We start from the raw sequence: 64,469 nt of genomic DNA, 5'->3' as shown, positions 1-64,469 counted from the left end.
ACTTTGATGCTTTGGAAGTTTGAAGGCAAAATGAAAAGGGGGAGGCGGAGGATGAGATGGTTGGATGGCATCACTGACTCAATGGATATGAGTTTGAGCAAACTCTAGGAGACAGTGAAGGACAGGGAAGTATGGCGTGCTGCAGTCCATGGAGTCACAAAGAGGCAGACATGACTTAGTAACTGAACAACAACCCAGCCCTCATGTGTTCTAGCCTTCCAGGTCAAAGACACAACCAGAGTGGTGAGAAATGCCCAGGGAGGATCTAGTGGGACTCCTGCATAAATTTAGGCAGCCTGCTCCCTGCCCTGAGCCTCAGTTTGCCCCTGTGTATGAGGATAGGACTGGTCATTGGACCCTCCAAGTCCCTGCCAGCTCTAATGTTCTGGCTGAGGACAGTGCCATCTGAAACTGGCTTGGGAGCTAAGACTTCATCCCATGGGGGTGGGGGCAGTGATTCTCCAACCCACCTCCCAGTGAACAAAGTGGGAAACTGAAGCCAGAGAGAAACATGCCCAAGGTTGTACAGGGGAGTCAAGGTGGAGCTGAAGCCGAGGCCCTGGGCTGTGTCCTCTCCCCACTGCCACTCAGCCCCAGGACTCCTCCATGGGGACTACCCCTGCTCTAAAGGCCTCATCATTTTCCTGGTCCAGCCCCACCACCCTCTGTCCTCTGTGGCCCCACCAAAATCCTGTATGCCTCGAGTGGGCTCTGATCATTCCTGGCTCCAGGCATCAGACCTGCTGTTCCCTCAGCCTGGAAGGCTTTTCCCTTCCTTGATCCCATGCCCAATTCTGATTCATCCAGAAGGGGCCCAGACCCATGTCCTCTTCTCAGTGCAGTTTTCCCAGCCTCTGGAAGGACATCTTCTGCCCGCTTCACCCCCTTCTAAGCCCTGCAGGCTGGGGACAGCAATGTCCAATTCTAGAGGCTCTGGGACAGTCAAGGTCTGCGTCCTCTCAGGGCCCTCAGCTAGGCTGGATCCGTGGGTACGGGCTTCCTGCCCCACCGCCCCTGGGGCTTCCCTCCTTCCACCCTGCTCTGAGATTCTGATGTAACACCAAGGACTGGATGCTTTACTCTCAGATTCTTCAGATTCAGCCACTTCTAAAAGCAGGTTCTAAGAGGCCATTTCACCCCGAAATGGAGTGGAGGACAAAGGTCATGGTTATTGGGGCGCTCCCTTTCCTTAGGGTGGTTCACCCACACACATACACACAACCCTGAGCAGGTTCTAAGAGGCCATTTCACCCGAAATGCAGTGGAGGACAAAAGGCATGGTTATTGGGGCGCTCCCTTTCCTTAGGGTGGTTCACCCACACATATACACACCCCCCCTGAACCCCAGCGAAGGCCCGACGCCCCGCAGCCAGAGGCGGTCCCCGCCCCGGGCCGCCATTGGCTGTTGCCATGGCACCAGTCATCTTCCCGCGCCGCCATTGGCTGCCGCGCCTGCATCCATCCCGCATCCTCCCCCGCTCGCGGTGGTCTCGCCCAGAGCCCTGAGCGGCGGCGCCGCCTGGCGAGGCCCAGACCGGGCTTTGTCCGACCTGCAGCCCCTTGTCAGACTCGCCGAAATCCCGGAGCCCCGGAGCCTGGGTCCCGCGGCCGCCCCAGCCCTGGAAGACTGGGAGCTTGGGCGGGGCCGGCGTAGCTGCGCGGAGGAAGACACAAGCCCACAGCACCGCACCGCAGCCAGCCCAACCCCAATGAAATAAAGTAAGCAGGCGCCTTCCTTGGGCGGAGGGCAGGGAGGGCAGCTTCCGCCTCGCCAGGAGTCTCCATCCTTTTCTCTTTGCCTTGCCTATAAATACACAATGTGGAGACTCCATTTCTTCAGGGTGGAGCCAGAGGAGAAACTGTGTCCCAGGGAGCTGGGCGTCTGCGTCGCTGCAGCTGGTCCCATGCAAACACCCACTCACAGGTTTCAACACCCAGGCCTCCCAGAGTCTGCGGGCTGGCCAGTGTGCCGAGGGGGATGCTGCTGCGTCTCTCTGGGTGTCAGCTGAATCAGGGGAAATGAGGCCCCTCGCTGCTCATTCAGACAAACCCCCAGCTGTAGGTCTTTTCTTATTGGTGATGGAGATGTCTGATGCAGTCCCTCGAGGCAGCCTGGGATGAAGGGCAGGCAGGAGGGCTTCCAGGAGGAAGCTGCACTGTGAGGGATGGCAGGAGTCAGGAGAGGTGTTCTGGGCAGGAGAACTGCATGTGTCAAGGCCTGGGGTGCGGGGGAGAAAATGCTGCCGGTGGCAGTGACGTAGGGCCTCTGTGAAGGAGTCACAGCTTATGCTGAACACCCCGGGGAGCCCTGGAGGCATTGGCGCAGGGGAGAAATGGAGTCCAGCTTGTGATTTTCCAAGTTCCCTCTGACTGTGTGTGAAAAGTGGATCGTGGGAGGCCAGGAAGGGGCTGGAGAGGCTGCCCTGAGAGGTTACCCCCAGGGCAGAGCTTGAGGTGGGTGATGGGAGTGTGGGGTTAGAGACCCAGGTTGGAATGAGAGGCGGGAGCCCGGGGGGTGGCCCAGCTGCCAAGTTCAGTCTGATGGGGACACAGCAGTAACTACTGGGTATGAGGGGAGTGAAAGGTCTGAAGTTCCACTGGGCCATTCCAGAAGAGCTCATGAGGGCAGCCTGGGGAGGGGGCTGCAGGCGGGGCCTGGGTTTGGAGAATGGGAGGGTTATGCCCAGGACTACTGCTCCCCCCTGGGTGGGTACCTGTGGTGGCCTCTGCCAGGACACAGGACCCCCGCTGGACCCCAGGGGTCTCACCAAAACTCCAGTCCATCCTGATGCCCAGCTGGGACCCCTGGATGAGTCATAGGCAGGATCAGTACTGCGGTGGGAGGGGAGGCTGTGGTCTTTGGGCACCAGTCTCCCCCACCTGACATGCTGTCTCCCCTAGGACTGTCCTGTCTGCCTGTCACTTGTGGTTTGCTCCCATGACAGCCATCCCGGCTGGCCCTCTAAGAGTCTCCCACAAGACAGGCCTGGCAGATCGAGTTCTTCCCATTTGTTAGATGTGCAAACTGAGGCCTGCAGAGAGAGCGGGGCTGGTATACCTCCAGCACTGCCTGGACTTGTGAGCACTTGCAGGGCAGTGTCTGAGTTCCATGCATGCCTGGTGCATCCCCCTGGCTCAGCTTCTCTCTCTGGGAACAGTCTAATCTAGGCTCAGGACTGTGACAAGGTGTCAGATGACAGAGTCAGACATGCAGTAGATCCTCTGAGTGATTAGAAAGGACTGACTCCATGTCATACCTGGGGCCAGCCCCCGCACCCCTACTCCAGGCTCAGCTGTGCCCTTGGGATCCCTAGGGTGAGTGGGGGTCTCCTTGGTGGGGGAGAGAGAGGAGAATGAGTGAAAAAGCGGATGAATGGGTGTGGCCAGGTGGTGGAGGAGGAGGGGAGGGGGCAGGTGCGCCCCCCCACCCCAGCCGTGGGCAGGGGTGGCTGACTGATTGACTTGGGGAGGGGGCTCCTAGGGAGGAGGAGGCAGAGGAGATGGGCTGCCATTGGTGTGCCTCAGACAAAGGCGGAGGGAGGGGGCATGGGCTGATGGGAAGGGAACAAAGAGGGAAGGGGGGCTGGTGGTGGGATCGTACTGTCAGGAGGGCCAAGATGAGGGAGGAGGCACTGGCCAGCTGGACAGATGGAGGAGGTTGGGCCGAGTGAGGAAGGACAGCCATACACACAAAGAAGCAAGTGGCGGTGGCCATGTGCTGGGGATGGGGCTGGAGGCCCCGGGGGCCAGTGGGGCTAGCAGAGGGCTGACCAGAGGGGCACTGGGCCGAGCAAGTAGGTACTCTGGATCCAACCACTGCTTGAATGGGTGGGGGGCTGCAGGTATCCAGGTTCCAGACCCCTAGGTGACCCTCGCGATTCTGGGTCTGTCTGTCCAACTGTACAGTTGCCAGGGCTCCACCATCAGCTTGTCCACCACTTTCTTAGAACCTTCATGGCATTCTTATTGTCCATCGTCTGGACCAGCTGGCAGTCTGTCCACCCAACCTCTGGGCAGCTGTGCTCATTCAGGGGAGGGTCTTGGTTTAATATCTGTCTGTCTGTCTCTGGCTGTGTGTCTGTGAGCCTGGTGGCATTGGGCTGGAGAGCCCACCTGCAAGTTTAAATTGTCAGGCTGGGGATTACCTTGGTGGTCCAGGGGTTGAGACATAGCCTTGAATGCAGGGGGTGTGGGTTCAATTCCTGGTTGGGAAACTAAGGTCTCACGTGTCGTGGTTATGGCCGAAAATTAATAATAATAATAAAATTAAATTGTCAGGCCATCTGTCTGTCTAGCTGTCTGTCTGTCTGTGTGTCCAGAAGCCCCCACAGTGAGGGCCAGAGTCTGTGTGTCTTGTCTATTGGTCACTTCGGCTGCCTATTTGAAAACCTGTCCAATGGCTCTGTCCCTCTGTCTCCTGTTGTCCCTGCCGGCCTGTGTCTGTCACTCCATCTGCCAGGTGGTCTGTTCCCCAGACTCTGTGGGCCAGCACCATCCCCTGCCTGCAACATCCAGCCACCCTGCCTGAGACCCACCCAGGGCTGGGTGGGAGGGCCAGAACCTAGGTCAGAGGCTGCCCCCTCCCCAGACCCTTGGATGATCCCTCTCTCCCATGGCCCCAGGCACTGCAGGAGCTGAAGATGACGAGCTCCGTGGCACCCTATGAGCAGCTGGTGCGGCAGGTGGAGGCTTTGAAGGCCGAGAACAGTCACCTGAGGCAGGAGCTTCGAGATAATTCAAGTCACCTGTCCAAGTTGGAGACAGAGACGTCGGGAATGAAGGTGTGAGGCAGAGGACACAGCCTGTGGCACAGGGACAAACACAAGGGATGGGTGGGCAGGATGAGGGCATCTAACAGATGGCCAGACCCCGGAGCTCCCAGGCATCACCGACCGCTGTCTTTCCTGCCTCCATCTTCAGGCGGTCCTGCAGCACTTACAGGGCAAGCTGGAGCAGGAGGCCCGTGTGTTGGTGTCCTCGGGGCAGACTGAGGTGCTGGAACAGCTGAAAGGTGAGGCACTGACCTGGGGCTTCCTCTGCATGCTGCGGGGAGGGGAGGCAGGGAGAGGGGCTTATCTTCACCTCTTTCTCCATGCCCACCCAGCCTTGCAGATGGACATCACCAGCCTGTATAACCTCAAGTTCCAGCCCCCAGCTCTGACCCCCGAACCCACTGCCCGGACCCCTGAGGGAAGCCCGGTGCACAGCTCTGGGCCCTCCAAGGAGAACTTCGGGGAGCTGAGCCGGGCCACCATTCGGCTCCTGGAGGAACTGGACCGGGAACGGTGAGATGGGGGAGATCTCCACCCCCCTTGTGAGCCCTCCTGCCCCCACCCCACCCCACCCACTGCCCCCAGGGGGCTGGTACCTCAGCCCCCTTCCCTGGCCCAACTGACCTCAACTGGAGGACAAAGAGGAGGTGGGTGTTCCTGCTGAGGGGAAGTCTCCTGGGAGACATCCCCAGGGGTCCCGGACACAGAGGCATTGCCAGGGACAGGGCTGTGTCCGGTGCCAGGGCTCAGAGTCAGGCCTGGAGCCAGGGGGACTCAAGGCAATCTTTATGGAGAAAGGGCTGCTGCCCAAGAAACCTGGGCCCGAGGCCAGAAGGAGGCAGGGTCTGGGTGCCTAGCTCAGCTGGGTCGTGTAGGGTCATGTAGAACAGCTCTGGAGCAGGCTGGAGTTAACTCTATGCTTTGCTGTCTGACCTCACGCAGGAACCCTAGCCCCTGCCAGTCTCAGACTTCTGCCCTGTAGAATGGGAATAACAGTGTCTCCGCACAAGAAGAAGTCTGAGCCTCAAGTTTACCCTATGTAGGCTAGAAGGCGATTATCCAGTATTGGAGAGGTGTTAACCTCCTCAGAGCCTTTCTCCGAGGATCACAGTTTACAAATGAGTTGCTTTTTTTTTGTTTCAATTAATTTCTGCACCCCATCCCCACCCCAATCCCGGGAGTGCTATGGGCGCTGAAACTTTGCCACACTGCCTTTTTAAACATGACACCAAAGAATTGATCATTAAAATCAGGGTAGACGGCACATACGCCTCGGCTCCCACCCTGGGAGCCCGCGCCCACCGACCTGCCCTCTCCCAGGTGTTTCCTGTTGAATGAGATTGAGAAGGAGGAAAAGGAGAAGCTCTGGTATTACTCGCAGTTGCAGGGGCTATCTAAGCGCTTGGATGAACTCCCGCACGTGGAGACGGTGAGCTCCCTGGGCTGCCCGGGGGTCGACAGGGCCCAGTCTGTAGCGGGAGGCGTGGAGCGGAGGTGGAGGCCCCTCCCCCTCCCGGTAGCCCCCTCACCGGGGCCCGTCCGCTCCTCCCAGCAGTTCTCGATGCAGATGGATCTGATCCGGCAGCAGCTGGAATTCGAGGCCCAGCACATCCGCTCGCTGATGGAGGAGCGCTTCGGCACCTCGGACGAGATGGTGCAGCGGGCGCAGGTACCGCGCGGGCGGGGCAGTGCACCAGTGGGCGAATCAGAGCGCAGACCTTGTGGGAGGAGTCTGGGTTAGTGGGCGGGGTTATATACCTGCGGGCGAATCAGAGAGCAGAGGCTTCTGTGGGTGGGGCCTGTCGCAGGTGGCAGAGCCACAGCTAGAGCGGGTTGTGAACAAAGCCAAAGGGGGCTTAGGCCGGACCCAGCACAGAGGGCAGAGTCCCCGGGCGATGGGGACGGGGCCGACAGTGCCAGGAACCGAGTCTGAACAAGACTTGGGCGTTGCCAGTCAAATGGCGGGACCAAGTCAGAAAGTTGAGTGTGTCTGGAGGGCAGTCAGGGGTCTAAGTTTTGGGCGGGTCCAGAGTCCGGGGTTAAGGGTTGGACCTTGGGTGGGGCCAGGAAGTGAGTGGAGTCAAGTAACTGGGTGGGGTTTAGAGTGAGAGGGCCACATCAAGGAAGAAGCCCAGGGTCAGAGCCCAGGGTGGGGCTTTGACAGTGGGTGGGGCCGATTTGAGCTGAGGGCGGGGACATATTGGGACGTGGGCGGAGTCGGGACGGGTCAGGATTTCCACAGCATGCATTTTCTCCCACTCAGATCCGTGCTTCCCGCCTGGAGCAGATCGACAAAGAACTGCTGTCCGCGCAGGACCGGGTGCAGCAGACCGAGCCCCAGGTACCAGGGGGGCGGAGCTGGGGCCCTTGTGGGTGATGACAGCCAAGGCAGTAAAGGGACCCCCAGGGCCCTGCCCCAACTACGTTGTCATGGCAGCCTGAGAGCTTTGTATGGTGCCCCTGGGCGGAAACCACAGGCCTGGCGCTCTCCCACAGGCCTTGCTGGCAGTGAAGTCGATGGCCATGGACGAAGACGCCGAGAATGAGGTCCCCACCCACCCTGAGGATGGTGCCCCTCAGCCGGGCAACAGTAAGGTGAGGGGAGCCTAGGTCGGGGGATACTCACAGGCGGGGTGGAGGGATGGCGATGGCTTGGTTGGGATACATAGTGAAGTGGGTCCTGCACCCCTACTGTATTTGAAGGCCCTTCCTCCCCAGGCCGCTATAAAGCTTATCCAGGTGTGGGAGGGTCGCCCTGAGTTGGAGTGCTTGGTGAGGCTGGGTTGTGATCTGGAGCCTGGCGTGGGTGTGGCTACCTGTCCTGGATATTTGGAGGGCATGCTAGTCTTAGGAGTACCCGTGATACCAGTGGGGTGGGCCTTTGGCCCTCACGGACTGGGGGCATCTCTGCAGTAGGGTGCATGTGTGTTGTTCTCTGGGAGGAGGCAGGGTGAGGGTCTTAGGGGAGCGAGGGCTAACATGATGGGACTCCCTTGTTTAGGGGGAGTCACCAGAGGCTGAGGGACTGTCCCTGGCTGGGGAATGCAGGCTCCCCACCCTGACATCTCCTGCCCCTTGCAGGTGGAGGTGGTCTTCTGGCTCCTGTCCATGCTGGCAACGCGGGACCAGGAGGACACGGCGCGGACGCTGCTCGCCATGTCCAGCTCACCCGAAAGCTGCGTGGCTATGCGCCGCTCAGGCTGTCTGCCGCTGCTGCTGCAGATCCTGCACGGCACCGAGGCCGGGGCTGGGGGTCGCAACGGGACCCCCGGGGCTCCGGGAGCCAAGGACGCGCGCATGCGCGCCAACGCAGCACTGCACAATATCGTCTTCTCTCAGCCCGACCAGGGGCTGGCGCGCAAGGAGATGCGCGTGTTACACGTGCTGGAGCAGATCCGCGCCTACTGCGAGACCTGCTGGGACTGGCTGCAGGCTCGGGATGGCGGGCCTGAGGGCAGCGGCGCCGGTGCTGGTGAGTGTGCATTCTGGGCTCCCTGAAGGGCAGGGCAGTACCCTGGGGTGTCAGGGGCCTCTGGCTTCTCTCGGGCACCTGCTTTGTGCCTGGCGCTGGCTGAGGTCTCATGGGAACCTGTGAAGATAGACAGGCAGAAGGGACAACCACGAACAACCCAGGCCGCGGGGTAGAAGTTCAAGAAACCATGGATTGTAGGCAACCCTCCAAACGTGAGTGCGGAGTTTGAGATTCCTAGCTTTTGTGGCTGATTGCAAACTTAATATCCGATGCTGAGCACCAGGCTGGGTGAGGCAGGTAGCTCCTTGTTCACTTCAGAGGTTCTGTAAAGGAGGCCCCTCTGCTCTGAGAGTGACTCCCACAAGCCCAGCACACAGCACTTTGAAAAACTCTGGGGTTTTGGCAGGCCTGCAGACTGCAGACCACAGGGAGGGGCGGAGACTCACCAGGTTACATCTCCGGGAGTGGGAGGGCTCTGACCATGCCTCGTGCCCACAGCCCCCGTGCCCATCGAGCCACAGATCTGTCAGGCCACCTGCGCGGTGATGAAGCTGTCCTTCGACGAGGAATACCGCCGCGCCATGAATGAGCTGGGTGAGTGTCCCTCATCAACCCCTGCCCCCGATCGGTTCCAAGGTCTCCAGGCCTCCTCCAGTGCAGGGCAGGCTCTGGGCCCTAGTGGTCCTGGAACTCAGACAACGGGGCTAGGCTGGGAAAGTCAGGAGCTGAGGTGAATCGAACCTACCAGTGGTCAGGGCGGGGCGACCCTGTGAAATTTTAGGTTTGGGAATATTACATCTTTTTCCTAAGGACGGTCAGTTGAAGTGTTGGAAACAGAAATACTAAGGGCGCAAATTATATTTATCTGCTCCGTTTTACTCTAATTAATACAAAATGAGGCACATACTTCTCACCTGGCAGGTGGTCGGAGCACTCAGAGTTTCCCTAAGGTCTCACATGGTCCGACATCGGAGGGTGAGGGGCGGGGGAGCAGCCGGGCGCAGCTTTTCTGGGGTGGGGCAGGGGGCATCTGGAGCAGTGGCCACTTTACAAGAGGGCACAGCTCTTGAGGCTTTCCTCTCTTGGCTGTTCGACGGACCCCTGGGGGTTACCAAGTCCCCTCCAGGAGGACTGAAATGTCACTTCTGTTGATGAAGTTAAGATATGATTTGCCTTTTCCCCTCTCGTGGGCATGGTGTGTTCAGTGCAATTTAACAGGCACTATAATTGGATTTCTGAATTTTGAAATTGTGGAAACCTACTTTCCCATGAGTGACTTATAAACATCTCTTTATCATATATAAAACAGTTTGTGAATCTTTTGCGTAAGTAATTAATTTGAAAATAACTTTATTAATTACTGGTATCTTTAACAGACTGGAGTGAGAAGCTGATAAGAATAACATTTGCATTTCTGTAGACATAAAGTATTTCCTTTTGGAAAGATTTTTTTCATTATAACTTGTGATTTTCCAAAAGCAAGTAATGGCATACCCTGTTTTAGTGCATTTTGCTTTATTGCGCTTTGTAGATATTGTGTTTTTTACAAATTGAAGGTTTGTGTCAACCCTGTGTCGAACAAGTCTATTGATGCCATTTTTACGACAGCATTACTTTTAAAATAAGGTAGATATACATTTCTTTGGCCTTTTTTGGGCTTCCCTGGTAGTTCAGTCGGTAAAGTAACTGCCTGCAGTGCAGCAGACCTGAGTTCAATCCCTGGGTCAGGAAGATCCCTTGGAGAAGGAAATGGCAACCCACTCCAGTATTCTTGCCTGGAAAATCCTATAGACACAGGAGCCTGGTGGGCTACAGTTTATGGGGTCACAAGAGTCGGACACGACTGAAGCGACTTAGCAGCAGCAGCAGCTACTCTGAGGACCCCTGGGCTGTGCATTCTGGGGTTATAAGATTTCTCCATTTTAATTTACAGTATGGTAAATATTTGGAGTATAGTTGATTTATAATGTGTTGGTTTCAGGTGTAAATTGATTCAGTTATATTCTTTTTTCATTCTTTTTCATTATGGCTTATCACAGGATAATACAGTTCTCTGTAGGACCTTGTTGTGTATCCATCCTGCACATAATAGCTTACATCTGCTAACCCCAGCCTCCCACTCCATCCTTCCCCATTGGCAACCACAAGTCTGTTCTCTATGTCTGTCAGTCTGTTTGGTAGATAGGTTCAATTGTGTCATATTTTAGATTCCACATTAAGTAACATCATATGGCTTTTGTCTTTGTCTTTCACAGAAAATCTCTAGTTGCATCCATGTTGCTGCAAATGGCAATATTTTGTTCTTTTTGTGGCTGAGTAATATTCCACTATATATATATATATATATATATATATATATATATATATATATAAGTTCCTGGGAGTGGATTTTTAAGGTTAAGAAGCAAAAAGGCTTTGGATACCCCCCTCAACTTTGAATTATCTCAACATTTTTTTCAGATTGTAGTAAATTATATATTACATAAAATTTACTGTTTTAACCATTTTTTTAAAAATTATTTTTAATTGAAGGATAATTGCTTTACAGTATTGTTGGTTTCTGCCATATACTGCCATGTATGACTCAGTCATAGATGTGTGTGTGTGTGTATGTGTATATATATATATATATGTATGTCCCCTTCCTCTTGAACCTCCCTCCCACCTCCCACCATTTTAACCATTTTAAATCATATTTTCTCAAACTGAAACTCTGTCCCCACTAACCACTCACTCCCTGTCCCCCAGCACTAGCCCCTGGCAACCAAGAACCCACTCTGTGTGTCTGTGGATCAGCCTGTTCTGGAAGTTTCCCATCAATGGAATCACATCCTGTGTGTCCTTCTGTGTCTGCTTCTCTCACTCAGCACCATGTTCTCAGGGTCCCTCCACGTGGTAGCGAGTGTTAGGGCTTCTCTGCTTTTCAGGGCTGAGTGATGCTCCCGGGTGTGGAGGGACCATATTGTGTTTATCCATCATCTGGTGATGGGCACTTGGGTTTTGTCCATCTTCCGGGTGTCATGACTCATTCTGCTGTGCACACATATAGACAGGGTCGCTTTGGAAGCTTGTGGGTTTGTGTTGCCGAGCCCCTTCCCCAGGGTGGCCCCACTGGTGTGCTCATGAGCAAAAGCGCTTCACAGCCCTGAGCAGGATCCTGTTGCTGAGCAAGGGGAAGGGCTGTGTGTGTTTGGGCTCCTGCACCTTTTGACCAACACCCTCCACATTCGTGAGAACCCCATGTCCTAGTGAACAGAAGATTGTGTGTGTGGGCCATCAGCAATGGCTCCTGAGCATATGCCATCTGGTCTGTCCTGGGGATGTGGCGGGGCACAGCCTCCCACCCTGCCCTCAGTGGTTCGCCGTCTAATGGTTTTGAGGCTTCTTGTTTGGGAATTTAGGGGGCTTCCCTGAGGAAGTGACTCTTGAACAGAAGGGGACCCAGGAAACTGGGTGGACAGTGGGGCAGAGCACTCGGGCAGAGGGAATAGCACATGCAGAGGCTCTGCAGTTGGACCAAGTGTGACTGGAAACTGAGGGTGGAAAGGAGGCAGGCATGGAGGCACAGGGCCCCGGAGGGGAAGGGCCAGCCTGCCCGCCGGCTATCTGGAGGAGGTGTCCTCAGAGTCGGGCTTCAAAAGTAGGCTTGAGGAGAGCAGATTGGGGGTGGGACAGAGGGAGGGTGTATAGCAGAATGACCTGTGAGGCGGGATGGCTGGGGTACCTGACCACCCTTGTGCTGCCGGCCCCTCCACAGGTGGGCTGCAGGCAGTGGCGGAGTTACTGCAGGTTGACCATGAGATGCACAAGATGACCCGAGACCCTCTCAACCTGGCCCTGCGCCGATACGCCGGCATGACCCTCACCAACCTCACCTTCGGAGATGTCGCCAACAAGGTGCCTGGGTGGGCAGGTCGGCCTCACCCGGCCCGAGCAGCACTGAGCTGTGGGACAGGCGGGGATACTGAGGCCTAGCTTCTCCCTTGACCAGGCCTCTGTCCTCTTGGCCACTCTGCCCTGTGGACTGGGGGGCCTCTGGGCTGTGGATGGAGGGCTGGGGGGGAGGCCAGTGTTTGCACCTGCCTGAGCCTCAGGCTCATCTGAGCAATGAAGTGACTGCTCCCCTCCCCCCATGGTGGTGAAGATGGGAGTGGGATTCAAGCTCCAACACATTGGAAGTGCTTGCTTAATACTCGCCCTACCTGTCCCCCCCACAGGCTGCACTGTGCGCCCGCCGGGGCTGCATGGAGGCCATTGTGGCCCAGCTGGCATCCGAGAGTGAGGAGCTGCACCAGGTATCAGGAAGCTGTGGGAACACTGTGGGGAGGGGAGGTAGAGGGCATCCCCTGGGCTTTGCCATGTGCCAGCTGCTGCAGGCCTTAAGGGTGGGAGCCTGGCCCAGGCCCACCCTGCCTGCCCTGTCCCCCCTCCCCAGGTCGTGTCTAGCATCCTGCGCAACCTGTCCTGGAGGGCCGACATCAACAGCAAGAAAGTGCTGAGGGAGGTGGGCAGCATGACTGCCCTGATGCAGTGCGTCCTGCGAGCCACCAAGGTGGGCATCAGGTGGGCGGCTGAGGGGCAAGGCAGCCAGGGTGGTCAGGAGGCACTGGCTGCAGGTGGTGAGTTCTCCACCTAGGGGGAAACCAAGTCAGACAACCCACTGCTTGGCAATGGGCCCACACCTGGGGCTTCCACCATTGTCGCTCAGAGAACCTATCCTAGCTGATTCCATTACTTGTTTGTTAAATCTGAAAATGCATCTGGGTACCTTATGTGGGTGCCTCCGGGGAGAGGGCCTCGTGAGTGGGATGTGTTGTCCCCCCCACACTGTTGACTCCCTGCCGCTCCTGCCCCGCACCCAGGAGTCCACCCTGAAGAGCGTGCTTAGCGCCCTGTGGAACCTCTCAGCGCATAGCACGGAGAACAAGGCGGCCATCTGCCAGGTGGATGGTGCCCTGGGCTTCCTGGTGAGCACACTGACTTACAAGTGCCAGAGCAACTCGCTAGCCATCATCGAGAGTGGTGGCGGCATCCTGCGCAATGTGTCCAGCCTCATTGCCACCCGTGAGGACTACAGGTCAGCTGGGGGTAGGGGGTCCCCGCTGGAGGGGGGAAGCAGCTGTGGGGGAAGGGAGTGGGGAATGCTGGGGTAGGAGGAAGGAGGTGTGGGGGGCACTGGGGCGGGGCTGGGGGTAAAGAGCTGCGGGGAGGGAGTGGGGGCACTAGGGTGGGGCTGGCAGCTCCTCCTCTGCAGTAAACTCCCGGGGGAGCCTTGCCTTCTCCTGCCAATGAGTCATCTGGATGACCCCCTAGGTGCTATTTTTAGTATAAATACATCCCAATACTGCATGGGATATACTTGAACTACATTTTAAACTAGCTTTGTAGAAATAAACATAATATTCAAGTAATATTAATAATATTTATTATTTATTAAAATGTTATTCACTATGTAATAAGTAACTTACTAGGTAACATTAACAATAAGCAATACTTCAATATGTGAACAGACATAACTTTTAAAAGTATATCCCAAACTCTGCATGTGATATACTTGTGCTAAATTTAAAATTAACTCAGTAAAAATATACATAATTTTCTAAATAACATTAATAATACTTGCTCTTTATTAAAATATTCATTAATATTAAGTAAAATACCTATTCTTCATTAACATATTTATTTCCTACTATGTAACATATTGCATACTTATACTGAATTTTAAATGAATTTATTAAAAATGTATCATTTTCTAAACAGTAATAAAAACTTGTTCTTTATATCACTTATTAATATTACTAATAAGTAATGCTTCTGATGTATGAAAGTACATAAAAGTATACATCTCAGTATATCCCAAATATTGCATGGGATATACCTGTGCTGAAGATTTTATTGGTTAAAACATTAAGAAACAATACTTAGATTTCTGTTTCCTTTTAATACTATCTTTGTGTGTGTGTGTACTTAGTCACTTAGTTGTGTCTGACTCTCTGGGACCCCATGGACAGAGGAGCCTGGTGTGCTACAGTCCATGGGCTCCTCTGTCCATGGGATTTTCCAGGCAAGAATACTGGAGTGCATTGCCATTGCTTTGTCCAGGGTCCCAATCCAGAGGTTGAATCCACCTCTCTCATATTGGCAGGTGGATTCTTTACCACTAGCACCAATGGTAAAGAATCCACCTGCCAATATGAGAGAGATGGATTCAACCTGGGAAGCCCCCAATACTATTTTCAGTATATCCCAAATATACATGGGATAAATAAGTGTGTTAGCCGCTCAGTTGTAGCCGACTCTTTGCAACCCCATGGAGAATAGACCTCCAGGCTCCTCTGTCCATGGAGTTTTCCATGCAAGAATACTGGAGTGGGTTGCCAGTCACATCTCCAATTACATGGGATATACTTGTGCTAACGATCTTACCCCAGTAGAGAATTCCCTGGCATGCAGTGGTTAGGACTTGGTGCTTTCATTACCGAGGGCCCAGGTTCAGTCATCCCTGGTGGGGGAAATAAGATCTCACAAGTCATGGAGTGGACAGAAAAAAAAAAAAAGTCTTATCAAGCAAAATAAAACATTTATCTACTACTGATGGACAGGGAGACCTGGCATGCTGTGATTCATGGGGTCGCAAAGAGTCGGACACGACTGAGCGACTGAACTGAACTGAATGCTAATAATAAATAGAAACAGAAATCTCTAGCATAGGTATATAACGAGATATACTACACACTACTATATGTAAATTAACAAGGACCTGCTGTATAGCGCAGCGAATTCTTCTCAATCTAGTAACGTAGATGCTAAAAGAATCCAAGCATGTATAAAGCTATAACAGAACCACTTTGCTTTACGTCTAAAACTAACAACATTGTAAGTCAACTATATGCCATTATAGAATAAAAATTTTAATAAATGAGTTAACTAAATTTCATTTTAAATGATTATTATTAATGAATTAATAGTAGTTTAATAGTTTGATATTATTAAAATCTTTGGCACAAGTACATCCCATTCAATGTTTGGGATACACTTACACTAAGAATTTAGCCCTGTTTTTGAAATTCAAACTTACCTGGGCATCTTCTGTTTGGATTTGCCCCATCCGGCCACGGAGGGTGGTGGGTGGTGTCCAGGTTGGGCGGGGCCTGACGCGCTCTGCCCCGCCTCCCGCAGGCAGGTGCTGCGAGACCACAATTGCCTGCAGACGCTGCTGCAGCACCTGACGTCGCACAGCCTGACCATAGTGAGCAACGCGTGTGGCACGCTCTGGAACCTGTCGGCCCGCAGCCCCCGCGACCAGGAGCTGCTGTGGGACCTGGGCGCCGTGGGCATGCTGCGGAACCTGGTGCACTCCAAGCACAAGATGATCGCCATGGGCAGCGCCGCCGCGCTGCGCAACCTGCTGGCTCACCGGCCTACCAAGTACCAGCCAGCGGCCACCGCGGTCTCCCCAGGCTCCTGTGCACCCAGCCTGTATGTGCGCAAGCAGCGTGCGCTGGAGGCCGAGCTGGACACACGGCACCTGGCGCAGGCTCTTGACCACCTGGAGAAGCAGGGCCTGCCAGAGGCCGAGGCCGCCTCCAAGAAGCCCCTCCCGCCCCTACGCCACCTGGACGGCCTGGCCCAGGACTACGCCTCTGACTCGGGCTGCTTTGACGACGACGATGCCCCCTCCCTGGCTGCTGCCGCCACTGCCGCAGAGCCTGCCAGCCCCGCAGTGCTCTCTCTCTTCCTGGGCAGCCCCTTCCTGCAGGGCCAGGCGCTGGCCCGAGCCCCGCCCACCCGCCGAGGAGGCCTGGAGGTGGAGAAGGAGGCCGGTGGGGAGGCAGCCGTGGCAGCTAGGGCCAAGGCCAAGCTGGCACTGGCAGTGGCTCGCATCGACAGGCTGGTGGAGGACATCTCGGCCCTGCATACCTCGTCTGACGACAGCTTCAGCCTCAGCTCCGGGGACCCTGGGCATGAGGCCCCACGAGAAGGCCGTGCCCAATCCTGCTCACCTTGCAGGGGACCTGAGGGGGGGCGGCGGGAAGCAGGCGGCAGCCGGGCTCACCCACTGCTGCGGCTCAAAGCAGCCCACGCCAGCCTTTCCAATGACAGTCTCAACAGCGGTAGCACCAGTGATGGGCACTGTCCTCGCGAACACTCACGGCCCTGCTCGCTGGCTGCTCTGGCCGAGCACCGAGAGGGGCCCCCACGTGGCCAGGCGCGGCCCAGCCGGCTTGACCTCAACCTGTCCAGCGGCCAGGCTGAGCCTGAGGCCCGGGATGCCAAGGCCACAGACACCCACGTGCGTACCATCAAGTTGTCACCCACCTACCAGCATGTGCCGCTGCTGGAGGGCACCACCAGGGCGGGTGCGGGGTCCCTGGCCCCTGGGGCCCGGAAACAGGCCTGGCTGTCCACAGAGGGCCTGAGCAGTGTGCCTGAGAAGCTAGTGGTCGAGAAGGCACCCCTCTGCCTGTCCCGCTGCAGCTCGCTGTCCTCGCTGTCCTCAGCTGGCCGCCCAGGGCCCAGCGAGGCTGGGGACCTAGATGAGAGCGACTCGTCCCTGGAGGGGCTGGAGGAGGCTGGTCCTGGTGAGGCAGAACTGGATGGGGCCTGGCGGGGCCCAGGGGCCACCTCCCTGCCCATGGCCATCCCAGCACCCCAGAGGGGTCGGGGCCTGGGGGTGGAGGATGCCACACCATCCAGCTCCTCTGAGAACTGCGTGCAGGAGACACCACTGGTGCTGAGCCGCTGCAGCTCAGTCAGCTCACTGGGCAGCTTTGAGAGCCCATCCATTGCCAGCTCCATCCCCAGTGACCCGTGCAGCGGGCTGGGCAGCGGCACAGTCAGCCCCAGTGAGCTGCCTGATAGTCCCGGGCAAACCATGCCACCGAGCCGCAGCAAGACACCGCCGCTGGCCCCAGCACCACCAGGTGAGCGGGAGGCCACCCAGTTCAGCCTGCAGTGGGAGAGTTACGTGAAGCGCTTCCTGGACATAGCCGACTGCCGGGAGCGCTGCCGGCTGCCCTCCGAGCTGGATGCAGGCAGCGTGCGTTTCACCGTGGAGAAGCCTGATGAGAACTTCTCGTGTGCCTCCAGCCTCAGCGCACTGGCCCTGCACGAGCTCTATGTGCAGAAGGACGTGGAGCTGCGGCTGCTGCCCCCTGCCTGCCCAGAGCGCGGCAGTGGGGGAGGCGGAGGCCCGGGGCACCGCCGACGGGACGAGGCCAGTGGCTGTCTGGAAGGGCCGGCGTCCACCGACCAGGAGCTGGAGCTGCTGCGTGAGTGCCTGGGAGGGGCCGTGCCTGCCCGGCTCCGTAAGGTGGCCTCGGCACTGGTGTCTGGCCGCCGCGCGCTGCCTGTGCCGGTCTACATGCTGGTGCCTGCCCCGGCCTGTGAGGACGACTCCTGCACTGACTCAGCCGAGGGCACTCCAGTCAATTTCTCCAGCGCCGCCTCCCTCAGCGATGAGACCCTGCAGGGACCCCCCAAGGATGGTGGGCATTTGGATGCGCAGAAGCCCACAGGTCGTGCCACCCCCACTAGGCAGCCTGCTGGGCAGCGGCACAGGGTGGGGGGCACGGGCCGGAGCACAGAGCAGCCCCGAGGGGCTGGCAGGAGCCGGGCAGGGTTGGAGCTTCCCCTCCGCCAGCCCCCAAGCACATGCAGAGACACTGACAGCTCCCGCCCAGGCCGGGAGCGTGGGGACGGGACTCGGCAGTCCCTGTGCCTCACAACGCCCACCGAGGAGGCTGTGTACTGTTTCTATGGCAATGACTCGGATGAGGAGCCGGCCACGGCGGTGGCAGCAGCACCGCCACGGAGGGCATCCGCGATCCCCCGGGCAGTAAAGAGGGAGCGCCTGGCTGGTGCCAGGAAGGAGGTGCAGGCTGTGCCCAAGGCTGCACCCAAGGCGGCACCACCCGCCCAGGCCCAGCCCAGCCTCATTGCCGATGAGACACCACCGTGCTACTCCCTGAGCTCCTCCGCCAGCTCCCTCAGCGAACCTGAGCCCTCCGAGTGCATGGCCAGTCGGCCCAGGGTCCACAAGCCAGGACTCACCAAGGACCTGGGCCCCGGGGGCAGGAAGGATGGCTCCCCCAGTCCGCGGGCAGAGACAGAGCTGCTCCGGCGCTGCATCAGCTCAGCTTTGCCCAGGCGCCAGCCCCAGGTGTCCGGCCCAAGGCACCGCCCACCCCAAGAGGCCCAGCCAAAGGAACGTGCAGCAGAGGGGCCCCGGGAGCGTGGTGAGGAGGCGGCCAGCTCAGATCATGCCTCAGACCTGGACAGCATCGAGTGGCGTGCCATCCAGGAGGGCGCCAACTCTGTTGCCACATGGCTGCACCAGGCCGCAGCAGCAGCTGCCCACGAGGCCTCCTCGGAGTCTGATTCCGTTCTGTCCTTTGCAACAGGGCAGTCGGTGGGTTCCACCCTGCAGCCCACCCTGCATAGGAAGGGGCGTCGGCCAAGAGCAGAGGGCCAGGCGGGTGGTGCCCTGCGGCCACAGAAACTGGAAGGGACCCTCACCCAGCGCAGCAGCGGGCCGGAGAAACCGTGTGGCACTCAGAAGGCCCCAAATGGGGTGCCAGCAGTGCTCCGGGGACATACAGTGATCTACATGCCCAGCCCAGCCACCCGGGCACAGCCCAGAGGTGCTCCTGGTTCCCGCATTGTGGCAAGAAAGATGGGAGCCCCCAGCCCCGTGCAGCCAGCGGCCCCCACCAAAGCTCCCAGCCCAGGGCAGCAGAGGTCTAGGAGCCTGCACCGGCCTGGCAAGATTTCAGAGCTGGCAACGCTCAGCCCCCCGCAGAGAAGTGCCACACCACCAGCCCGCCTTGCCAAGACCCCGTCATCAAGTTCCTCTCAGACCTCACCAGCTTCCCAGCCTCTGCCCAGGAGGTCACCCCCTGCTGCCCAGCCTGCAGGGACCCTGCCTGGCCCCAGGGCCTCCCCAGTGCCCAAGACTCCAGCAAGGGCCCTGCTGGCCAAGCAGCACAAGACGCAGAAGTCACCCGTGAGGATCCCCTTCATGCAGAGGCCCGCCAGGCGGGGGCCGCCACCCTTGGCTAGGGCAGCCCCGGAGCCCGGCCTCAGGGGCCGGGTGGGCGCAGAAGGGGGCCCTGCAGCCCGAGGGGGCCGCCTGGGCCTGGTGCGCGTGGCCTCCTCCCGCTCCAGCGGCAGCGAATCCTCCGACCGCTCGGGTTTCCGGCGGCAGCTGACCTTTATCAAGGAGTCGCCGGGCCTGCTGCGCCGCCGACGCTCGGAACTGTCCGCACCCGAAGCCACCAACCCGACCACCCAGGCTGCCTCGCCCTGCCGTGGCCGGCCCACCCTACCCGCTGTCTTCCTCTGCTCCTCGCGCTGTGATGAGCTGCGGGCAGGCTCCCGGCAGGCCCCAGCCCCGCAGCGGTCCCCGGCGGCCCGGCCCCGCCCCAGCGAGCGGCAGCCTCGGCGCACCAGCTCCGAGAGCCCATCCCGCCTGCCCGTCCGCACGCCGGCCGCCGGGCCCGAGACGGTCAAACGCTACGCCTCCCTGCCCCACATCAGCGTGGCCCGCAGACCGGATGCCACCAGCCCCGAACCTGCGGCGGACGCCACCCGCCGCAGCAGCGCAGGGGAGGCTGGGCCGCTGCCCAGGGTGGCCGCGCCGGGCACCACGTGGCGCCGCATCCGGGACGAGGACGTCCCGCACATCCTGCGGAGCACGCTGCCCGCCCGCGCCCTGCCGCTGCTGGGCTCCCCGCCCGAGGACGGCCCGGCCGGCCCGCCGCAGCGCAAGACCAGCGACGCCGTGGTCCAGACTGAGGACTTCGCGGCTGCGAAGACCAACTCCAGCACGTCCCCGAGCATGGAGAGCAGGGAGCCGCCCCAGGCCACGACCAGCGGCCCCACCTCCCTTCTTGGCAGCGACGTGGACGGTCCGCCCGCCAAGGCGCCCGCCCCCACCCCCTTCGTCCCCGCCAGCCGGCACGGCTCTCCCAGCCGCTCCGCCCGCGTCCCCCCCTTCAACTACGTGCCCAGCCCCATGGTGGCGGCCACCGCTGATTCCGCCGTGGAGAAGGCCCCCACCCCCGTCCCGACCAGCCTCCTGGAATAGTGGCCAGGACTGGACTTCCAGAACATCGTCTCCTGGCCCAAGGCCGTCTGGCTGCCCCGAGGGTGGTCCTAGGACCCGCCCTGCCACCCCCCACCCAGGGCCCCGCCCTCTGAGCCTCACCCCTGCCCACACGGGCCTCGCACTCACGCGTAGACGCTTGCTTTTGAGCCAAGGAGGCTTCGGGCGGAAAGTGAGCTGCGGGCTGGAGCGCGCGTCACCGCAAGGGGGCGCCCACGAGGCCCCGGCGCCCGCGCGGAGACCACCCTCCTGGCGGGGGCCGTCCTCAGCGGTGCCCTTCTGGGTTCCTGGCACTGCCAGGCCCGGCATTAGCACCACACTTGCTCCCCTCCCCTCTGGGGAACGCATGGGGTGGGGCCGGAGGAATGACAATGCCCGGCGAGGTGGGGACGGGGCTGGGAGGGTGGCAGCAGCAGGAGCCTGCCAGCCGGGGGCGGCGGCGGCGGCTGCGCACGCACAGGAGAAAGCCTGTAATTACGGGCTGCAGCCGCCGGGTAATTGGTTAACTACGGCTTAGCTGGTTTGTTTGCCATCTCGGCCTCAGCTGGGGGGCGTGCAGGAGGGGTGTGTCTGCGCCCGACAGAAAAGCTGCCCCAGCCCCACAGAGTCGCGCAGGGAGCCTGGAGCACCCCGAAACTTGTCGGGGGCGCTGGGGACACAGGGCGTCCCTGCAGCCCTCGTAAGGAACCAGGAAAGGCAGGAGTACCGGGAGGGCCGTGGCTGAGGAGAGCAAGAAACGGAGGGGAGGCCGGGGCCTAGCCACCGCCCAGTAGCCAGGCCTGGACCACGGGACCTGGACCGCGCTCTGCGGGAAGTGGTCCCCGCGGGCGCCTGCCCGGTACCAGGCCTTTGCCTTTCCACCCGAAGTCTTTTTCCCTGGATCTGCGGACTCCGTTGGGTGTGGCCTCCTCCCGGGGGCCAGCACACCTGTCCGAACACCCGATCCCCCTTCCCTGAGGAGCCCGGCTCTCGCGCAGAGCCGGGAGCTGCTCTCAGCCGCCCTAAAGATCTGCAGTCACACCACCCTGCCAAGCTGCTCTAGAGGCCGGGGACAGTGTGCCGGTTCCTGTCCCTTCTCTGGAAGGAGGGGAGCAGAGCCAGGTGCAGAGGAGGTGCTCAAGGAGCCCTGCCTCCACCCCCCTCGGACGCCGTGCAGCCGCTCCTTAAAGACACACGCTGCGACATCGCATCCCGCTCGCCAGGGCTCTGCTTGAGGGCCAGGAGCAGAAGCAGGACGCAGGAAGGGCTGCACCACGTACTCCTCCCCTCCTCGGGAGAGCGAGCCTGGGAAAGCGGTGGGGACTGAGCAGGCGCTAGAACAGCCACTGCTGACCCTGAGGCCCCTCTCCAGGGCGGATAAGACACTTCTCTGCAAATGGCTGCTCCCATCCTGTCAGTAGCCAGAAGGGGAGGGGGGAATGGCCTTCTGAGCTCCTTCTCAAATGTGGGGGCTGCAGAATGCTGCACCCCATCATCCCAGGCGAGCCACCCCTGGAAATGGGGGGAATGCTGCCAGCTTGCCAAGTTGTGGAGTGGAAGGCCCCGTACTGAGTCCCAGGCTGTGCTCTGGCAGCTGTGTGCCTGCTTCCCCATGTGGGCCGTGGAGAGAATTCCCAGAGCTACCTCTGGGTTGAGCAGGTCGGCTGCCATGACCAGTGGCAGAGCACCCTCCCGGTTGGCTGCCCCTAGCCATTCTTTCCACAGGCAGGGGCAGGGCCCGAGCCATCCCATCCTGTTCAGCGCCCACCCTGCCACCTCCATCCATCACAGCAGCGGTCCACGCAGCCATTGTGCTGGTGGGAGCCTGAGGCCCTGATTAGAGTGGCTTCCTGGAGGAGACAGTACTGGCCATCGCTGGACAATCAGCCTGAGGCTGGAGCTTGGAGGAACAAAGTCCAAGGACCCCAAACACTCCTGTGAAGCCCTGATCCAAGAGACACAGGGCACCCAGGCCAGATCTCGGCCCGGAAGATGGACACCGCAAGATGGGTGCTGACTTTGGGGCACTACCTCACCATGCTGCCGCAGCCTGGGCCTAGTTGTCTTGGCTTGTCCCCCTCCCCGCGTCTCCATCCCAGGTGCCGCAGGACACCTGTAAATACGTACAGCCCCCAGCTGTAAAGCCATCACCTGGCAGAAGGAGGCCGCAGAGCCAGGCGTCTCACTGCACCTTTAATAAACAGCTGTTGAATCGCGCTCCAATTGCCTGTGCCTTAGACTCCAGAGGGGTGAGGCAGGGTGGGGGTCAGAAGGGGGCTTTGCAGGCCTTCCATCCGGGTCCATGTGCTGCCTGCATGGCCTCACTCCCCATAACCAAGTGTACTCGAGGTTGACACAAGGGTTTGTTGTGTGCAAGGGTGTCCTCCCTTGGATGAGGAGGCTGCTCAGTGTCCACTGCTTCTACTGGGGCTGCATCCACACTTTCTCAACACCTGGGCCCCCAAGTTTCCAGTTTTAGGGTCTCTAGGCGTGAAGCAGACATCTTTTCTTCCTGGGATACATGTGGTCTCCCTTGTCTGCTATGGGGTCCCAGCGCCGCCCTGAGCTTTTGGGACGCTGGAAAGGAGGGGCCCATGGGGGGACTGTCGCCAGAGGCACTCAGTGGGCTCATCACGTCCCACTTTCTGCTGTGCTGGTCTTCACAAGACTGGCTTTTTAGGGTGAAAGCCCTTTTCATGGTCCTCACCTGGCCCACTGCCCACCTGTCTGCAGGTGAAGGTGGAAGGAGGGAGGGGACTGGGTGAGAGCTGGGGTAGGGACTGACTACCAGTCCTCTCACGGTACCCCCATGTGACTGGATCCCACAGGTGACAGATAGACAAGAGCCTGCCCTGGGGGAGTGCCCAGGCCCGAGATGGGGTGCCAGGGGCCCCGAGAGGTGGCACTCACCCTGAGGGCTACTGCTCCTCACACAACCAGAGGCACCATGGGCTGGGGAGGACACTGAACACCCCCACACTTTTCTGGAACCTCTGGGGCCCCCCAATTCACATGGAGATGGCAGAACCAGAGGGGTGGGTCCCACCAGCTCAGTCTGATTGGTCAGTGAAGCAGGGTCGCCAGAGGAAGGGAGGGGAGGATGGACTGATGGCCCTGGGCCCCGGGCCTTGAAGGAAGTCCAGTCTGGGCTCCTCAGGGTAAAAGGGGCCTGTGTACAACCCAAATCCCATCCTCAGGGACGGGTCTATGCCCAGTGAGGCCCCACATCGACTGGGCAGGCTGTGTCCCTTGGGATCTCTGGGTGCCAGGGCATGCCTAGGCCGCGGAACAGAGTGCCAGAAATCTGCTTCTGGGGCCCAGGGGCCAGGTATCAGGAGAGGTGTGCCAGGCCAGATGCTGAGTGGAGGACCTGAGGTTCCGGTGGGCCGGGTTATCCCAAGGAGGCAGCTGCTGTGCCGGGCAGAGCCACTTGGCCCACCTGGCTGATGTCCCGCTCCAGCTCCTCGCCCGCCTGTCGCAGGTCTGCACGCTTCTGCTCCAACTGGGCACCCGCCTGCTGCAGCCGCTGGTTCATGGCCACATAGATCCGGCTCTGGAAGTAGAGCTGCTCTTGCTGGGCCTCAGCGTCCTCGGCCCTCCCAGAGGGGCCCGGGGGGTCTATGGATAGGACACAGCAGCATCACTGCCTGTTAGCCAGAGGACTCAGTTTACCCTCCAGAGAAAACAATGGAGGGGACAGGTCACAGGCAAGGCTGGACTCCACTGACCCACAGTCCCTCCAGGGGGTGGGCCGTGGCTCCTGGAAAGGACCCTGATCACGAAGCAGAAGGACTCTCCCCAGCACTCTGAGCACTCAGACAGATGGGAAGAGGCCAGGACGCACACCTCCCAGTGACCACACTTCCTAAAGGGTACAGGACGGGGGGGAGTAAGGGCGGAAAAGGCACAGGCTCCAGGGTCACAGGGACACACATCAGGATTCTCCTTGCTCTGCCTGGTCCCTGTGTCCACAAACTGGCCGGGACCTCTGCATCTGATTAGAGATCACTTCATCACCTGCCTGACACCAAGGTGGGAAAGGCCAGACCGTGCAAGTGCACACAGAGGCGGACACAGGCCAGCAGGGGAAGCCCCTACTCCTTGAATGGCCCCAGCACTGGCCACACCTCATGGCCCCAACCTCCAAGTGCTGGGGACCTAGGCCTGCGATCCTTAAGCTGGGGCTCAAGCAGCCGCCAAAGACCCAGCTGTGGGCTGTGGATAAACAGGTGCTGTGGTTCCTCAGGCGATCGCATCCAACACAACATTCCAGGCAACAGAAACATCGCTAGCTGAGCCCCCAGCACAGTAGCAGCAACAAGGGTCTCCTGAGCCTGTAAAATGTGGCCACATACACCAAAGAACAGAATTTGTACTATTACTTAATTTAAAAACAAATTGTCCCACAGCCACATGTAAGTCAATGAAGTTAGAACACTCTCTCATACCCTACACAAAAATAAACCCAGAATGCCTTAAAGGCTTAAATATAAGACATAACACCATAAAACTCCTAGAGGAGACCATAGGCATAACATTCTGTGACATAGATCGTACCTATGTTTTCTTAGGTCAGTCTCCCAAGGCAACAAAAATAGAAGCAAAAATAAACAAATAGGACCTAATCAAACTCACAAGCTTTTGCCCAGCAAAGGAAACCAACAGCCTATAGACTGGGAGAAAATAACTGCAAATGATGTGACTGACAAGGGCTTGATTTCCAAAATATACAAACAGCTCATACAACTCAATATCAACAAACAAAACAACCCTGTTGAAAAATGGGCCAAAGACCTCCATAGACATTTCTCCAAAGGAGACATACAGATGGTCAAGAATCACATGAAAAAATGTTCAGCATTGCTAATTATCGAAGAAAGGCAAATCAAAACTACAATGAGGCACCACCTCTTACAGGTCAGTATGGCCATCATTAAAAATTGTACAAATAAGGACTTCCCTGGTAGTCCACTGGCTAAAACGCCATGCTCCTAATGCAGGGGGCTGAGGTTCAAACCCTGGTCAGGGAACTAGATCCCACATGCTGCAACTAAGAGTTCGCATGACACAACAAAGACCTGGCACAGCCAAATAAATAAATATTTTTAAAAAAACTCTACAAATAACAAATGCTGGAGAGGGTGTTCAGTTCAGTTCAGTTCAGTTGCTCAGTCGTGTCCGCCTCTCCGCGACCCCATGAATCACAGCACGCCAGGCCTCCCTGTCCATCACCAACTCCCGGAGTTCACTCAAACTCATGTCTACAGAGTCAGTGATGCCATCCAGCCATCTCATTCTCTGCCATCCCCTTCTCCTCCCACCGCCAACCTTTCCTAGCATCAGGTCTTTTCCAGTGAGTCAACTTGTCGCATGAGGTGGCCAAAGTATTGCAGTTTCAACTTTAGCATCAGTCCTTCCAATGAACACCCAGGATTGATCTCCTTTAGAATGGACTGGTTGGATCTCCTTGCAGTCCAAGGGACTCTCAAGAGTCTTCTCCAACACCACAGTTCAAAAGCATCAATTCTTTGGTGATCAGCTTTCTTCACAGTCCAACTCTCACATCCATACATGACCAGTGTAGAGAACAGTAAACAGTCCTACACTGTTGGTGGGAATAAGCTACTGCAGCCACGTGAAAACAGCACAGAAATTCCTCAAAAAACTAAAAACAGAGGTACCATATGATTCAGCAATCCCACTCCTGTGCAAATACATCCAGATGAAAGCGTAATTCAAAAAAACACATTCACCCCAATGTTCACTGCAGCACTAATTACAACAGCCAAGGCATGGAAGCAAGCTAAATGTCCATCAACAGATAAATGGATAAAGAAAAATAAAAAGGGTATGGTAAGAAAAAAAAAAGGATATGCTGTATATATACACAATGGATTACTACTCAGCAGTGAAAAAGCACAAAAATATTGTCACTTGCAGCAACATGGATGCAACTAGAGATTACCATACTAAATGAACTAAGTCAGAAAAAGACAAATACTGTATGATATCACTTATACGTGGAATCTAAAATATAATGCAAATGAACTTATCTATGAAACAGAAACAGACTCAGACAGGGAAAAGATTTGTGGTTGCCAAGGGGGAGGGACATCAAGGAAATCAACCCTGAATATTCACTGGAAGGACTGATGCTGAACCTCCAACATTTTGGCCACCTGATGCAAAGAGCCGACTCATTGGAAAAGACTCTGATGCTGGGAAAGATTTTGGGCAAGAGGAGGAAGGGGCAACAGAGGATCAGATGGTTGGATGGCATTAGCAACTCAATGGACATGAGTTCAAGCAAACTCCAGGAAATGGTGAAGGACAGGGAAGCCTGGCGTGTTGCAGTCCATGAGGTCAAAAAGAGCCCAATATGACTGATCGGCTGAACAACACAAAGGAGAAGGGGGATGTGGAAAGAATGCTTGGGAGTTTTGGATAACCATATACAAACTATTATATACAGAATGGATAAACAACAAGGTCCTGCTGTATAGCACAGGATTTTCAATATCCTGTGATAAATTATAATGGAAAAGAATGAGTATGTGTAACTAAGTAACTCTGCTATCAAACTGAAATTAACACTGTAAACCAACTATACTTAAAAAAAAAACAAAAGACACAAAGACGAGACGACCCCCCCAAAAAAGTCCCAAAGTGTTTCTCACCTTCTGACATCCCACAAGCCTTATACTGATCCCTCTACCCACTAGAATGGCCTGAGGACACGCACTTTCATCTTTTTTTTTCCCCTTTTCTTGGCTGTGCCACGTGGTATGTAGGATCTTAGTTCCCTGACCAGGGATTGAACCCATGCCCCCTGCAGTGGAATCGCAGAGTCCTAAGCATTGGACGGACAGGGAAGTCCCAAGGACTTTCAACGTTCAGATCTCACCTCACCACCTCAGTGATTAGAATAGAACCTGGCCCATAAGAGGTTCTCAATAAGGTTGAACGAATAAACGAACCTCATAGAGAACACAGTATTCAGACTATAACTGTATGTCGGACCCTACCTGCTGTCACTGTTCTCCGTTTATCTTCTGAACAAGGGGTGACACCCTTTCTCTGCAAAAGGCCAGACCTAAGTATTTTGGGCACTGTAGGGCCAGACAGTCTCTGTCCAGAGCACTTAACTCTGCCAGTGCGTCTCAAAAGCAGCCAGGGGCTTCCCTTCTTGCTGGGGTCTCAGGACCGCCCCTCCCCTGCACGACCTGGGCTCCCCCTACCTTCCCGGGCCAGTGAGGTGAAGACGGGGTCCTCGGCAGGTGCCCCCCGCACGTCCTCCAGGATCTGCTCTACCGTGGGGGGCGCCGGGCGGGTGGGCAGCACCACGCGCTTCTTGGCCTTGGAGCCCATCCCTGCAGGCTGGAGAAAGAGCGTTGACCGCGCAGTTCCTGCCGCCCAACAAACTCCTACACACGCTCCGGAGCCCTGCTCCCGGCGAAGCCGGCCCTGCCTCGTTCCTCCCAAGGCGGAACACACGCGGTCTGGGGCTTCAGTATCCGGCTCTACTCACAACAAGTTTCCAACAGAAGCTCCACCTGGACCCGGGTACTGCGCCGCCACAGCGGCCGAGAAGCCACTTCCGCTTCCGGTCGGCCTGCGGACCTCCCTATAGGCACGTGACGCGCAGTTCCGGCCTCCTCGAGTTCCCGCCCGCCGCGAAGCCAACCCCCCTTTAAAGGGGCCACGCCCGAGAGATTTTCGGTACCACTGGACCAGAATGGGTGGGGCTTCCCTGATAGCTCAGTTGGTAAAGAATACACCTGCAATGCAGGAGACACCAGTTCGATTCCTGGGTCAGGAAGATCCCCTGGAGAAGGGATAGGCTACCCACTCCAGTATTCTTGGGCTTCCCTTGTGGCTCAGTGGTAAAGAATCTGCCTGCAATGAAGGAAACCTGGGTTCGATCCCTGGGTTGGGAAGATCCCCTGGAGAAGGGAAAGGCTACCCACTCCAGTATTCTGGTCTGGAGAATTCCATGGACTGTATAGTCCATTAGGTCGCAAAGACTTGGACACGACTGACCGACCATGACGCTTTGCGACCCCATGAATCACAGCACGCCAGGCCTCCCTGTCCATCACCAACTCCCGGAGTTCACTCAAACTCACGTCCATGGAGTCAGTGATGCCATCCAGCCATCTCATTCTCTGAAGTGGGGTAGTGGACCAGAATGAGGAAGGAAGCAACATCGGCCTTCTCGCGCAGGGCCTCGAAGCACAAAAGGTGAGGGTATGGTCCAACTCTGGCTTCTCTCACTGCCTAACAAAGCATCCTCCAAGCTAGTCTTCAACAGTACAGGTTAACAGTACATGAACTGTGGACTTCCAGATGTTCAAGCTGGATATAGAAAAGGCAGAGGAACCAGAGATCAAATTGCCAACATCTGTTGGATCATGGAAAAAGCAAGTGAGTTCCAGAAAAACATCTATTTCTGCTTTATTGACTATGCCAAAACCTTTGACTGTGTGGATCACAATAAACTGTGGAACATTCTTACAGAGATGGGAATACCAGACCACTTTACCTACCTCCTGAGAAATCTGTATGCAGGTCAGGAAGCAACAGTTAGAACTGGACATGGAACAACAGGCTGGCTCCAAATTGGGAAAGGAGTACATCAAAGCTATATATTGTGACACTGCTTATTTAACCTATATGCAGAGTACATCATGCGAAATGCCAGGCTGGATGAAGCACAAACTGGGATCAATATTGCCGGGAGAAATATCAATAACCTCAGATACACAGATAATACTACCTTTATGGCAGAAAGCAAAGACGAAAGAGCCTCTTGATGAAAGTGAAAGAGAAGAGTGAAAAAGTTGGCTTACAACTCAACATTCAGAAAATTAAGATCATGACATCCGGTCCCATCAATTCATGGCAAATAGATGGAGGAAACAATGGAAACAGTGAGAGACTTCATTTTGGTGGGGGTGCTCCAAAATCACTGCAGTTGGTGACTTCAGCCATGAAATTAAAAGATGCTTCCTCCTTGGAAGAAAAGCTATGACCAACCTAGACAGCATATTAAAAAGCAGAGACATTACTTTGCTGACAAAGGTCCATCTAGTCAAAGCTATGGTTTTTCCAGCAGTCATGTATGGATGTGAGAGTTGGACTATAAAGAAAGCTGAGCACCAAAGAATTGATGCTTTTGAACTGTGGTATTGGAGAAGACTCCTGAGAGTCCCTTGGACTTCAAGGAAGTCAAACCAGTCAATCCTAAAGGAAATCAGTCCCGAATATTCATTGGAAGGGCAGATGCTGAAGCTGAAACTCCAATACTTGGGCCACCTGATGCAAAGAACTGACTCACTGGAAAAGACCCTGATGCTGAAAAAGATTGAAAGTAGGAGGAGAAGGGGATGACACAGGATGAGATGGTTGGGTGGCATCACCGACTCAATGGACATAAATTTGAGCAAGCTCCGGAAGTTGGTGATGGACAGGGAAGCCTGGTGTGCTGCAGTCCGTGGGGTCGCAAAGAGTCGGACAGGACTGAGCAACTGAACTGAACTGAACAAGGCATTTGAGGCCAAGTTTTCTGCAAAATGGGGACATGACCTCCAACCTACGTGGCTGTCATGGGAACACACCAGGTGGCGGGCACACAGGGAGCACTCAGTAAATAGCAGCTGTGCCAGCCCCACTGAGGTGACCAGGGTCGCAGCATTCGCATCTGGGCTCTCCTCCCAAATCCACATCATGGTCGCTTCTCTGGTCTCTAAAACCCCCTCCCCTCAGGGTGGGGTCATAGCGCTGGAGGCTGATCTTGGCTGTGCCCCTCTTAAGTAGGGTGGGAAGACCTGCTCAGACCAGGGAGGTTTTTCTGTGTTTAAGCAACTTTATAGAAAGTAAGTTAGGGCTTCCCTGGTGGTTCAGTGGTAAAGAAACCGCCAGCAATGCAGGAGACCACCAGAAATCCAAGAGACTCGGGTTCGATCCTTGGGTCAGGAAGATCCCCTGGAGAAGGAAATGGCAACCCCCTCCAGTATTTTTGCCTGGGAAATCCCATGACAAGGAGGAGTTTGGCGGGCTACTGTCCTTGGGGTCGCGAAGAGTTGGAGACGACTTAACTACTAAACCACCAGCAACACCTACCAGTGGTTAGGATTCCTTGTTCTCACTACCGAGGGTTTGGATTCAGTCCAAGGTGGGGGAACTAAGATCCTACATCCCATAAGCTGCCCTGGCGCAGTCAAAAAAAAAAGAAGCAACTTACATACCACTAGTAGTATTAGTCACTCAGTTGGGTCAGACTCTGTGGTCCCATGGACTGCAGCCCACCAGGCTCCTCTGTCCACGGAATTCTCCAGGCAAGGATACTGGAGTGGGTTGCCATTTCCTATTCAAGGGGATCTTCCGGACCCAGGGATTGAACCCAGGTCTCCCTCATTGCGACCAAATTCTTTACCTTCTGAGCCACTAGGGAAGACTACAATACCGTAAATCTACCTGTTTAAAGTGTACAAGTCAGTGTTTTGGGGACTATATAGACAGTGGACGTTTCACATCAGCGGGATCACACACCCTGTGTTATGTCCTGCTTCCCTCACTGAGCATCGTGTTCTTGAAGTTCATCTGCAGCTGTCAGGAGTGTCAGTGCTCCTCTCCTTTTCATGGCTGAGTGACGCTCCCAGGTGTGGAGGGGCCACCCTGCATTTATTCGTTCGGCCACATTAGTGGACATTCAGGCTGCTTCCACATTTTGGCTGCTGTGAATCATACCGCTGTGAACGTCCTGGCACATTTGTTTGTGTGAATGTCTTTAGTTTTCTCGCACATGTGCCTACGAGTGGAATCACTGGATCCTTCAGAAACTCCATGTTTGTCTGTGGAAATATTTCCCAAAGTGGCTGCCCCAAACTGGCATGATTTGGGCACTTAACTGTATGTCAGGCCAGAAAACTACTTCTTTGGATCCTCGAGAGTATTTGGTGAGGCAGGTGCCAGGTTTAATGCTGTTGCACAGGTGTGGTCACTGAGGCTCTGAGAGGGAGGCCAGATGGCTCTGGACTCACAGCCTGGAGCTAACTCTGGAAGCAGGGGCTGAGCTGGGTGGGACTCTGGGGTATGGCTGGGACTTTAGAGGTGGCGGCTGCACTCCGAGGGCTGCTAGCTGCTGCTCCTTCTTCCAGTGGGTCCAGCTGCAGCCTTTGACCTCATTCCCATTACTTTCCAGCTTGAGGCTGCCCAACCTGAGCCTGGTGGCTCAGCAGGTGCCCAGGGGCCCTGGAGAGGAGTGTCTCTGGGGCTCCTGCAACAAACCAGGACTGCCTCCATGGAGTTCAAGTGAAGCCTGTGGTCAAGGCATAACCAGCCTCCACTTCCTTGTGGAAATTGCCTCCCAGCTCTAAAAATCAGAAGGAACGAGGAAAGTGTCCCCACCCCATAGATGTGTGTGAGGACAGAGGAAGGGCTCTCAATAGCTCCATCCATGCCCTTCCTACCCCAACCCCACCCTCCCTGCACTTTGGGATCCTCCTTCAGTTCCAGAGAGGCGGAAAACCCACTTTCCAGATGGGGAAGTGGAGGGCTAGGGGAGTGAGAGCATCTCCAGTTCATGATTCCCTCAGCCTCCCAAGGGCCTCAGAAAAACAGAGAAAAGTGCAATTATTGGAAGCTGGTAGACAGGCCGTGTGGGTAGATCTGCAATTGTCATTTGCAGCTCACACTTCTGTTAGTTCTCGGCCTTAAAAAGAAACTCATGCATAAGGATGGAAAAGGTGGGACTTCCCTGGTGGTCCAGTGGTTAAGAGTCCGCTTTGCTGTGCAGGGGACACAGGTTCAATCCCTGGTCCGGGAAGATCCCACATGCCATGGAGCAACTAACCCCATGTGCAATAACTACTGAAGCCCGAGCACCTAGCACCTGTGCTCCACAGCAAGAGAAGCCACCACAGCAAGAAGCCCATGCACTGCAATGAGAGAAAGCCTGTGCACAGCAGTGAAGACCCAGTGCAGCCAAAATTAAAAAGCATGGGAGAGCAGTAAGAGCAGGCCAGGACACTTTCAGGGCACTCAGAGGCTTTGCCACAGCTATCATGCAGAAGCCCACCAGTCCCCCCCCTCCCAAGGCAAGGGCTCTGGATTCCACTGACCCCGACCCCTTCTCCAGGGACAGACATGGTATGCATGGGACACCCCCCAACACAGCAATCACACCATGGGGAAGAGAGTGGTGCCTCAAGGACCCCACAGACTTGCACCTTCTATTCAACCTTTATTTGTGAATTCTGCGCAGTCAGAGGATGAGGTGCCCGAGAGGAGCCTCTGGACGGTGTCGTCTGCTCTGCTTCTCCCTCCCTCTACTCTGGGACAGGGAAGGGATATCAGCCTCCTGCCTGGTTCCCCGCCCCCCATCCACACCACCCAAACTATGCAATGAGACTTCTCTCTCTGTCTTTGACCTTGACTTGCAAAGTCTGGGGTGCAGGATCCCACGTGGCCACCCCTGGCCTGTGCCTCCGAGGCTGCCAGGGCCTTCCTGGGGCAGGTTCCTACGGGGTGCCAGTCTGGACAGTAGGATGGGGGTGCCCACCAGGGCTCGAGCAGAGGTGTATGCTGGCTGTCCTTGTCAGCCGGCTCTGGGTTCCAGCCTGCTGCGGGTTCTGGAGTGGTGACTGGAGTGGCCCCCTGTCCTAGGGGGTCCCATCCATGGCAGCAAGCAGCCCGTGAGAAGAATATGGCAGAGGAGGGGGCTCCCGAATGCCATGGCCAGCAGGGACAGTACCACGGCCTGGGCTGGGCCATGGTGACAGGGGCGGACAGTCGCCGTGGAGTGGGAATGGCCCTCAGTGGGATGGGGTCCCGAGCAGGAGCCCTGCTGCTCGTCCAGCATGGACTGCGGAGGGCAGGCAGTGCAGTCCAGCGGGGAGCTGCCTCGGCAGGTATAACAGGACGAGTGGCAGCTGGAGCAGACCCGCATGGCAGTTGCAGCCGAGCGCCCGGGTCCAGCAGTCACCACCTGCTGGGTGTGGTTGAAGTACCTTGGCGGGCAGTAGGCCAGGCAAAGGTGGCCCAGGATGTAGGCGGGGCTGTGGCACTCTGCATGTGGGACAGACACGTCCATGGGGCTGTGAGGCTGAGACCTGCCACCCTGGCCTGCCCGTCCCTCCACCACAGGCCGCACACGCACACTGCCCCTGCTGCCACCTCCCGGCAAATGGGCCATGCCGCGCCGGGCACTCACCCTGGCACAGCCCCTCTGTGTCCCTCTGCACACACGCGTTGCTGGTCACCTGGGGGCCCGAGGGCCGCGCCGTCATGTCCTCAGCCGTCCCGTAGAGCAGCAGTGTGTAGCGGTACAGCGTCCCTGGGCAGGGGTCGTGGTGGGCACAGGGAGGAGGGGGAGAGGCTGTCGGTAGCCTGGTCCTGCCATTCCGGGCCTCCCGCCCTGCCACCCACACCCCCTCCTGGAACCCTGGACACAGACAGTGCAGAGTTGCCCAGTACCCTCTGTGGGCTGGGAACCAGACACCTGGTGTGTGCTGGTGAGCACCTACTGTGTGCCAGTCCCGCCTGCTCAGCCTCTCCCAGGAGACCAGTGGGAGCCCTGTGAGGTGGGGGGTCAGCTAAAGAGGCCACGGGCTCCAGTCTGCAAGGTGGGTAGGGGTGGGGCCCCAGCCAGCACCCAGCTGGACCTCACCTGTGTTGAAATAGTAGCCTTTGTTCTCCAGGCCCAGGATCCACAAGCCCCGCGGGTCTTCATCCCAGAAGTGGGTGGACATGAAGATCCAGTTGTTGTAGCCTTGGCTGCTGACGTCAAAGGGTCTGGGACAGACAGGTGAGGGGGAGTTCATAACCAGAATCCTGACCAGCACAGTCAATGTGGACAGGGCTGGGGTCCAGCCTGCCTGACCCCGGGGTGCTCAGGCTCCTCCCCATGGGGGCACCCAGGAAGGAGGGAGAGTTTGCACCTAGGGCTGGCTTCTGCCCCTGCACCTGATGGCCACGAGGGTGGAGCGGGTGCCCATGGGGCTGGTGAGAGAGATCTCCAGGTCCCCACGGCGGCTGTAGGACAGGGAAAGCTGCACCTGCACATGCTCCAACGAACGGATGGAGTTGGCGTGGCCGGCGCAGGCCGACACATTCTTCCTCACACGCATGACCGGCAGGATGGGGCTGGGGGCCAGGGCCTCTCCTGCTGGCCTGCTGGTGGGGGGCCAGGCAGGGTTTGGACTCAGATCCTGAAGCCTACCCTCTCTTTGCTCAGATGGGTAAACTGAGACCTCAGGGCACACCTCCCTGTGTCCACTCCCCAGGTAGCAATGGGAGGTGTAGGGTGAAGGCAGGTACAGAAGCAGGTGGAGGAGGGCTGGGGGAGGTGGCAGATAGGGGGAGGGAGGGATGGGCGAGATGGCAGGAGGGAGAAGAGCTGTGGGGAGGTAGGCACAAAGGCTGAGTTGTATGCAGGCGTCCTGCGGGCAGAGGGGTGCGCTCACGTGCGGGTGTGCACGATATGAATGACACATTTCTTCTGGGGCTGCGTAGGCAGCCAGGAGCGAGCCATGCCCACCAGCAGCGCAGCGTCCAGCAGCCCGTAGCCATAGTGGTGACTCACTGCAGGGGTAGGGGCCGGCGGTCACGGCCCTGTGCTTGCGGCGGCCCTGCCCCCCTCCCAGCCCTGCCGCACCTCGGCGCCCTGCACCGTTGGTCCTCCAGTCCTCCGCCTGCAGCTGCGCGGGCCTGGACGCCCGGACCACCAAATGCTGCATGTCCCTCCATGTCAAGAGCGGGCTGCCAGTGGGCGAGGGTGGGTGAGCCAGGGCCACGCTGTGGCGCGTGGGCGGCTGGCGGGACCCCACCCTCACCTACTTGGCCTCCAGAGCCAGAGCGATCATGCCCGCAGCCAGCGGGGCGGAGGCCGAGGTCCCCGTGTGCTTGTCCGTGCACTGATGGTGCAGGTCTGTGGTGACCTGGGGGGCACAGACAAGGGCTTGGGACCAGTGCCCGTAGAAACCCCACCCTGCTTCAAAAGTCCCAAGGGCTTCAAGAAAGAGGCGCCACAGAGCACAACAGCAGGGCTGGGGCAGTGAATAGGGCTGCCTGGGAGACAGGAGGGCACGTGAAGAGGTGTCAACACATGGTCTGGGACCCCACTCTGTGTCAGGTGCCAACGGGGCAGCCCTGGGAGGAGGCCAGGCTGGGGACAGGAGGGAAGGTGAGAGACAGGCGGCTGGGTGGGGCCGGCAGAGGCAGGAGGCCTTGGGAGTCTGGCTGTGGGAGGGTGCGGGGGCTGGGGAGCACTCACGATCTGGGGGTCCGTGGCAACACCACTACTGTAGGTGGTGGTGAGTGTGGAGGCGCAGGCCTCGCTGTACCAGGGCACGTGGCCCTGCTGGGTGGTGCTGCCCACCGAGAGTGTGTGGATGCTGTTGGTGTAGCCGTCGCAGTTACAGTTGTCGTAGTGCAGGCCGCCATTGCCTGACGCCCAGATGAAGAGGGTGCCCAGCCCACCTCGGCCCTGAAGGAAGGGACCAGCACAGAGGCGGGAGTTGGGGTGGGGCGGGAGCCTCGCATGTAGGCCCCGGACCTGCCACGCCTTGTACCCATTCACCTTGGTCACGCCACGCCTGAAGGCTTCTCGGGTGAGGATGCCTGGGCCGTCCACCGTGCGGCCATCGTCCTCGGGGCCCCAGCTGGCGCTGTAGATGTGGATGTGCTGTGGCTGCAGGCTCAGCGACTGGGCCTCGATCACGTCAGTGATGGTGCCATCCAGCATGCGCACACCTGCATGGGTGGCAGCTGCGGCCTCGCTGGACACCCTGCCTGTGCCCCATGCTCTCCCCACCTGGGGGTGAAGGCGTCGACGACGGGGGGTGCTCAGTTCTCCTCCACCCTGGGCCTGGCACCCTGGCACCACTGCTCAGCAGCAAGGGCATGAGGCTGGGAGGCTCCCTACCCCCCTTATCTGAGTACCTCCGATGCGGGTGTTGTAGGCGACGCCTGCACCACAGAACCTGTTGTTTGCCATCGCTGCCACTTCCCCGGCACAGCGGGTCCCGTGTCTGGCACCAGGGCAGAGACAGGAGCCCATCACGTCCCCCTGGCTCCTCGTAGGGAACCAGGGGCTGCCCCCACACCTCTGGGGAGGCCAGGCTTACCGATTCTCATCGCTGGGTGTGTATCGAGGCTGGGGGTCTGGGTCGTAGTCATTGAAGTCATAGCTGGCCAGGGGATCCTGAGGGAAGGGGGTGGAGACATGAGGGGGCTGCCACCAGCTGGAAGACATGAGGCAGCCCCCACCCAGCCCTGCAGGCTCACATAGTTGGCCCAGAGGTCTGGGTGGTCTTTCTCGATGCCATCATCCAGGACTGAGACCACGACACCCTGGCCCGACAGCCCCTGGCTCCAGACCTGCAGGATGTTCAGGTCTGACTGCATCTCATTGTTCTGTGCAAGGCGGGGCCAGGGTCAGGAGGGCTCTGACATGGCCAGGCCCCGCTGCCCGGCCCGGCCATCTCACCATGTACCACTGCTTGGAGAACCAGGGGTCCGTGGGCACCACCAGGGAGCGTTTCACCCGCCTCTGCACTGTCTGCTGTTGGAACCACTGCACCTGGTGGTGGGTGGAGGCAGAGGAGACCACACTGTGGGAGGGGCTGGACCTGCGAGAAGTTCGCCCAACTCCCAGCTTTCTGTGCTCACACCAGGATGTTTTAGAGGGCCCTGCCTCTTAGCTCTTCTGCAGATTCCTGGCCAAGAGGCCAAAATCTGCTTCCAGGGTCTGGGTGGGCCTCTTCCTGGGTCTGCCGGGGTGTGGGGGGGGGCAGAGGTATGTGGGGGCTGAGGGTTAGGAGGTTGTGTGTCTGGCTGTCACCTACTTGTCCGGGGACCCATGTGATATAGGATGGAGCCATGGACCCTGTGTTTGCTGGGGCTGCTCTAGGAGGTTCCTGTGTGCCTGAGGCTCTGCCTTGGGAGGACGCTGAAATCTTCAGAGCACCCATCCCCAAGGGACATCCACATATGTAGTAGCTGCTGCCCAGGGCCACTGTGACTCACTCTGCCTCTGTCCACATCCTAGGATCCCTCTGCCCAAGACACATCCATCTCCCCTTGCAGCGTCCACTTCTCTCAACCACACTCTTCCAGGTGCAGGACACACCTGTATGGCCATACCCACCTCCTGCCTGGTCCTCTAGCTGCCCTGTCCCCGCCGCCTCTCTACAACTCACTCTAGGCATGTTGCAGCATCACTGTCTATGCACCCTCCTGCCCCACCCTCTCTGAAGCCTGAAAGGCCTCCTGCCTGTCTGGCCCCCACCAGCCTTCCTCTGCTGCAGTCACAGTGGCTGCTGCACCCAGGGCCTTTGCACATGCCCTTCTGCCTGCCTTGGGCCACTCTTCCTCAGGGCTTTACCCTTTCCCCCTTTTCCTTGTTCTACTCCCACCCGCTGCCCAAACTGGCTTATGTTTCCCCTTCCACCCCTATCTCAGCAATCAGGTCCATCTTCTGCCCATTTGCTCAGGTCCAGACATGGAAGCTGCCCCTGAATTTTTCTCTGCCCCCTACACCCTACCTATCAGCCAGACCTGGCCTCTATCAAGACCACATCTCCAACCAGCCTCTTCTCCTGGTACCAGTGCTCCTGGCGGGTTTCAGGCTGACTCTTGCGAATCAGCCCCCAGGCCAGCCTCTTTATACCTGGGGACCTTGATCTTTCTGGGTGAGATACAGGAGAGAAGGGAAATGACAAGAAATGCTGACAGGGCACCAGGTCCTGGGATGAGTGCTGCACTCACACGTGATCTGTTGCTCTCCACAGATCGTCCCCATCTAGCTCCCCCCTGTAGACTAGGGAGCCAAATCGATACCAAGACTCAGGGAGAGCTGGTGACTTGCCCAAGGTCACATAGCCATTCATTACAATTACAAGAATAATAGGAGGTGGGGGAAACCTTTGAGGGAAGGCAAGGTTCACCTTAGGGTCTTTCTTTAGGCGCAGGCGGTGGCCCCAGTGCGGGGTCAGGGACTGCTGGACCACGCCCCGGTGCCGCAGATGGAAATACTGCCCGTCAGGGAAAATCTGGGAATGAAGGGGAGCATGGCTGAGACCTGGTTCCCCTGATGGAGCTCTTCTCAGGCTGGGGTCAGTCCCCTTCTTACATCTTCCCCCAACCAGGTGGCCCCTGGGGTCCCAGAATCTGAAGTTAGACAAGGCAGGGGTGAGCTGGGGTTCCTTGATATATGGGGAACGAGGGGGCCCCTCCCATCTGCAGAGATCTGGGTCCCCTTCTTACATTTTCCCGCCTCCTCCCGTCAATCTGGGTCCCGCCCACCTGCCCAAAGTTGACGAAGCCGAATTTGCGCGCCAGGCGATCGACCTCCTGGTAACCCTGGGAAACCCGCACGGCCCAGCTGCTGACATAGATGGGGGCCCGGGCCGAGGCCCACCCCACAGCCATGGGGCCAACGAGCGCCAGGCCCAGGGCCAAGGTCAGGCGCAGACAGAGCGCAGTACGGGCGGGCCGCATGGCGGCGGGGGCGGGGCCGGGGCGGGGCCTCATAAAGCCCCTCCTCCTGGCCAAACCGCCGAGACGGCCCAAGCGCCCGCCCCGCCCCCGGCGCCATAGCAACCTCTGAAAAGCTTCAACTCCCAGGGATCCTTGCGGCTCCTCCACTGGAAGGGCGCAAAGCTCTAATAGAAGTGTGGGGGAGGCACATGCCCAGACCGCTCTTCTGTAGACTCAAACCCTCGGGAGCTTCAGTCTCCCCGTTTGTACAACGACCCGCAATTCTTCTGACCTAGAGGAGCGAGTTCACTGTTGCTATAATTGACCCCGCCTATTTGGCCCCGCCCACTTCATATACACCCCTACCCCTAGAATAAGCCTTGCCTCCTTCCTAATCCAACCAGAATTGCGCTTTTGAATAAACCCCGCCTCCTACATTTAGCCGCGTGTTCTTGGGCTCCAAAATCACTGCAGATGGTGACTGCAGCCATGAAATTAAAAGACACTTCCTCCTTGGAAGAAAAGCTATGACTAACCTAGATAGCAAATTAAAAAGCAGAGACATTACTTTGCTGACAAAGGTCCATCTAGTCAAAGCTATGGTTTTTCCAGTAGTTATGTGTGGATGTGAGAGTTGGACTATTAAGAAAGTTGAGCACCAAAGAATTGATGCTTTTGAACTGTGGTGTTGGAGAAGACTCCTGAGAGGCCCTTGGACTTCAAGGAGATCAAACCAGTCAATCCTAAAGGAAATCAGTCCTGCTGAAACTCCAATACTTTGGCCACGTGATGCAAAGAACTGGCTCATTGGAAAAGACCCGAATGCTGGAAAAGATTGAAGGCAGGAGAAGGCGATGACAGAGGATGAGATGGTTGGATTGCATCACCGACTCGATGGACATGAGTTTGAGTAAGCTCCAAGAGTTGGTGATGGACAGGGAGGCCTGGCGTGCTGCAGTCCATGCGGGTCGCAAAGTCGGACACGACTGAGCGACTGAACTGAACTGAAGCACCGCTTTTCCGATTCTGTCCCTCCTTTATGTTCGGCCCCACTTCCCCTCTGTTTTCCCTAATAAACATCTTCTTGTTTCTTCAATCAGCTCTGAACTTTCTCCAGCCCCGCCCACCACCTTCGTCTCCCCCGCACTCTTCTCTCCGCCCCAAGCTCCACCCACAACAGCTCAGCCAATAATCCCCCGACCATGACCCCGCCCCTCCAATCAGCTACGTCCCCCTCCCGCTCAGCCAATCGGTGTCCTCAGTCACCGCGCCCCGCCCCCTTCCTCCAAAGTCGCGGCTGCGGCTGCCGCGGCCCTCCAGAGGGCAATGCGGCGGAGGAGACGGGGCAGGCCCCACCTCCTTTGTCCGCCCTGCCCTCCCATTGGCCAGAGCGGAGGGCAGGAGGCGGAAACCAGCCCGGGGGCGGAGACCCGCCCGGGTGTTGAGCGGTGCGGCTCGCGCCGAAGGAAGGCGGCGCACAAGCAGTCCAGCAGGTGCGCGGGTAGACGGTCAAATTCAAGCTGCCAGTCCCGGGCGCCCAAGTGCCATGGACGGCCTGCGCCAGCGCTTCGAGCGCTTTCTGGAACAGAGGAATTTGGCCACCGAAGCGCTAGGGGCACTCGAAGCCAAGACAGGTGTCGACAAGCGGTACTTGGCCACGGGTGAGCCGTCGCGGGCAGCGCTTAGGGCTGCCGCCCCATTTCGCCGACAGGCCCAGTGAGGCCCTGGGCTATCGGGGCCTCGGACCTCTCCCTTTCGGCCGCCCCGGCTGCGGGTTCCAACTCAGGCGGCGGGACGCTCCCACAGTCCAGCGAGGAGATCGAGATCCTGGGGAGGGGTTGTGGACCAGGACCTTGGTTCTGGCCGCAGTCTCTTCTCGCCCCCGCCGTACGATCTCAGTCAAGGACCAACCCCCTCTCGGCCCTGCAGCCGTCCTTTGCCCCCTCCTCCCTCCTGGCCCTGGGTGCCCTCCAGGCAGAAGTCCGGTTCTTCCGGTTGTTCTTCTGGTCCCGGGGCGGGGGGTGGGTGGGGAGAGGGCAGGTAGGTAGCTGTGCCCTGCCAGTCTCGCTACCTTCTTCCCAGATGAACTCCAGCCTGGAAGCAAGTGTAGAGCTCTTCCTGTTTTCCCAGGGGATGTTCCAGACAAGGAAGGGAAGGGTCACTCCCACCTCCCCTCCCGAGGTTTTCCTGCTAGAATCACCCCGCCCCAAGCTCAACCCCTTGGCCTGCCCTCTCACTCTGCCCCACCCTGAGCTGGATTGTTTGATTGCTGCGGTGGGCTTTCAGAAACGTTGGCTGGGGCCCATGGAGAGGGAGTCCAGTCACCCCTGATTGTCCCTTCCATTCCAGTCCCTCCTCTGCCTTTCCTCCTCAGTGACCTTAGGTGGCCCCTGCCATTCTCTGAAACTGTCCAGTAAGTGCCCTTTAAGTACCTCCCCTCTTTTTTGGTGCTTCAGACCCAACCCCCTTCTGCCACCTCTTCCAAGAAGTCCGCCTAGAATGAGTCTCAGGACAATTAGTTTGGACACTGGGGGGCGGCTCTGGGTGAGGACATGCCATGTGTTTTAAGCACCTGTGTACAGATCCCGAGAGTCCGCTTTCCTCCCGTTTCCCCACCAGCTGGGGGATTGTCAGGCCAGGCAGCCCAAGGAAGGATCCAAACCTGTCCCTCCAGGTTGCTGGTGCCCAACCCGTGTCGGGTCAGCCAGGGGCCTCCCCTGGGAGCAAGCCCTTTATCCCCTGCCTGGCTTTCCACATCCCTGTCACGAGTGGGTGGGGAATTTAGGTCATAGAGCACTGGGGAGGGGCCCGTTGGGAGAGGCCTGCTGCGGAGACTGGGGGTCACAGGGCAGAAAAACGGCCCAGAGCAGTAGGGGCTGCATGGGAGGCTGCCCCTGCAATCTGCCCTGTCTGCAGCACCCCACCCCACCCCATCTGCTGCTGATCTCAGGGACCACCCCCGCCCATGCCCCAGGTCATCCTCCAGTTGCTGAGGCTGCAGAAATCCGGATTGAGAGAAGGGGGGGCCCTGGGAGAGCTACTGCTCCCCAACTAGCAGTCTCCAGGGAAGGGGTGCCACTCCCCCACCCCCTTTCCCAGATGTAGAAACCCTCAGGCCCCACTTGCCTGAGATTGTCTAAACCTTCCTCCCTCCCAGCTACTAGAAGAGGAAACCCAGAGGAAGCAGTGAGCAAGCTGCCTCGGGCCAGCCAGGGATTCCCCCATTCCTCTCCTGATGCCAGACCCCAGGGATAAAGGCTAACACAGGTGGGGGGAGGGGGAAGGGAACTCTGCCCTCTGGTCCACTGGTGGCCTCTGTTCCTCTCTGCAGATAACAGCCTGGAGGTGGGGGAGGGGTTGTAAGTGCTCCCAGAAGTCAGAGGCTCCCCAAGTGACCTAGTGTGAGCCTCACCCCCGCCAGCTTCTGTTTCATCCTGGCTGTTGAATGAGATAGAACAGGGGGAGGATAGAGCCCTGCATACAAGAGCTTAATAAATGCAACAGCGACCATTCTGATTTCAGAGTGGCTAACACTCGTGGCTCCCACCCCCGCCCCTGCAATGTCCTCTGAACCCTCATTGCTGGGAGTGTGTTTGGGCCACCATAGGGACTCAATGTGTAGGGAGGGGTCCCCTCTTTTATCTTAGTTACCCCCACACCAACCCTCAGAAACTGGGCCACTACTGCCCCATTGACAAGGGAAACTGAGGAGGAAACTGAGGCTCCAAGCAAAGAGACACTCACTAGGGGTCTCATAGTGGGTGAGAGTTCTCCGTCTGAGGGACTCTCAATATGACACTTTGCATCCTGCCACAAAGACAAAGGCTCTCATAGGAGGGGTCCTGTTGCGCCCCAGGGATACTGGGGACATCTGGTGGTCACGACTCGGGGTGCTCCTGCCATCAAGTGGGGGTGGGGCAAGGATGCTGCTCCCTGCCCCACGGTGCCCAAGATACCCCAAGAGTCAGCAGTAACAAGGGGAAGAGACCCTTGACTAAGATCAAAGTTACAAACTCTGTTGCCTTTCTCTGCTCTCCAGGAATCAAGTATTAACAACAGAATGGCCTCACTTTCAGGTTCTCCCATTGTTTTTGTTTAGTTGCTTAGTCGTGTCTCAGTCTTTGTGACCCCATGGACTGTAGCCCACCATGCTGCTCTGTCCATGGGATTTCCCAGGCAAGAATACTGGAGTGGGTTCCTATTGACCCAGGAATCAAACCCATGTCTCTTATATATGCATTGTCAGGCGGGTTCTTTATCACCCGCACCACCTGGGAAGCCTCTTCTCCCACTGAGAGTAGAAAGTGTTAGTTGCTTAGTCCTGTCTATTTGCGACCCCATGGACTGTAACCCACCGGGCTCTTCTATCCGTAGAATTCCTTGGTGACTCAGAGAGTAAAGAATCTGTCTTCTCCCATGACTTCTATTCAAATTCTAGCCCCTTCGGCTCAGCCACTCCTATAGGGCCTGGAGTGAGATGGTTATAATTGCAGAGATCCCATATTAATTCAATAAACACTGGGCAGGTACTTGGTACAGACCAATCCTGAGGTGCCCATCTGCCTTTGGCGAGCTGGCAGTCCTCTGGGGGAGATGGATATATTAGGGCATTACAGACACAAGAGTTGGGTTCAGAGCCATGATGGGGGTACCCAGGTGCTACAGGGGCTGCGAGGCTTCTGGGAGGAGTGATGGTGCAGGGTGCATGGGCCAGGCCCAGGGAACGTTGGGGTCAGGGCTCAGCAGGTGAAGCCCATGCCTACTGCCTTCTGTCTGCAGGAGCCGCCACTCTGCTAAGCCTGTATCTTCTGTTCGGGTACGGGGCTCCTCTGCTGTGCAGTCTCATCGGCTTTGCATACCCCGCATATGCTTCGTGAGTGCCTGCTGGGGCAGGGGCGGGGGCGGGGTTGTGCCAAGGCACTCTCTGGGCAGCCTCTGACCCTGCCATGCCTCTCCCAGGATCAAAGCTATCGAGAGCCCAAGCAAAGAGGACGACACTGTGTGGCTCACATACTGGGTGGTGTACGGCCTGTTCGGGCTAGCCGAATTCTTCAGCGATCTACTCCTGTCCTGGTTCCCTTTCTACTACGCGGGCAAGGTTGGCACCACCCGGGAAACACCACTCCATCCTGGGAGTGGGTACCCAAAGGGGTGTCTGATGGGGGAGGCTAGGCCCATCCCTAAGGGTGTCTTATGGGGGAGGCCAGGCCTATTCCTAGGGGTGTCTGATGGAGGAGGCCCAGTGTGACCCCTGACCTCTGCCTATAGTGCGCCTTCCTGTTGTTCTGCATGGCTCCCGGCCCCTGGAACGGGTCTCACATGCTGTACCATCGCATCATACGTCCTCTGTTTCTAAAGCATCACGAGGCCGTGGACAGCATCGTGAGCGACATCAGCGGGCGGGCCCTGGACGTGGCAGCCGGAATGACGAAGGACGGTGCGTGCATGCAGGGCGAGTGGTGTCCGTATGTCTGGCCTCTGTCTCCCGGCTTTCCCCACCCCACTCAACTTCACTCCTGCCTCCCGTCCTCCTGACTCTGACTGGCCTCCGTCTGGCATCCCTGCTGCCTCTGGCGGGCACTCCTCCTCCCCGTCTCACTGTCCACCTCTCTCTCTCACGCTCTCGGGAACCAGTCCTGCAGGCCTTGGCCCGCAGCCGGGCTCTCATCACCCCGGCAGCCACAGCAGCGGGCCCCTCACTGCCCTCGGAGTCGACTGTACGTAAGCACCCACCCCTGGAAAGGGAATCCTAGACGTGTGTGAGCGCACATGCTTGTGTGTGAGTGCCTGCACCTGCCTCTATCCCAGCCAGGGCTGGCTGCCGGTCCCTCAAGTGGGCCCCATGCCGGTCCTCAGTGGCCTGCGCTCAGGTGTTACTGGCTGAGCATGGCCCTCGGGCCCTTGGCACAGGCAGACCCACCTCACTTACCCCTGGCGTGCTCTCTCCACAGCAGGGAAAGTAAGCGTGACCCGGCTTCAGAAGGCCGAGTAAAGCCCCCAGCCAGCCCAAACGCAGACACACCGGAGCGTGAGACGGAGGATGTGCCACAGCACAAGTCGTCTGCGGATTCCTCTACCAACTCACCAGCAGAGCCCACCACCAGCCCCTCCAAGTCCGCCCTCAGGAGTTCTACCAGCCTGGGCCAGGCCCAGCCTCAGGCTGTGGCCGCCGGCACGCAGCTGCCTGGCAAGCCCCGGGCTGGGCTCCGATCTCCAGTTAACTCTTCCAACCAGCCCCAGGCCCCCAGGCAGCATCGCGCCCGGCCCTCAACCACTTCCTCAGGCCCCTCCCAGGGGCCCTCAGGCTCCACACATGGGCCCAGCACCACCTCCGATCAGGGGCCCGCCCTCGGGCAGTCTCCCAGTGGCACCACCACCCCCATGCAGCCCCCCAACAGGCCAGATGCCTCCGCCCCCAAGTCCAGCAGACGGAACCAGAAACGGCCCACGACAAAGGCCGCCAGCAGCACCTCGGTGCCAGAGCTCCCTGCTTCCTGCCAGCCTGAGTCCTCCCCAGAGTACAGCTCAGAGTCCACCACCGAGGTCACCTACAGCTGGCCTGACTACAGACACAGGCTCCGCTGCCTGCAGCACTGCTGGCGGATGAAGCACCTGGCCTGCTAGGGAGGGCTCAGTAAAGCTCTCTGGACCAGCCTCATCTCCCCTGTCTGTCCTCTGGCTCTGGGGAGGGGCTTCCTGGGGGTGGGTGCTGGGCCAGCCCCACTTTACAGATGAGAAGACGAAGACTCAAAATGGAGGTCTCACCAAGTGGCCGAGATGGACTCCAAGCCCATGTCCTTAAGCTTTCTCTCTCCCCTCCTTCAGGAGCTCTCAGGCCTGTTCACCACAATCCCCTTCTTTTTTTGGCCACACCAGGCAGCATGGGGGATCTTTGTTCCCTGACCAGGAGTTGAACCTGCACTCCCTGCAGTGGAAGCCAAGGAAGTCCCCTTCTTTGAAAACTCTTCCAGAGGAGCCAGCTAAAAGCAACAGTCCCACCTCACAAGAATCTGAGTTCAAGCTCTTTATTTGGGAGGGAACCCAGGAGGAGCCTATGGAAAGAGATCGAAGTGGGAGGAAAAAGAGGCCGAGAAGGCGGGGGTGGCTAAGCCCTGCTGGCACCTGGTGCTCTGTCCCCTGTCGACAGCACACCTGAGATTTTTCCTGCCCAGGAGCCAAGAAAGCTGGGCAGGATCCACCACCCTGCTGGTCACTGGAGAAGTAGTGGCCATTTACTCCAGCCAGCGCCCCCTGCAGGCACCTCTGGGGCAGGACCAGGCTTGCAATTGTTCAGTGGTTAGTGAAGTGAAAATGGCTTAGTTATGTCCAGCTCTTTGTGACCCCCATGGACTGTAGCCTGCCAGGCTCCTCTGTCCATGGAATTTTCTAGGCCAGTATACTGAAGTGAGTAGCTGTTCCCTTTTCCAGGGAATCTTCCCAATCCAGGGATTGAACTCAGGTCTCCCACACTGCAGGCGGATTCTTTACCGTCTGAGCCACCAAGGAAGCCCTGTTCAGTGACTAAGTTGTGTCCAACTCTTTGTGACTCCATGGACTGCAGCATACCAGGCTTCCCTGCCCTTCACCATCTCCTGGAGTTTGCTCAAACTCATGTCCATTGAGTCAGTGATGCTGTCTAATCAACTCTTCCTCTGACACCCCCTTCTCCTCCTGCCTTCAATCTTTCCCAGCATCAGGGTCTTTTCTAATGAGTCAACTCTTTGCATCAGGTGGCCAATGTATTGGAGCTTCAGCATCAGTTCTTCCAATGAATATTCAGGGTTGATTTCCTTTAGAAATGACTGGTTGGATCTCCTTGCAGTCCAATAGTCTTCTCCAGCACCACAATTGTGAAAGCACCCATTTTTTGGCGCTCAACCTTCTTAATGGTCCAACTCTCACAGTCATACATGACTACTGGGAAAACTATAGCTTTGACTGTATAGACCTTTGCCGGCAAAGTGATGTCTACTTTTTAATATTCTGTCTAGGTTTATTTTGGCTTTCCTTCCAAGGAGCAATCATCTTTTAATATCATGGCTGCAGCCACCGTCCGCAGTCATTTTGGAGCCCAAGAAAATAAAATTTGTCATTGATTCCACTTTTTCCTCTTCTATTTGCCATGAAGTGATGGGACCAGATGCCACTAGGCAACCTTCAGCAGAGAGGCTGGGAGGCTGGCCATGGACGTCTGCCTGGCCTCCTAGGAAATTGGGGGGCAGGAGCTGGGTAAGCAGGGAGAGGACCTCCTACAACCTGCCTTTGGTTTCCTCTGTGAGGCCACCACCACCCTGATCATAAAAACAGGCAGAGACAGGACAGGTAAGGAAGGTGATACGCCTGTCGTGTGGATATACGTGCAAAAACATCTGAGCAAAAAGTAGCAAATCCAACAAGAGAGAAAGCCAGGACACCCTCCCTTTCCCACTTGTTAAAGTTCACATCCCTGGAAGCACAGCCTGAGTCGGAAGGTGGTGGGTGAGGGGAGCTGAGTGAGGCGGTGGTCTCGGGGGAGCCCCTGGAGCAGGTATTGTCTCCTTTTCATGAAAACTGTCTGTGATGGACAAGCCACCACTAGCTGGGGACAGACTGGGCCTATGAGGGGGGAGAGGGATGACGTGTCCCAGGATTGCAGGGAGCTTCCCTGGTGATCTCCCACAAGGCAGCCACAGTCACAGCTGGAAGGACCATGGTGTCCATCACCGTCTGCCCCCCACCAGAGCTCTGCATACCCCTGATTCTGGTCGGTCACACTTCTGGTGCAAGAAGAGGGTTAGGAGGAGAAACCAGGGACCCCAGTAGGGCGGTGGCTCCAGGGGCAGCTCAGTGGTTCCCAACCAGGGATATTCCTGTCCCGGGGCCATTGGGCTGTGTCTAGAGATATTTGTTTGGCCATGCTGCAAGGCTTGTGGGATCTCACTTCCCCACAGGGATGAAACCTGCCCCCTTGGCAGATTTGTCTTTGGATGACAGCAGGTATCTCCCTGGAGATGCCCTCGAGGTTACAGCCCCCTTCTTGGGAGTGGGCTGGAATCAGTGACTGACAGCTGTGGGGGCACAAAACATGGGCTCCTGGGCTCCTGATGGGGTTGATTCAAGGTGGGGTACCTGCTTCAGGGGCACCCCTGAGACCACCACATCGCTCAGCTTCCTCCACCCCCACCTTCTGACTCAGGCTGTGCTTCCAAGGACCTGAACTTGAATGGCCGGGAGAGGGAGGGTGTTCTGGTTTTCTCTAACTGATCCACCACCAAGGAAGTTCCCTGAAATCCCGGGAAACATCATCCCTCTTCCCCCTTGTCGGCCCAGTCTGCCTCCAGCTGGTGGTAGCTTCACCACAGATAGTTTTCATGAAAAGGAGGCAGTTCTGCACAACCTCCAACCGGGCAGCCCTGAGTCCTCATCCTTGAGAATTCCAGCAAGGCAGGAGGAGGAGGCACTGCATGAGTGCTACCAGTGAGCAGTGGGTCCAGTTCATTCAGTCAACCTCTCAGCAGGAGTTGAACACCTACTGTATGCCCGGCCTTGCTCCAGGAGCCAAGGGTAAAGTAACAACCCAGAGAAACTAAAACCCCTGCCCCTGAGAATTTGAGGAGGTCACAGTTGACAGGATAAATGCATAACAGGTTAGAAAGAGAAGAGTGTCATGGGAGAATGTGCAGCGAGGAGCTAGGGGGCTTGGGGCAGGAGCTGGAAGCATTGGAAAAATGCCTCTCTATGGCAGTGATTTTATGTGTGTGCGTGTGTGTGTGTGTGTGTGTGGCCATGCAATGCGGCATGTGGGAGCTTAGTTCCCCAACCAGGGATTGAATCTGTGCCCCCTGCAGTGGAAGCACAGAGTCTTCGCCACTGGACCATCAGAGAAGTCCCTGGAAGTGACTTTTGAGTAGAGACATGAAGAAAGTTTTGTGAACACAGGGGCAGGAGTGGGTCAGGCACGGGGGATGTGCAAAGGCCCTGAGGCAGGACCATGCCTGGTGGGTTAGAGGGAGAGCAGAGAGACCCATGTGCCTGGAACCGCGAAAGCCAGGGCAAGACAGAAGGTGGCTCGGTGGCGGGGGGGCATGTAGGTCCCTGGAAGGTGTGGTGAGGACTTTGGCTTTTACTAGAGGGTGTTGGACTTGTTGGGAGGAGGGGATGAAGGCTAATTATTAATGAACCCCCACCCTACTGAGAAGTCCACGTTGGCTCTAGGGATGCGGATCTTATTTTCTGCTTATCACTGACCCAGGTCAGTGTTGCAGTTGGTGGTGTGGCCTGGGTCTGGAGCAGGAGACGGGCCCTTGGCTTGCTCTGCACCTGGCCTTGCCCTGCCCCCCGTGCCCTTTGAAGTTTGTCTCTGGGCCTTGCCTCTGCCACCACCCCATCAGCTCATCTGGGAGTACAGGTGAGCAGATACAAACCTGTCTCCCAGGTGGAAAGACTGACATTTAGCTCTTCAGACTTGTTTTTAATTTAAATGTATGGAAGCCTGTAACCAGCAACTTGGGGGCAAATAACACAATTGGACTGGCCCCACCCAGTCACTTTCCACGCAGGGAGCCCCCGCCCTGCCTCGGTCCCCTCTGTCATTGAAGGTCACTTGCATCATGTCCATAATATCTTCTGTCCTCTCCTGTCTGACTCAGACTCCCCACTGCCACCAGAGTGACCTGGGTGTCATTCTTTGTCATTGGAGAGCATGTCATTTTGCAGGAAGGCCAGAGAATGATCTGGTCCCCTGCTGATGGGCATTAGAGTTGTTTCTAGTCGGGGCTATAGTGACGAGAGCTGCTCAGAACATTCAAAGAAGCAGCCTTTGGTGAGTGGAGCTATCGACTCTCTTATCTGTCAGAGACTGCAGGGTGTGGGGTGAGCTTCTGAGTCTCAGGGGCTGCTGCCACCAGTTACCACTGGTGAGGCGGCTTGGGACAACCAGAATTCTCCTTTCACCATCTGGAGGCTAGAAGTCCAAGATCAAGGTGTCACTGGCCTGTGCTCCCTCTGGATGACCAAGAAGAGGGTCCTTCCTCCCTCTTCCAGCTTCTGGGAGTCCCCAGGCATCCCTGGGCTTGTGGCCACCTCCCTCGGATCTCTGCCACTGTCTTCACACGGGTATCATCTCTTTCTGGGCCTCCTCAAGGCTCTTGGTCATTGGATTTAGGGTTCACCCAGGTACTCCTTTGAGACCCTCAATTACATTGCAAAGACCCTGTCCTCAAAGGTCCTGTTCACAGATTCTAGAGGGTAGGACACGAACATGATCATTCAAACTTGTACATGAGCATTGCTTCAACTGTAGCAGAAACAGCCAAACTGTTTCCCCAGGTGGTCGCACCATCCTAACCCCCATGCCCTCAACTAACCCTCTGGGAGTGAGACAGTTCGGGGGTTTGGGGCAGCCCCTCAACTGGATGTGTGTCCTCCTGTGGGCCAGCCAGATGGTACAGGGTCAGTGAGAGAGAAGTGCAGCCAACAGAGGGGTGATCTCTGCAGAGAATTCAAAACAGTAAGAAAAGCAAGCTGCAAGATTGCTGAATACAAACTTTTGTGGGGAGGATGAATTAGCTGTTGTGATTACTACAGTTTTATTAACAGTAACACAAGTTCCAAACTTGCCTGTTTTCATTCTTTGTGTGCTCAGTCGTGTCCAAGTCTTTGTGGACCCCTGGACTGTAGCCCACCAGGCTCCTCTGCCCATGGAATTTTTCAGGCAAGAATACTGGGGTGCGGTGCCATTTCCTTCTCCAGGGGATCTTCCCAACCCAGGGATAGAACCTGCATCTCTTATGTCTCCTGCATTTGTAGGCAGATTCTTTACCATTAGCACCACCTGGGAAGCCCCATAATAGCTCATTTGTCTCAAATCTGATAGATGAAGTCCAGCTAGCTCCAATATTAGCCTCAAAATATTGCTAGGAAGTTGAAGTCCCAAGATCTTAGCTTTAAGTTATAAAGAACCAAAGACCAAGGAGTTGTTATTGTTTAGTCATTAAGTCGTGTCTGACTCTTTGTGACCCCATTCACTGTAGCCCGCCCAGCTCCTCTGTCCGTGGGATTTCCCAGGCAAGAATACTGGAGTGGGTTGTCATTTACTTCTCCAGTTTTCATCCTTTATCCTTTAATAAACATTGTCTCCTGCGGGAAGTCCATTTGAAGAATTCCCAGTGCAGGAGACTTGAGTGGACTCAGTTGTGCATGCCTCTCTGGGGAGGGAGTTTCCGTCTGTAATCACCTGCGGTCAGTCCGGGCAGCGATCCAGTCGCTAACCCAAGTGGACACAGTCAATAATAAACCGGAGGATGGTAAAGACACAAAGTAACAGATCTTGAGTGACTCATTTCCTTTGTTGCATGTAACCACCTGGCCTTTTTATTCATGTTTAAAAGGAAAGCGTCAAAGCGGTGTGGAACTTTTGCTGGGCAAATGCTAATGCTAGTTTCAACCTCAACTACGTTGCTGAATTTGAGTATCTTTAAAATTGCAATGTGTTCTCTCTTTAAATGGCTCCATCGATCCCGGGTTATATGGTCATTTCAGGAAACAATGTTGCCGCCTGAAGGAGCGGCTGCGGGAGGTCGCGGCTGCTGGGGTCACAGGCCATGCTGTCTGCTAGTGAACCCTGAACTGGCGTCTTTCTCCCCCCACCCCCAACCCACCCCGGGGCAGGCGCCTCGCCCTGGTCAACCGGTCCAGCTGGCTGGGGAGTAGATGGCAGCCCTACTCCGCAGAGCTCCGGGGCGGAGGAAGCCAGAGACTCAACTTCCCCGATCCATCCCCGCACTGCAGTGAGGCAGAGGGGCCCATCTGTGCCTTTAGGGGACCCTTGAGGACTGCAGGTAACACCCGGAGCACGGAATCCCTTCTTCCCCGTCCTGCCACCAGGGGGCGCGCGGGCCCCACGCCTCCCTGCAGAGCTGCGACCCGCTCGGCCTCGCGGTGGGGAGGTCCTGAGATCCTCCGGATTCATCACTTTTTGCAGAAAACCGGGCCAGGCTGGGCTGCCCCAAGCGCTGCTGGTCCCAGACGTACAGTAGGCGCTCAATAAATAGTCTTTGGAGAAACGCACGCATGAACCGAAGGGGTAGGGCAGGAGTCCCGAATGGTGTGGTTCCCATGGCCAGGGCTGAGTGGGGCTGAAAGGGCACACACAGATGGGGAAACTGAGGCCCAGAGAGCTGCAGGGCTTGACTGGAGGTCACCCACAAGGTCAGGGGTTGAGTCCACTGAGACCTGCCTGTCCTGCACCTTGCACACTCCCACCATCCTGCGCCCCAGAGAAAAACAACCACAGGGGCTACAGATGAGCAGGTTGTCTCAGATGATGGCATGAGCCACCCCACTCAGGGTGGGGAGGCAGAAGGAGAGGTTTGCTGGTACCCCGCAGACACTTCCAATCCACATGACCGAGGCCTACCCTCCTGGCTCTAGAATCTATGAGGAGACCACATCCAGAACACATGAGGAAAGGGCACAGGCTGAAGGTGGGACACTGACCTGCCTACTCTGCTGGAGGGGTACCCCCCCGAAATTGCCTGAGATGAATGTGTGGCCCCAAGGGCCATGGGGATGGGGTTGGGACCTAAGAAACCCCCACCTTCCCCTATCATCTATTTCCTGTCATCACAGTCCTCCCAGGCTCAGTCAGGCTGGAGGGAGCTGGGGGCTGGACCAGGAGGAGGAGGGACAAAGTGGACATGATCACATGTGCACACGGGGGTTGGGGGGGCAGGGAGCATGACTGTGGATCTTGCTACCAGCGCATTCCAAAGTATCTGTGGCCAAGTGTGTGTAACTGGGCTTGTGTTTGTTTTTTTTTTAAAAAAACAGCTCTTGTAAAAATTAAATAGGAATAAAAAAGGGGTGAACAGCAGAGTTGCCTGGAGGGAAGCCTACCCCACCCTCAAATTGCTGAAGCTGTTAAGATTATCTGTGAACTTCCTGGTAGCAAGGGCAAAAGGGGAAATTGGTATGTTACAGTGCCTGGGTAGGCATGTTTTCTGGGGGTCATGCCTGTTTGTGACAGTGTCCCTGAAAACGTGAGAGTGCGTGTGTAAGCAGCAGCGTGAAAGGAGAGAGTGTCAGGGGTTAAACAGTGATGAACTTCCTGGTCGGCAGGACAAGAGGGAAAACCGTTACAACGTCTCTTTAGGCATGTTTTCCTGGGACTAGCCTTGTGTGTGACAATGTCTCTGAGCACATGAGTGTGAAGCAAGCGGAATAAAAGCAGACACAAAGTCTCTGAGTGTAGAAGGTGAGAGAGGAAACCAGAATTAAATGTCTGTTCAGTGAGTCTCCACCAGTGTGGACCTGCTGGTGACAGTGGCTCTGAATGTAGGGGTGTCTGAGTGTGATGACGGGAGAGTCATAGAGCTGCAGGTGGAAGACAAACAGTTCCTAGCTCCCTGGAAGCTATGGCAAGAGGAGACATATGCCAACTTTGAGACTAGTCACCCATGTGTGGCCAAGGTCCGGTCCAGAGGCTCAGAGAGGGCAGTGCCGGGCAGCCAGGCGCACGCGGCTGTCCTCGGCAGGGCTCCAGGGCCGGGCGTAGCCAGCATGGGGGAGCAGCAGCCGGTCCTGGGTGCCATCAGGGCTGATGAGGCGCCGGGCAGCCAGCAGGTAGTCCCGATGGAGGGCCAGCGGAGGGCAAGGGCAGCGGCTTGGTGCCCACACGTACTCCAGGGCCCTCAGAGGAGAGTGGTTCTTGTAGATGAGCTGCACACGCACTTCATAGCGGGTCTCCTGGGCCTGGCGGACACGGCCCAGCACGCGGGCCCGGAACACTGTGGGTAGGACCATGCTGAGCCCTGCTGGACAGGTCCCATGCACCCATTGCAAGATGACGGAACTGGGGGTCAGGTGGGGCAATAGAGGCTCTTGGGGACTGTGGTCAGCTGTGGCCTGGGGTCAAGGTCAGCTTAGGGATCAGTGAGGGGTCAGGAGTCAGATTAAGGCAAAGGATCAGATCAGGGAGTCAAAATTAGGGTCAGAACGGGTCAAGTTGTAGTCAGGTCAAGGACTGAAGGGTAAAGTTGGACCAGGGTTAGAGGTCAGCAGGACAGGGGTCAAGTTCAGGTCAATTGAGGGCCACGTGAGGGATGGGGTCAGGGACCTCTCACCGAAGTCACTGCCGCAATAGTGGAGCAACCGGTGGGCACGACCACGGGTGTCGGGGCAGGGTGGACAGGGCTCTGCAGGGGCAGTGCGGTCAGGGTTGCGGGCCTTGCCCCTACTGGCCCCCCACCCAGGCTGTCCCCAGCTCACCTGGAGTGGGGATTGGAGTCCGTGGAGGGATGACAGTGGAGGACTCAAGGGGCTGAGGTTCTAACTCCCGAGGCTGAGGCTGCCGCGGGGACCAGCCCAAGACCTGAGCCTGCGCCTGGAAAGGGCCATAGCGCTCCCGAGGGAGCCAGAACTCGAATTCAATGCCTGGGTTGGGCTCCTGCAGGAGGACCTGGGGCGGGGGCGGGGCGGGGAGAGTGTTACGTAGTAGGTAACTGCACTCGGACCTGATGGCCGGCCGCTCCGCCCACGCACACTCTACCCCGCCTCCTCCCTCTGACCGGTAGTCCCCAGCCTTCCCCCTCTGACCCCTGCTCCCCCCCAGATTCTTTGACCCCACCCCCAACGCCCAGCCGCCCTCTCAGGCCCGCCCCCACCTGCAGGAGCAGGTCTTCGGAGGTGGGCCCGGCGGCCCGCAGCGTCTCCTCCGGCCCTGTGGCGCGGGTGTAGACCACGTGGGTGCCCGCTGCCTCGTAGGTCCCGGCCGGACTGACCGCCCAGTTCCCGTTGAGCACGTAGCGCCCGTCGCCCCCCATCAGCGCTGCAAGGGAAGGGTCAGCCCGGGCTCCCTGGAATTGGCCTTGCCCACCTCCCCGACCCTGCCATCTCCCTCCCCGCGAGATTCGGGCGGCCAGCGGGACGCCTCTTCCCTCCGACCCTGCGATACCCAGGTGGTTCCGGCTCCGGTGGGCGGCGCGGATGTGTCTGGCGCCCTCGGGGATCAGGGTCACGTTCCAGTACCCAGCGAAGGCACCTGGGCGGGAGGGAAGGAAGGTGTTGGGGAGCAGCTAGGGTGTATTTGAAGGATGGTTTGAGGATTAAGTGAGATGCTGCGGTAAAGAGATTAGCCAAGGCCCTGGTCCTCCGAAGACCAGTACTGACCGATGGATTGCAGTCACGATTATTACCACCGTTTAAGTGAGGCAGCAAAAGAGTTAAACCCACGTCTGTTCAGGGAAGGGCGGGATAATCTGGCAAAGTCCAATCAGAAAGACGGGGGGGGGGGCTGGGCCGGAGACTGTCCAATCAGCACGGGACATCTTAAAGGGCTCTGGGAGAACTCGAGGACGGGGCAGGCGGTCACCGGCGTCGCGGAACACGCGCTGCACGAAGAGGCACGAGTCGTTGGCGCCGCCGCAGCGGCCGCAGCGGTCTTCGCGGGCGTCGGAGCCCAGCAAACCGTCACAGCCGGCACTCTAAAGGGGTGGGGTGGACACGCGCGCCGTCAGACGGTCCCCGCCCGCCTAGGCCATCGAAGGGGCGGGACCCTGGAAGAGGGCTGAATCAAGAACTAAAAGGATGGAACCTTGGGGGCAGGTCCTCGTGGGAGGAGGCTGGGGATGGAGTCTAGTGATAGATGGGGCAGGGGAGGGCGTGGACTTGATAATGGGCAGGGCCTAGGGAAGAGGGCAGGACCAGGAACTAAATAAATGGGGTTTGAGGGCGAGGTATGGCGGGCAGAGGCGGGGGTGGAACTTAGGGGGCGGGGCCTTGATGGAAATAGGCGGGGTGGGGCGGGGCCTGGAATCCTCACGAGGCAGCGGCCAGCCACGCAGAGTCCCTGGGCGCCCGGACTGCAGGGGGTACCGTCTAGCACGCGGCCGAAGCTGTGATAGAAGTCGTGCCCCACCGCTAGGCAGTTGAGGTCGCACTGGTTGGGTGCTGGGGATGGGAGAAGTCAGCGGGCGTGTGGAGGGATCGATATTTGAATTCCAGCTCCCTCCTTGCCAGTCTTCCCCAGGCAGCCATCCCCTTGGGCATATGAGGCTCAGAGACTCAGCCAAAGCCACACATGGAGGCAGAGGCAGAGCACGGACTGGACCTTAGGCATTCTGCTTCCCGTTCCCTGGGATTGTCCCAGACTCGTATACTGGGCCAGAATGTATTCATTCGTTCGTTCCTTCATTCATCCATGTTAAGTCCTAATACTGCTGCTGCTGCTAAGTCACTTCAGTCGTGTCCAACTCTGTGTGACCCCATAGACGGAAGCCCACCAGGCTCCCCCGTCCCTGGGATTCTCTAGGCAAGAACACTGGAGTGGATTGCCATTTCCTTCTCCAATGTGTGAAAGTGAAAAGTGAAAGTGAAGTAGCTCAGTCGTCCGACCCTTAGCGAACCCACAGACTACAGCCAACCAGGCTCCTCCATCCATGGGATTTTCTAGGCAATAGTACTGGAGTGGCTTGCCATTGCCTTCTCCGAAGTCCTAATACTAGGGACCCATTATTAAAGTCATCTGGAGAAGGAAACGGCAACCCACTCCAGTATTCTTGCCTGTGAAATTCCATGGACAGAGGAGCCTGCCGGGCTACAGTCCATGGAGTTGCAAAGAGTCAGACACGACTGAGCATGCACACACAATATTAACGTCATGACCTATTCTTCACTCATTCTTTCATACGTTCATTCCACAGTTATCAAGCACATTTCCCAGACAATGTTCTAGGCTCTGGGTAGAGTGGTGGGCAGAACTTATTCAGCACTTGGACCCTGCACCCGGCAGGTGCTCAATAAAAAGTATTTGTTCAGTGCTGAGCCCTGCATATCCTGAGGATGTTGCTGTCCCTCCCTGGGACTCTGTTTCCCCCTCTGCCTGGCAGTGGGGCACAGTGGATAGTCTGATCACACCCACAGGCTCACAGCCCTGATCCCTGCTCCCTCACCCCACCCCTGCTCAAACTCCCTCCATCTCCCAACTTCCTGAGGCTGGCTGGCAGACCCTGCCTGGAATGGAGCCTAAGCTGGCCCTGGCGGGCCTTTGTGGGGGTGAGATCATGGCAAGTTTCCTCCAATTCTTAGGGTGAAGGGGAAAAAAAAAAACAACCCATGAGGTTGACGGTTGGAACTTTCTCCATTCCAGGATTTTCTTATCTGTATCTACCCCCACCATGGCGTCTGAAGCTGCCTGTTTTCCTTAAATCTGGAGGTGCGCTGCCCTGGGCACACAGTTATATAACTCGCTATTTTCAGCTCAACAACATTTCCTGCTACTGGTATAAGTTTGAGAACTCTTGGCCTCTGGATATAGCTCCCAGTAAATCCTCAGCTTGGTGTTCAACAATGTGCAGAATAGACCCTTCCCGCTTCTGCCCCTACTTCACAACTCCCACATGCTTTCTCTGCTTCACTTCACCAACTCCTACATATCCTTCAAAGCCCCAGTGCTAATGCCCCCTTCTTGCAACCCTCCAAGTTCCTCTTCCTTTTTAGAAGCCAACTTTTCCTGGACAGTTTTGAGTTGTTCCCTCTGGACTAACAGGAGGCTGGGCTACTCACCACCATAGAAGGGCACCCATTGGTAGGTCTTCTGGGTGCCTAGGACGGGGTGGCCATTGTAGAGGGCACACTGGAGGTCTCGAAAGGGCATGGCCCCTGGGGGACAGTCCTGGGGACAGAGATGGGTGCAGTAGAGGGTGGGACAGCCCCGAGAGCACCTGGTATAGTGGTAAGCATATTTGGGGGCTTGAGCAGGGAAGCAGGAGGGCTTCGGGGAGAACTGAGTTTAAGAGGTGGGTGGGTAGAACATACGGGCTGCTGGCAGAGGCGGTACTCATGGGTGTCCCCCCAGCACAGCTCTTCCCTTGGAAACCTATGAGGAGCAAGGGGGCCAGACTGTTGTCAGAACCTCTGGGAACCCCTTCCCCAAAACCAGCCTGCCCATCAGTCTACCCTCGCCAACCCCACCCACATTCCAACTGGATCAGTGGGATTAAAAGTCACAGCATGTGTGGGCAGGCCAAGGGTGCGGCCAGGGGCTGGGCTGGCAGGAGAGGAGGGGCAGGGACCCCCTCCCATTCCACTGGGCAGCCTCCTCACCGGATACATCTCCGGCTGCGCACTGAGAGCCCTCGCCCACAAGAGCTGGAACACCGACTCCAGGAACCCCATGGTGTCCACTCACCCGGACCCTACTTGGGGAGAGAGAGACACAGTCAGCCTGGAGGGGAGGCTGGCTAACCCCACACCGCAGCCGGGTCCCCATCCCTGCTGCCCTCGGGCCTATGTCCCCTTTTACCTGAGCATTGCCCCCCAAACCACAATTCAGGAAGGTCCACAGCAGGAGCAAGAGGTTCCACAGGGAGCACGGTCTGGGGGGGCAGAGGGTGCATGGCAGTGGTGGTGCCAGCAGGCCGGGGGTTGAACCCCAGCTCTGCCCCGACTGGCTGTGTGATTTCAGACAGTAACTCAACCTCTCTGAGCTTCCCTTCTCATCTCTGAAAAATGAAGTCATAATAGAGCCCACCTAATAGGAGTTTTGAGGGCTCTGCCAGATTAGGTGAAAAAAATGGGAGGCACAGAGCCTGGTATGGAGAAGAAAAACGTAAAAATTATTATTGGTTGTTTATTGTCATGATGCACACAGTAGGTGCTTATTTAGTGCCTCATCATGGAAGGAATCATTCATTCCAGGGATGTGCACGGGTCTCTCTAGGGTCCGAGGTCCTTCCCCACTCTCCCCACCATCTTTGTGCCTACCTTCTGGTATGGCAAGGGGCCAGGTGCTCCTCTTTCTCTGGCCTCAGTTTCCCCATCTGTGCAATGGGGACCAGCTTGGTTCTGTCAGTAGTCTATGAGACCTTGCAGAGGGTGTGGCTGGTGGGAGCTGGGGCTGGTGCCCGGCAGAGGCACCCCCTCACAGGCAGGCCCCAGCCTCCAGGGCTCCCTCAGCTCCCAGATGTGGGGCAGCAGGGATCCCTTCCTGGATGGGGTGAGGGGCAGGGAGGGGTGACCTGGCCCTGGTCCAGTGGGTGCCTCATGGCCTCATGTGCGGAGGGTGTGGGATGGAGCCCCCAAGTTGCCTGCAAGAGGGAAAAGGGCTGCCAGTAAGGATGATGGAGGGAAGAGGGAGGCAGCTGCAGGGGGGCAGGGGAGGAGGTGGCAGAGAGACTTTGCCTCCTTGGGCCTCAGTTTCCTCATTTGTCAGGGAAGGATGGAGTCACTTGTCATCCTCACCCTCCACATGACCACAGCACTGGATAAGGAAGGAGGCAGGAAGCAGCCACCTAGTGAATCCTTTCTCGGGCCAGGGCCATGGCACCCGGCAGCCAGCAGAGACCAGAGGACACACAGGACGTTGGAGGCCTGCAGCCTGGAGGTCCTGGTGCTGGGTGGGGGCAGGCCGGCCCACTAGACCCCCCTGAGCCCCTGTTTCCCTGGTTATCCGGTTCTCCTGGCTCAGAAACACTGAGGAACTGGGAGGGTGGGACCCCGTCTGACCAGAGCCGCCGTGTGACTCGCTGCATCTCTAAACCCCAGCCCTGGCTGGCTTAGGCAGCAGGAAAAAGTCCGGGCTGGGGAGCAGAGGGAGGGGGAGGGGGCTGGCTCTTCTGACAACTGCTCCCCAGTTAGCACTGGCTTGTTGCGGTGGGGGGAGGGTCTAGGTGATGCAACACGAGGGGCCAAAAGGACCACCGTTCCTACTCTCCAGGGTTCCCTACCAGAGGAGCCGCACGGTGGGTACAATCTCAGGGCGGCCACGCCTCCGGGCCTCAGTTTCCCCAGGAGGAAGTGGGGATGGGCTTCCTCCCACCCTATGGATGGCTGCCTCACCCCCAACCCCAGCTTTGGGTGGGGAGAAGACGCAGGCCGCGATAGTGGGGGGATAGAAAGAGGGACTTACCGGCTACGCAGAGCCCAGGCGGCTCGTCTTGGCTCCCCGGGCGGCCCCTGGGCGAGCGGAAGCGGCGGGGCCCGCGAGGAGGGGCGGGGGGAGCCCGGCGCGGCCCCTCCCACCCGGCCTCCCAGGGCGCGCCCCGGCCGGGGTCCGGAGGGGCGGCGGCGCCGTGCGCCCCCGCGCGGCCGTTGCGCTCCCGGGCACCGATCTGCGGCAGGGGACTGCCCTGCACGAGCGGCGCCCCCCTTCGCCCCGGGACTGCGGCCTGGTGTCCGACCGTCTGCGTTCCGGTGACCTTGGGAAGCCCAGGGCCGGGGAGCCACGCGGGGACTGACCCCCACCTCGGGGCTGCTATTCCGGGCGTCGCGCTCAGGGCCTGGGAATGTGCGCACACCTAGGGCGCCCTGCAGCGGCTCCTGGAGGGCGCTGCCCTCTCTCTACAGACGCCCAGATCGCGTCGCCCCTAAGGTTCCTTTTCGCGGCCACTACCCCTCCCCAAATCCCTCTCCCTACCCCTCCCTCAAGGTCACTCGGGGTTGCGGTTACGGGGTTCCCGCCCCAGGTCCCGACCACCCCCAGCGCAGGGCCCCAGAGCACTGGGGAGAAGCTCGGCCCCAGGGGCCGGGTGTGGGGGGCGGAGAGCCCCTTCCCAGCCTGGCGCATTCCCGGGCGCTGCTGTCACCAGAGGACGCGCCCCACCCCGTCTCCCGCCCTCCTTGCACGGCCCCGGGCGGCGAGCCGTGGCTTCGATGCTAGCCCTGGTCGAGGCGGTCCCCTTCTCATATGGCTGCGGCCCCGCCCTTCTCGACCTCAGCTTCCCCAGCCAGGCAATGGGGCCCGCGGGGACCTGTCTCCACCGCGATACTTTGTGCCGACCGGCGAGGACAGGGTTACCCCAGGGTTCCCCACCATCCCACCCTTTCCTGGTTTAGCATCTGCGTACCCTTTATCTCCCGCCCTGGCAGGGACGCCGCAGGCGCCCTCCACTCGCCGCCTCCCCCTGTCTCCTCCCCGTCGCCCCGGGATGCCCCCTGGCGAGTGGCTTGAGGAGACTGGGTCACCAAGTGGGCGAAGGGAGGACGGCCCTTCTTCATGGGCTCGGCCCGGGCTCAGCTTGAGTGCCGCCTTCTCCGGGAAGCCCGCTGTGGGGTCTCCCAGCTCAGACCACAGGGAGGGAACATTGCATGTCCCGCTCTGTTCTCCAGCCTGGAGCAGCTCAAAGCAGGGCTGTCCAATGCCATTTATTTGTCCAGAACTAATTGAGCACTAACTGGGTGCCACTGTGGGCTTTCTGGGTGGTTCAGCGGTAAAGAATCTGCCTGCAGTACAGGAGACTCTGGTCGGATCCCTGGGTTGGGAAGATTCCCTGGAGGAGGGCATGGCAAACCCACTCTAGTATTCTTGCCTGGAGAATCCCATTGACAGAAGAGTCTGGAGGGCTACAGTCCATGGGGTCAAAAGAGTCGGACACGACTGAAGACTGAGCACACACACGTGCCGCTGCACCTGGAAACAACCCCACCAATTAGGCTAGTGAGGTAAGCATACCCTAGAAGGGTGTAAGGCCACCCTCTGACCTAGAGGCTTGGAAAAAATAGCCCAAGCCCACTGCAGATGGGGTGTGGAGTCAGGAAGGCCCTTCCCAGGAGGTGGTTGCCACAGGGAGGTGGCGGAAGGGCACCTGGAACAGCACATGCAAAGGTCCTGAATCCTGTAATAGAGAATAAAGTACCATAGGGAAGTTGATGTGGTTGGAGCAAATAGCCAGGGTTGGAATGGAGATGTGGTCAGAGAGGGGTGGGGGATGGCAGCCATGGGAGGTGGGGGGCGCTCTGGTTTGGGAACACCTGCCTCTGGCATTCTGGGGGCAGGAGGAGGCTCCAGAAAGCAGCGGGAAGGCAGCGGCAGGCATGGTGGGGGCAAGGGCTGGGGTGGGGGAGGGGACAGCACTGGGTGGTTCCCAGCAGTCTGGGAGTGGAGTCTGCAGGCTGTGTGACAGATCCCAGGGGGATTGGATGGGAGGAGGCAGGCAGGAGCCTGGCCTGAGCAGCCAGGGAGGGGAGGCACTCTCTTCCCTGAGGGGTAGGGGTGGGGGGCAAGTTCAGAGGTCAGCTGGGGATGGGTCTAGGCAAGAGGCACAGAGAAGCTGGGAGTCCAGGGGCCACATCTGGCCAGAGATGGACATGTGGGCATCCACTCCACACAGTGGTGGTGAGAGTGGTGGATGAGACCACGGGGTGTGTGTGTGGACAGAACTGGGGTCCTCTCAGTTCTCCAGAGAATGGGCGCCTGGGATGCGGGGGGAGTAACCTGTGTGGGTGAGGTAAGGACAGAGCTGGACCAGTGGCTGGTGGATCAGCATCAATGGAGGCAGTGACCTTGACAAGGCTGAGCCTGGTGGGTCAGGGCTTGAGAGGGTGGCAGGAGGAGGGGGTGACGGTGAGGGCAGGTACCCTCCGCAGAGCACCTACTGTGTGCAAGCTGGGACTTGGGGCCTGGGCGGGGTCAGAAAGAAATCAGGCTTGACCAGGAGCGCCACCAAGTGGACAAGCTCACCCCCTCCCATGTGCCTCAGGCCCCAAACCCCAGGGGGTGGAGACAGCATGCCTGCAGGAAGGTACACAGAAGGCTGTGAGGCCTGCATATTCCAAGCATTGTGCTCAGCAGAGTGCATACAGCAGGCACTGTGTTCTGCAGGGAGCATATACAGCAGGCGTTAGGCTTTGGAGGGGATATACACAGCAGTCACTGCATCCTAGAGACACGCATCCAGCAGGCTGTTTGTCCTGCAGGGAGCATATACAGTAGATACTGCAACCTGCAAGAAATGCGTTTAGTAGACACTGAACATCCCACGGAGTGTATGCAACAGTCCATGTAGCCTGCAAAAAAATGAATACAAAAGTCACTGCACGCTGCAAGGAGTGCACACAGCAGGCGCTGAGTAGTGTCTATGGCAGGCATTGTACTCTGCAGTGAATGTATACAGCAGCCCCTGTGTCCTGCAAGGACAACACACAGTGCTTACTGGGTCCTCCGGGGAGCGTATACAGTAAGCCTGTGCCTGGCATGAGGACACAAGCGCTTGAGGGCTGGCGAGATACAACTGGGGTGAAGGTGTGGAGTCCTGTGCCTGCCCATGGCCCCCAGCCTTTGCTGACCCCTGGGTTTCCAGCCTCGCATCCCCAGCCAGGATGAAACTCAGCTGGGTTCAGCTGATTCCCGGAGGGGAAGGCTGAGCGCTCAACTCACAATACCTGCAGCAGCTGGCGGGGTGGGTGTGAGGTTTGGGGCTCCAGGTGCGGTGGCATCTCACTACCCCCAACTCATGCACTGGCCTGGACCTAGGCCCAGGGGTTATGGGTTACCCCAACACTGAACTCTACCCTGAACCCCATCCTTGAAGCTGGGTTTGGACAGGATCAGGCCCAGTCAACATGGTTCCTAACGGATGTGGATCAGCCAGGCTCCCTCTGTGGCCTCACAAGCTTGAACTTCCCAAACTCCCTCCCCAACCCTCTGCAGCCTCCCGTGATCCCTCAGGCCTGGCCATGTGGTCCACAGGACCCTCCAGCCTCCTGTGTAGACTAGGTGGGAGGGGTCCTGTCATCCTGCCCCAGAACGTGGGTTTCTGAAGCTGCCCAGCTGTTCCTGGCCATGAGTGGAGCAGGATCGGGGCCCCACCATGGCGAGGGCGGTCCATGTGAGCTGGGATGGTACTGCTTCTCTGCCCTAGGGAGATGCCAACAGAGGCTAGAAGCAGAAAGGGCTGAACTTCTGAGACAGTTGTTTGAGTCCCTGGATAAAGCCACACCTGAAGCCATCCATTATGTTTCACTTGAGCAATTTTGAGTTTCTGTGACTTCTCATCAAAGGGTCCCCACTAATAGAGAACATCTTTTCCATCACCTTCACCCCCCAGACAAGTCCTGTTTCTTAGGTCACTGACCCTGTGATGGATTAGTTCACACCTACAGGTCACCACTGCCTTGAAGACCTCCATATCTAATGTGACACCCCCCACGGCCCCCATGAGAGAATTCCTCACCCCACCTCATGGGTCAGGACTCTGGCGAGCAGAGGGGAACAGTCACACACTGTGACTTGGAGGGCGTGGGATGACTTCACACTCATATCTGAATGGGTGTCCTGAGCTCCTTTTTTAAATTTAATTTTTCTTTTTTTTTTAACGCAAACTATTTTCTTGACATGTACACACTGCTTTATTTATTTTTGGCTGCAGTGGGTCTTTGTTGCTGCACGTGGGCTTTCTTTAGTTGGGGAGAGCAGGGGCTACTCTCCAGCTGCAGTGCATGGGCGTCTCATTACACTGCAGCTGCTGCTGCTGCTGCTGTTGCTAAGTTGCTTCAGTCGTGTCTGACTCTGTGCGACCCCATAGACGGCAGTCCACCAGGCTCCCCAGTCCCTGGGATTCTCCAGGCAAGAACACTGGAGTGGGTTGCCATTTCCTTCTCCAGTGCATGAAAGTGAAAAGTGAAAGTGAAGTCACTCAGTTGTGTCCGACTCTTCGCGACCCCATGGACTGCAGCCTACCAGGCTCCTCCGTCCATGGGATTTGCCAGGCAAGAGCACTGGGGTGGGTCTCATTACACTAGCTTCTCTTTTTGCAGAGCACAGGCGCACAGGCCTCAGTAGTTGTGGCATGTGGGCTCAGGTGCTCTGAGGCATGAGAAATCTTCTCAGACCAGGGGTCAAACCCTTGTCCCCTGCATTGGCAGGTGGATTCTTATCCACTGTGCCACCGGGGAAGTCCCTATTTAA

General features: G+C 57.6%; 5 protein-coding genes across 20 annotated transcripts; 2 read left to right on the top strand and 3 right to left on the bottom strand.

Annotated features, from left to right (window-relative positions):
- The first annotated feature begins 1,495 nt into the window (after nucleotides 1–1,495).
- On the top strand, nucleotides 1,496–20,723 carry APC2 (APC regulator of Wnt signaling pathway 2). 2 transcript variants are annotated; one of them, XM_055430500.2, is made up of 15 exons: nucleotides 1,496–1,719; nucleotides 4,623–4,781; nucleotides 4,921–5,011; nucleotides 5,105–5,285; nucleotides 6,093–6,201; nucleotides 6,328–6,441; nucleotides 7,036–7,113; nucleotides 7,269–7,367; nucleotides 7,854–8,244; nucleotides 8,743–8,838; nucleotides 12,002–12,141; nucleotides 12,462–12,539; nucleotides 12,680–12,796; nucleotides 13,107–13,321; nucleotides 15,424–20,723. In XM_055430500.2, the coding sequence occupies exons 2-15, from the start codon at nucleotides 4,641–4,643 to the stop codon at nucleotides 20,330–20,332; spliced, it is 6,759 nt and encodes a 2,252-aa protein (XP_055286475.2). In that variant the 5' UTR covers nucleotides 1,496–1,719; nucleotides 4,623–4,640; the 3' UTR covers nucleotides 20,333–20,723. The 2 variants fall into 2 exon arrangements, with proteins under 2 accessions (XP_055286475.2, XP_055286474.2); XM_055430499.2 differs by lacking the exons at nucleotides 1,496–1,719; nucleotides 4,623–4,781; nucleotides 4,921–5,011 and having other exon boundaries at nucleotides 5,117–5,285.
- Nucleotides 20,724–22,509: 1,786 nt separating this feature from the next.
- C8H19orf25 (chromosome 8 C19orf25 homolog) lies at nucleotides 22,510–27,935 on the bottom strand. 2 transcript variants are annotated; one of them, XM_055430501.2, is made up of 3 exons: nucleotides 27,858–27,935; nucleotides 27,568–27,706; nucleotides 22,510–23,947 (listed from the first exon to the last, which is right to left on the bottom strand). In XM_055430501.2, exons 2-3 carry the CDS (start codon nucleotides 27,695–27,697, stop codon nucleotides 23,721–23,723), a joined length of 357 nt encoding a protein of 118 aa, XP_055286476.2. In that variant the 5' UTR covers nucleotides 27,698–27,706; nucleotides 27,858–27,935; the 3' UTR covers nucleotides 22,510–23,720. The 2 variants fall into 2 exon arrangements, with proteins under 2 accessions (XP_055286476.2, XP_088694813.1); XM_088838687.1 differs by having other exon boundaries at nucleotides 27,861–27,932.
- Nucleotides 27,936–32,565: 4,630 nt separating this feature from the next.
- On the bottom strand, nucleotides 32,566–38,845 carry PCSK4 (proprotein convertase subtilisin/kexin type 4). Of its 6 annotated transcripts, none has more exons than XM_055431113.2 (15): nucleotides 38,636–38,845; nucleotides 38,278–38,382; nucleotides 36,819–36,911; nucleotides 36,617–36,745; nucleotides 36,457–36,533; nucleotides 36,272–36,360; nucleotides 35,910–36,082; nucleotides 35,604–35,816; nucleotides 35,168–35,268; nucleotides 34,986–35,089; nucleotides 34,795–34,912; nucleotides 34,295–34,504; nucleotides 33,999–34,123; nucleotides 33,543–33,665; nucleotides 32,566–33,397 (listed from the first exon to the last, which is right to left on the bottom strand). In XM_055431113.2, exons 1-15 carry the CDS (start codon nucleotides 38,828–38,830, stop codon nucleotides 32,928–32,930), a joined length of 2,325 nt encoding a protein of 774 aa, XP_055287088.2. In that variant the 5' UTR covers nucleotides 38,831–38,845; the 3' UTR covers nucleotides 32,566–32,927. The 6 variants fall into 6 exon arrangements, with proteins under 6 accessions (XP_055287088.2, XP_055287089.2, XP_055287094.2 ...); XM_055431114.2 differs by having other exon boundaries at nucleotides 34,295–34,501; XM_055431126.2 differs by having other exon boundaries at nucleotides 33,180–33,397; nucleotides 33,592–33,665.
- A 1,290-nt stretch (nucleotides 38,846–40,135) lies between these two features.
- Nucleotides 40,136–46,910, top strand: LOC129559258 (uncharacterized). Its single transcript, XM_055430835.2, has 5 exons — nucleotides 40,136–40,470; nucleotides 43,589–43,682; nucleotides 43,769–43,907; nucleotides 44,078–44,246; nucleotides 44,761–46,910. Exons 1-5 carry the CDS (start codon nucleotides 40,136–40,138, stop codon nucleotides 45,431–45,433), a joined length of 1,410 nt encoding a protein of 469 aa, XP_055286810.2. The 3' UTR covers nucleotides 45,434–46,910.
- A 4,177-nt stretch (nucleotides 46,911–51,087) lies between these two features.
- ADAMTSL5 (ADAMTS like 5) lies at nucleotides 51,088–60,154 on the bottom strand. 9 transcript variants are annotated; one of them, XM_055430644.2, is made up of 13 exons: nucleotides 59,694–60,149; nucleotides 58,550–58,872; nucleotides 58,089–58,161; nucleotides 57,890–57,981; nucleotides 57,602–57,662; nucleotides 57,350–57,458; nucleotides 55,608–55,735; nucleotides 55,158–55,269; nucleotides 54,741–54,827; nucleotides 54,451–54,614; nucleotides 54,056–54,245; nucleotides 53,911–53,982; nucleotides 51,098–53,574 (listed from the first exon to the last, which is right to left on the bottom strand). In XM_055430644.2, exons 2-13 carry the CDS (start codon nucleotides 58,603–58,605, stop codon nucleotides 53,273–53,275), a joined length of 1,446 nt encoding a protein of 481 aa, XP_055286619.2. In that variant the 5' UTR covers nucleotides 58,606–58,872; nucleotides 59,694–60,149; the 3' UTR covers nucleotides 51,098–53,272. The 9 variants fall into 9 exon arrangements, with proteins under 9 accessions (XP_088694811.1, XP_088694812.1, XP_055286616.2 ...); XM_055430641.2 differs by having other exon boundaries at nucleotides 51,094–53,574; nucleotides 54,451–54,827; nucleotides 59,694–60,152; XM_055430646.2 differs by having other exon boundaries at nucleotides 53,369–53,539; nucleotides 54,451–54,827; nucleotides 59,694–60,154.
- Nucleotides 60,155–64,469: the final 4,315 nt, after the last annotated feature.

This window comes from Moschus berezovskii, chromosome 8, assembly GCF_049115385.1.
Source record: "Moschus berezovskii isolate FMDL1 chromosome 8, NW_MosBer_1.0, whole genome shotgun sequence".
Taxonomy (NCBI): Eukaryota; Metazoa; Chordata; class Mammalia; order Artiodactyla; family Moschidae; genus Moschus; species Moschus berezovskii.
Note: the sequence above shows the minus strand (reverse complement) of the source record. Positions and strands in the feature narration are given on the sequence as shown.

What these genes read in the sequence shown, in the direction of transcription:
- APC2 (XM_055430500.2), top strand. Translation starts at nt 4,641, where the DNA reads ATGACGAGCTCCGTGGCACCCTATGAGCAGCTGGTGCGGCAGGTGGAG. An exon ending in AACTCCCGCACGTGGAGACG is followed by an intron (nt 6,202 to 6,327) that starts GTGAGCTCCCTG and finishes TCCTCCCAGCAG; the next exon opens with TTCTCGATGCAGATGGATCT. An exon ending in GGGCAGCGGCGCCGGTGCTG is followed by an intron (nt 8,245 to 8,742) that starts GTGAGTGTGCAT and finishes TCGTGCCCACAG; the next exon opens with CCCCCGTGCCCATCGAGCCA.
- C8H19orf25 (XM_055430501.2), bottom strand. Translation starts at nt 27,697, where the DNA reads ATGGGCTCCAAGGCCAAGAAGCGCGTGGTGCTGCCCACCCGCCCGGCG. An exon ending in CACCTCACTGGCCCGGGAAG is followed by an intron (nt 23,948 to 27,567) that starts GTAGGGGGAGCC and finishes TCCTATCCATAG; the next exon opens with ACCCCCCGGGCCCCTCTGGG.
- PCSK4 (XM_055431113.2), bottom strand. Translation starts at nt 38,830, where the DNA reads ATGCGGCCCGCCCGTACTGCGCTCTGTCTGCGCCTGACCTTGGCCCTG. An exon ending in CTACAACACCCGCATCGGAG is followed by an intron (nt 36,083 to 36,271) that starts GTACTCAGATAA and finishes CCACCCATGCAG; the next exon opens with GTGTGCGCATGCTGGATGGC. An exon ending in GCTCTGGCTCTGGAGGCCAA is followed by an intron (nt 35,090 to 35,167) that starts GTAGGTGAGGGT and finishes GCCCACTGGCAG; the next exon opens with CCCGCTCTTGACATGGAGGG.
- LOC129559258 (XM_055430835.2), top strand. Translation starts at nt 40,136, where the DNA reads ATGCGGCGGAGGAGACGGGGCAGGCCCCACCTCCTTTGTCCGCCCTGC. An exon ending in CAAGCGGTACTTGGCCACGG is followed by an intron (nt 40,471 to 43,588) that starts GTGAGCCGTCGC and finishes TTCTGTCTGCAG; the next exon opens with GAGCCGCCACTCTGCTAAGC. An exon ending in CTTTCTACTACGCGGGCAAG is followed by an intron (nt 43,908 to 44,077) that starts GTTGGCACCACC and finishes CTCTGCCTATAG; the next exon opens with TGCGCCTTCCTGTTGTTCTG.
- ADAMTSL5 (XM_055430641.2), bottom strand. Translation starts at nt 58,605, where the DNA reads ATGGGGAAACTGAGGCCAGAGAAAGAGGAGCACCTGGCCCCTTGCCAT. An exon ending in ATGGGTGCCCTTCTATGGTG is followed by an intron (nt 55,736 to 57,349) that starts GTGAGTAGCCCA and finishes TCCCATCCCCAG; the next exon opens with CACCCAACCAGTGCGACCTC. An exon ending in GACTCCAATCCCCACTCCAG is followed by an intron (nt 53,983 to 54,055) that starts GTGAGCTGGGGA and finishes CTGCCCCTGCAG; the next exon opens with AGCCCTGTCCACCCTGCCCC.